Source organism: Ascaphus truei, chromosome 3, assembly GCF_040206685.1.
Source record: "Ascaphus truei isolate aAscTru1 chromosome 3, aAscTru1.hap1, whole genome shotgun sequence".
Taxonomy (NCBI): Eukaryota; Metazoa; Chordata; class Amphibia; order Anura; family Ascaphidae; genus Ascaphus; species Ascaphus truei.
In genome coordinates, this window is record NC_134485.1 from 334,024,219 (window position 1) to 334,096,307 (window position 72,089).

Here is a 72,089-nt window from a genome sequence, read left to right on the forward strand (position 1 = left end):
TAACCCTCATTATACACTAGCCCTCACCCTGTGACAAGACTAATTTGGAGCCAAAAAAATCTAGGTGTACCCACGGTGATGTCACTGGAGTGAGGTGGAGTAATAGCGGGGCCTATGGGGTCACAGTGCAAAAAGGGGGTGGAACAATTACCTCAGATCAGGTGAAACACGGAAAGATGTTCTAACAGGCACATATGTATCAATAATAAAGGAGCACAGCATATATATATATATATATATATATATATATATATATATATATATATATATATATATATATATATATATATATATATATGCAAATACAACTGTATGCTCATCTGCATGTCTTAGGCAGGTCTGCAACCCCGCCATTCCCCATTATCACCCAGCATACAGCACTTCCACTGCAGCAAGGGATTCTGGGAAATGACATGCAAATGAGCACACAGTGTCACTTTTTGCCTCAAAAACCATTTTTAACATGGTTCCCTATAGGCTATATATATATATATGTAACAGCAAGAGAAAGAACCCAAGGAGAGCACTCGTCCACTCAAGATCACAGAAACACTGGTGGATTATCATAAATGTGTGAGGAATGAATTAATTAAAACACTTTATTGGGAGTAAATAACTCAAATAAAATAAATTGGAATGCTGGAGAATCAGGATATTATGATTCTAATGAGGCCAATTTGACAGCGAATTTAAAATATCGGTCGGATGCAGCATTGATGGTTGCCAATAGGCTACCCTCGCAGGAAGGAGGGTAGTATTAGTACAATGACTATGGCAATGTTTAGCTCTGTATATGTCCTATTTCCTACCTGAGTTAAATATAGGGTAACCACTCGGTATGGTATAGTATTGACACTGATAGTTTGGATGGTTATCTATCACCATAGAGTGGTTTAGCCTCCAGTGTATAGGCACTGAGTGAAATCTATACAGTGTCTTTAGATAGTACTCACTTTGGTCTGGATAGAGGATTAGTCTATATAGGGCTAATCCATAGTCCCAGTGTGACTAGTATTCAAATAGCTGTGTAGGTATAGTTAGCACAGATCTGTGTATGTGCTAGACCTGGCGAATCCTAAATGGTAGGTAAAGACTGTAAGTCTGCCTGCCAGTAAGTTATACACAGTTAGAATAGAGTGCTTAACCTACACAGAATTACACACAGGTGGGTAGGGACAGGAGCTAATATAACAGTGCACAAGTAGTGCCTGTTAAAACATGGTGTCCGCTACTGCAGACAGTAAACTGCATCCAATCGTGTACAGCAGCCCTGGTAGTGAGGCTTAATAGCATTACACCTTCTGGCAATTGCAGGGTGTTTGTATAGTCACGCTTATAAACCAGTAGATACTGCTGACTTAGGGTTAAAAATGCATCTTACTGCATACACATAGCTGCTAACGAAGAGCTACGAGGCGCGGGCGCACTCCGATCACGAGCTCTAGTCCCGCCCCTTTGACGTAATGATGTCACATGCCGACGTACGTTTCGCTGGGCGTGCTTTGTCAAGGCTGGAAGGGAGCATGTGTGCTGCCCCCAGTATTTATCGGATGAGCTCCAATGTGATTGGTTGAATCGCGTCCTATGCAGACAGCGCTGATGAGTGAGTTTGACAGCTAAGTCAGAGAGCACAGCGCTTAGTAATGTGTACTAGGTGAGCGGCTACCAATTAAATAACTGGTTAGGTAGGTGTGCAGGAACGCTAAGGTAAGTGGAGGGACTCTATAGCCGGAACCCTATTGTTAATGAAGGGTAATGGATACAGGGTAGGGGGACGGTAAGGGTGAGTTAGATGAACGGGCTGAACACAAACCCTTCATTCAGTCCCCTCGGGGACAGGGTTTGGAGAGTATAAATCCAGCATGACTCAGCTTTAAGTAATTCCTGATCCCAATTACCCTTCCTGATGCCTAGTGAGAGCTGATCTATCCCTTTAAAAGTAAGTACAGTGTGGTCACCTTGGTGATGTTCATTCACATGTCTGGATACCGGTGTATCTAGGCCATTCCTAATGCTACCGAGATGCTCCAGGACACGGATTCTGAATGGGCGTCTGGTCTTCCCAATGTATTTTTTGGTACATATACATTCTGCCATGTATATGACGCCTGATGTCTTACAGTTAATAAACTTTCTTATTTCAAATGTCCGTGTGTCGTCCCAGTTTTTGAAAGTTTTGGCATTCTTAATGACCTTACAGGCTTTGCAGCTCTGGCAGCTGAAACAGCCTGGTGGTTTCTGAGGGAGCCACGTTGGGTTCACATTAGCCTCAAAGTGGCTCTTTACCAGACAGTCATGTAGGTTCCTTGACCTACGGGCTGGTCATCTCTGGGTAAGATTTTAACACTTCATTTAGGTCTTCATCAGCTCTGAGAATGTGCCAATGTTTTTGGAAAACATTCTTGGCATGATACCAATGTTGGTTAAATGTTCCAATAAACCGTATAAATATATATAGCAAATGGAAATATTACTGTATGCTCATTTGCATGTCTTAGCAGGTCTGCAACCCCGCCTTTCACCATTATCACACAGCACTTCCACTTGTGTGCTGGGTGATAATGGTGAAAGGTTGGGTTGCAGACCTGCTAAGACATGCAAATGAGCATACAGTAATATTTCTATTTGCTTTGCTGTGGAGGGTTTTGGTCACTTTTGTTACCCACCATAACTTAACTAAGTGTGTGTGTGTGTGTGTGTGTGTGTATATATATATATATATATATATATATATATATATATATATATATATATATCTATCAATAATGTAGTGGTATTTGAATACATGACCACTATAGTGTGTATCTGCATTAAATTCCTGAACATTAGGAACATATGGGCAAGCTCAGTAACATCTGTAGAGAGCGGGCAGGGGAATGAGCCCTAACCGCGAGCGATTAAAATTAACTTTTTTGAGATTGGAATCTTTATTTTCTTTAAAAGGCTCAACACTTCTGTTTCTGGCGACTGCTTCACTTTATTGAGGCTGTTAAAGGGTTAATCATGTTTTTTTTTAGGGTTTTTGATAAACTCACCCTTCCCCAGACAAGCCCCTGTTTGGCAGATGCATTGTATATATTTGTTTGCTAGGAATGACTACTTCAACACCCCTGCCACCCATACCCTCTCTGGTCCAGAGACAGGGAGAAATGTAGCAGGATGCCTCTTTCACTCTAATCATTTGGTAGCTAATTCCCATGCACCCTACTGAGTGCACCTATTGGTTAGGATCCCTGTTGTAGGGCAGGGGGAGGAGGGGATGTCAAGTTCACCAGCCACCTCCTAATCACCAGCACTAGTTCAGGGCAGGATCCCTCCCTCCCCAGCTCCTTTCCCTGTTGCTATGGCTATGACCATCATTCCAGCAACGAAACACCCATGTGACCTGCTCTGTTATGGCTGCTCTGGTGGGAGGTATGTAATCTTACAGCATTTTCACCAGATCCCTGGACACTGTCCTTGTAATTTCAGGATCGCATCCCGATATGTGATGTGCAGTGTTCCTGGATCTGTTTAGGCTCCTGGCGCCGGGGCCCCTGGGGTGCAGGGGAGGGGGCCATGTTACACTGCGATATGGCAGGATCTGGGTTTCCGGGCCGGATCCTATCCTGTAGATTATCTTTTGCATCCAGAAAATTGTCATCGCGCCTGGCCTGGGGACAAGTGTCACGTTGATGCCGGGATCGGGGTGCGTTACCCTCTTTTTTTTTTTTTTTTTTTTAAATCGTTATGATGTATGGCTAAAAAACAATAACCCGCATTATAGCAAAGCGGGGTATTCGCTGCAAGGGTGGGGGAGGAAGGGAGGATTGCGATCACTTTCACATATAAGGGGATCCAACAGCAACCAACTGTTCGATGTATACACTATAATTCATATATACTATATTCATATATTTACACACCCACACACACACACACACACACACACACCACACATACCATATGTACAGTATATGTTTTCTTGCAAGAGAAGTGAGCAGGGGGGGGGGGGGGGTCGCTGGCTGGGAGCTGGCTGCTGAAGGACAGTTTATGGATCATTGCATTACAACATTATCCATTCCCAGGCGCCTATGGGAAGACTCGGACATATTCAGCAAACTGTGCTCTGCTCTTTGTTTCCTCCTCTCTCTCCCTCGATGTGGGCTGGTTGTAGCAGGAATTGTCTGTATGTGTTTCATACTTATTGTAATTATGTACTGTATATTTCCCTGCCCATGTCCGCAATACTGCTATTTACATTACCGTTAAGAATTTACAATCTCATTTTACATAGAGCAGCACAATTTAATATTTTGCGTCTACTAACATGTTATAGGTGTGTGTGTGTATATATAAATATGAAATAATTAATATTTCATATATATAGTATATATGCCTATGATTACATTATCTACAGTATATGTCCTAATGGACATAGTTATTTACTGAAATCTCTTCTTATACCTGATGATTGCATGCTTAGCTTTATTTGTATGTATGTAATTATCATGGCATTAACCCCTAACCTTCTGCACAGTTTTGCACAACACTGTAATAACTCCTCTCCACCTCCAGTGGGGATTATTTTAACCCTGCTACTGCCAGGGGACCCGGCATTGTGTTGCTGGCCTCTCAGTCAGGGAAGGGGTTAAGTCTCTTGCTTTTACAGGTCATTTACATGAATAACTTGTGAATGTATTGCAGTTAATGTGTTAATGCTATTACATGAACAGCTTTCTCTCGGACCCAGAGGCATAGTCAGAATAAAGAAAGGTCGGAACGGGGTCGTCTATGATCCAACTGCCCTTGTAAAGTTTCCTCCAGGAGAGCAATGTCTGATGATATTCTACTTTAATTAAAAAAATTGTGGTTAATGTAACATTATGAGTGAAAATCTATACATTGATTTTCTGGGTTACACAAAGAGGTGTTTGTGCCATTAATCCTTCCAATATGTCAATACTTTTGTGAACCCCTTATATGCACACAAAGAGTTAAACATCCCCAGTGTTGTATGTGGCGTGTTTGAGTTAGCATTGCCTATGAACACCCCAGCAGCAGCTGTGTCATTGAGGGTACAGCTCATCAGAATGTGATGCAGAGCCTTGCTGCTCTCCTCCTGGGGGGGTGCACATAGTACCTGCAGTGCTTCTACAAGCAACGGCTACCTGCTTTCCCCGGTGTCCTCCTTCCATAGCCCCTCCTCAGCTATTGTTCTCAAATGCAACTACAACACACATCACTGCGAAATGCTCAAAGAACTAGATTGGTCATCACTCGAGTCTAGGCGCAAAGTTCACCTTTCCTGACTTGCCTTTACATTCTTTATGGGCAAGCTACCCAGCTATCTGAACAAGCTCCTCACCCCTACCACATGCAGCACCTATCACCTGAGATCAGACTCCAAAAGACTGTTCATGGTCCCAAGGTTCAGCAAAGTATCCGCCCGCTCCTCCTTCTCTTACCGTGCACCCCAAAACTGGAACAACCTACCAGAGACTCTCACATCCACCACCAGTTTAAGTTCTTTCAAATCTAAGGCTGTCTCACATTTTAATCTGATCTGTAACTGTTTCATACGCCCATAATATATATTTTCTTTAACTGTGCATGCAATGTCTTGTATATAATGTATACCCTGTTCATTTATGTAACTATTTGTAACCATGTATTATTTGTCTTAACTCTGTGCCCAGGACATACTTGAAAACGAGCAGTAACTCAATGTATTTCTTCCTGGTAAAACATTTTATAAATAAATAAATGGGAGAGGGGAGGAACAAAGCAGGGGCACTGGGCTGAGTCATGCGAGCACATGACAGGAAAAGCAAATCAGTACAGTTAATGCTGGGCTCAGGTAACTGAAGCTGGAAAACAAATGGCTTCTCTGTTTGCTGCAAGGATGTCAGGTAAGGAACTGGATGGTCGGAGAATGAAGCATCTAGGGGGTCTTTAATATGCATGGATGTCTCTCATGATCAGATCCTGCCAGTCTCAGAGCAGGATGTCTCTGTTTACATGATCGTGGTTTGACTACTTCCTGAGATCACTTTCGCTTGAGCAAATTGCAGAAATGCTACAACAAACCGTCATCTTTATATGCAAAACAGTGACCCATCCCTGTCTGGAGGGTTTAGAGCAAAATCCCCACATTGCAGTGTGTAAGTGCACAGAGGGAAGCAGCGAGCTGAGTGTCTGCAATATACAGTGGATGTTGTTTTCAGCAGGTCAGAGCACTGATTTTCTTTGTGTATCTGTTTTTTTTCCCCAGCAGCTCAGTTGAATTAGGACAGTTGGGAATTTCTTGCTGCAGAAACAGCCCATGGGGTCTCCAGGTAAGGAACCCATTGGATTCAATTATACTATTTATTAGAAGGGCGTCCACATAAAGTCACTTATGGGGCAAGTGAGAGCTGAAATGTTCTTGAGCAAACTCAGTCACTTAAAGGTGAAATTTAGAAAAATTACAAAAAGGACTATTTTCACTTTGTTTTAACTTCTCCTTAGAACAACTATAGCATGTATTTATAGGAGCAAGCTATGCCCAAAGCCAATTTTTGGAAAACACAGGAAATAAAATATAAAGATAGTAATTTTTTTAATCCATTTAAAGAATGAATTATTGTTGTGTTTTGTTTTTAAGAAGTAGAAATATTATTACTTGCTACAAGGAGAAATGTCCAGTATTTGTCCCTCCTGGAAAAGGGTATACGGTACAAACAGATATTTAGACAAACTGTTTTAAACATTATTCAGAGTGATTTTTTTTGGAAGGGGGGGAAGGGAAAGCACCAGACCATATTTTACTAGGAGTAACATGGGTGAGTGCTTTTACTTTACTGCAACTCCATTCTATGTGCGGCCTGGGATTCAAGTGAGTTTGAGTCTGAGAGGACATGTTTCCCTGGGAACCAAGGAAATGTATAAAAATATTGAGACTATAGGAAGCAGTGATGTACAGTATGTAAGGGGCTTTATACATGTATGTAAAGAGCATCATTATTTACCATCGGGATCTGACAGCATTTTACAGCCTTTATGTGCTTTCATCTAGTATGTCTTGTTAAAAAAGAATTGGGGGGGGGGGGGGGTGCGCTACTTGCCTTCTTTTCTAACTTCTGAGCAACAAAATTCTATTAGGGGCCATAATGGATCATATAAGGGGAGCTTGGTGAACCAAATCCGTAATTGTTAGACTATGAAGAAAAGACTGTAATTTCCTACCTTGCTCCTTATATTGTAGTAGAAGGTTAAGACTTTGTTCTCAATTTACAGACAGTGGTCTTCATTTTGGTCTCCTGAGCCTGATTTATTCAGAGAGTTGTCCCTGAGTTCTCTGTGGGAGGGGGTCAGAGGTATGTGCTCCTGATATCATTGTGGGAGGAGGAGGGAAGTATGTGTGCCCCATGTCTTTATGGGAGGAAGAGATACGATATGTGCCCTGATGTATGACTGATGCATGGAGGGTAGCTGGGGTTCTTATTTGAGAAGTATGTATTATTGTGTGATTATTTGCTGATGTCTTCCTGGGAGGGATGGAGAACTATGTACCTCTGTCTTACTAGAAGCTACTTAGAGCCCTGATGTCTTATTGTGAGGGAACAAAATATATATGGGTCACTGATATATTACTGGGAGACAATAGGAAGTCCCCTGGTATTTTACTGGAAGGGAGTATGAAGTACAAGTCCCTGATTTTTGTTTTTGTTTCTATGGATATGAGTATTATTCCCACCTAATCTCTGAAGAAGATGGGAAGAGAAGGTATGCCTGAAAAGCTTACATTGATGGAACAGTTAGTGGTGTCTTCCTGACGTTGTTTGAGGTGTGTTCAAGGAAGGAGAAGGTCGGCTACAAGATATGTGTCTGTGAGTGGAGGAGGGGAAAGGTATGTTTCTAACAATGACAAAAAGAAGAGCATACGACCACTCGTAATGCAGTATTCTTATTTTGCACGCTCCATGGGATGGCACTCTTTTCAAAGTTCTCCGTTTCAGCGTCTTGTTTGAGCGGTCTCCGGAAGATGCACTAACTGGGAACTTTGAAACGGACTTACCCTCTCGAGGACCTGTTAAGATCAGACACCGGGTTGAAGCGAGTTCCTGCAGCCGTGTGCCCTACAATTGGACTTGCATTAAGCTGGGGGTTTTCGCTATTCTGTACGTGCAATACTAACCTCTTCTTCTTTAAATAATATTTGCAAGATACTACACTGAGTGGTCGCACGCTCTTCTGTTTTGTCTTTGTTTGCATAACGGTTCAGAGATGAGAAGCGATCTATTTTGAATATGCTGCCGCTGCCACTCCTCTACCACTTCAAAAAGACTTTGTTTGAGATTGTATTTAGATTTGTATAATTGTCACTTTTGTATGATACTCACTTTTGAGTATAATTATTTTATATTTTTGAGGATGATTTTTTTTTTCATATTCACTTTCACTATTATCACCTTTTGTGAGCAGTGCTATATTTTGCATTTTAGTTTTCTCACATGGTGTACAGCTTATTCTTCTGGTTTACGTGTGGCTAACCAGTTCTCCCAGAGAAGCATTGCAAATATGGGGCTCCGATGTGTCTGTAGTGTGATCGGTGTTTTAGGCCCCGCTCACTGTGCTTGCTACGCGACGTGCGCGCGCCTACATGCATGCGCACATTCGTCACTCTTTGATGTTGGTGTATGATAGTTTTCGGTCTACAAACGACTCGTGGCGGCACAGTACAGTGTTGACACTACTACACTTGGGGGGGACAACTCAAGTTGTGATTTCGTGCGGCAGCCATGTCACGTGTATTTCGCCAGCCAATGAGTGAAATGTAACAAAAGAAACACCCTACCCATGCCTGGATCCCGCCTACAAGTAGCGTCATTCAGTGTGCTGGGGATGAGCACACATCGCCCAGCAGACAGAGGCACGCAAACGCAGATGCCCGGTCGTGAAGTAGGCAGAGTGAGCTCGGCCTTAGGTATCTGTGCTGTGAAAGTATAAACGTATTTGTTACACTGGATATCTCTGTGGGAGGTGGCAAGCATGCTGTAAAGCACATCATGAGATGGTGAACTAAGAAGGCTTTGTTCAGCTATGCGAGACCTTGAATAAGACCTCTTATTTTCATCACCAACTAACTTAAATTGTGAGTTCTTTGCGACAGTGCTGTTTGTACCTCTATATGTTGCAGAGCTTTGCATTTTCGTGTGAACCTGACATCTAATAACTATAACTGCGTACAGGGAAGTTGTTTTGCTCACTCTAACGTCCCGGATCCCGTGCAGGCCAGAAACAAGTCTTTCGTAAAAATATAACCACATGATCATGTGGGTTCACGGCGCACTGTCGTAAGAGCTTCTGGAAATTCCAGTGCTTGCTTTAAGTTTCAAATGTGCAAATTAACCTCCTACACTGGCACTGTTGGACACAAGTGAGTTGAATCTGAAAAAACTGTCTCTTGCTGCAGGCACAGGAGAAGCATCATCTGACTTTCCCTGTGGTCAGAAAAAGCAAGTTCTCAACCCAGCTCTGCTACTAAAGACATGTGTGACTTAGACTTGGAGTGTCCTTACCCTTTCAAGCCAAGCCTGTAGCTCTAAACATCATTTCGAGCTATATACATGGGATCCCATTGATATTTCTATCATTTGTAGCCAATGCAATTTAAAGGAGCAGTCTATTTACTGCAAGAAGAAAGTACAACTATCGGTGTAACCTCTGCAGTGCTTGAATGTCATGCAAAGCTAACGGTTAGGCTAAGTCCCCGCTAGCGCTGATCGGGTTGAGCAGGCGGCGCTTGCGGCAGGGACTTGCATATATAGATATATGTAAGTGTGCGCGGCACTCGTGCTCACCCATGATCGGCGCTTAGGTAAACAAAAAACCTATACTTACTTGTGTGCTTAACTACCCCCAATGCCCCCACCCCCACGCGCGCGTACAAGCAGGACACCCGGCGCTCAGCGCCAGCGGGGACTTAGCCTTGTAGGTGCATTACCAACTACTTTGGAAGTGGGGGTGAGGCGTGGAGGGGGAATATATATTTATAAATAAAGAACCTTTTAGTTTCTGTTTCTCTATTGTCACATAGTCTTTTATGATATCGTTTGCCAGCATTTTGTTTGATTTTAAATCAGATTACTGTACTAGTGCTGTGAAACTCCCACAGTATGTTTTGTAAAAACCATTGTTGAGCCCTCTTAAAAATGACAATTGGGTTTAAAGCCCCCCAAACACAACCACATTATAGCTCCGCTGTACGTGCTGACACTTGTGAACTGCTGCGGCATTTTTCCTCAGTGAGTTACAAATGCTCAATTAGGTAAACAACTGCTGTTACGAGCCTGACTGCTAAACATATCTGTTAATATCTAGGGGGGGGAAACATGACATTTTAATAGAGAGGATGAAGAGAGAGAAAATAGCAGAGCACTACTCGTGCAAAAAACAAGAGCATAGCGTGTCCCAATGTGGTTAAAAATGAAACAGATTTATTGGATCAGAGCATGACACGGGCTGGAGGCAGACACCGACATGTTTCGCGCCCTGATAAAGCGCCCTGTTGGCGCGAAACATGTCGGTGTGGCCCTCCAGCCCGTGTCATGCTCTGATCCAATAAATCTTTTTCATTTTTAACCACATTGGGACACGCTATGCTCTTGTTTTTTGCATGAGTAGTGCTCTGCTATTTTCTCTCTTCATCCAATTTACCTTGACAGGGGACTTGCACACAGTTCTTGAACATCTGGAAACCGATTTGGACTTCATCTCATTTATGTGAGTACTTTTGATTTTCTTCAAGTTTATATAAGTTTTTTTTTTGACCATTTTATTTACACCATTCATTTTCTGGACACAGGATTGTGTTTAAGTCTCCACTCTTGCAGGTGGGAGTTATTCCAGTTAGGTGTGTTGTTATGGGACATTCACCAGCTTTATTGCATATACCTGTTACTTAAAAAGTACCATGCTCTTAAATCATTAAGTGATATTTCGTCTGTTTAGGGTTCTTTTGGGCATCCCACAGTCTATATCAAACATTTTAATAGAGAGGGTTACATGGGTGAGGACTTTTATTTCACTGCAACTCCAATACATGTAACTGTGGGGACTGCAGCTTTAAAAGCTTTAAAAGAAGTGACCGGGACAGACGGTTCTATGAGAGTTGCTGGCATGGTGTCTAGGTGTGATCGCAAGGTTAGTACCTGAATTAAAGGCTGTTGAATAGAAATCCCCTGTGTTATCCCATTCTCGGCTCATGTGCTACTCGACATATCATTCTCCAAGGAGGTGGCAAATATGCTGGTTATAAATAAAGCAGATTCACACTTATGTTTGTCAACCCACTACATTGTGCAAAACAATATTCTGGAAATGTGATGTCGTGTACCTTTTTTCAGTATACAGTACACATTAAAAAAATACAATAATCTACAGAATTTTACATATAAATAGTTTTACCAAAAATGCATAAAATCAAAATACCAAAAGAAATACTACAGTATGCAAGTCCCCCGACTACTATAACACAATCACTGACCTGTTGTAATGTTCCAAGCTGTGCACTTTTGGATTTCGGTTGGAGTGAGTGTGCAGCAATTTTGAGATATTTGCTATAATTATGTCTCTGAGTCTTTTTGGCCCCCTTGCACTTGAGGAGAGTTATACAGCCATGTGATTTTAATGTATTAACATTCGAATATATTTGCAGATCACGACGATTTAAAATAGCTGCTCTATCACAAAGAGTTGTTTTTTTTTGTCATCGGTAAGCGAGCGTGCAGTGTTTACTGTAACTAGCTATGAGCAAACCACCCCCGCCCCCCCAAAAATACAAACCAGTCAAACATGAAGTGAATTGAACTTGGGGCTCCTAATTAAAGCTAGAGTACAGTATGTAAACAGGCTCAGAATGGGCCACTGGGTACTCAGGGAAAACCTGGTGGGTCCCTAAGGTCCAGACCGGCCTCGTCTCCCAAAATAAACATGATACATCTGATACAGTATTTAAATTGGACTAAGCAAAACAGGCTGAATCTTCCTTGGCAGTGTTGCCTATGGGTCCAGCTGCTTGCTTTGTGTACATCAGTTAGTATGTGCGTGTATGGATGTATCTACTGTACGTGTAGCACCCTGCAAACATTTCCCCTTGCCCTGCATGTCTGCCCTGGTAGCGGCAGGCAGTGCCAGGGTTAGTTGCTCTCACAAAGGTAGACCTGCGAGGTTGTAGTAGTTGCTACTATAATGTGTCTTGTTTCCCTTTCTGGCACATGTCCAGCCCTGTGACCTCTGGAAGTTGCTAGAGGGTCACATTCTCAGTGGTGTGACCAAGGGCAACAGAGAAATCTGCCCAGATACTGGGGGCAGACTGTTGGCCACACCTTTAGGTATAAAAGGTGGGGACCCACCCTTTAATCTCCACACCGCATGGTAACATCAGGACGATCCTATAAGATCTAGGAGGATTCCAGGGAGGTCTCCAGGCTAAGATGGCCTGTGAAGCAGCAGGCAACACCTTTTTATTGTTTTCCAGTTTAGGGCAAGTTCCCAGTGTTGGGGTGGCCCGCAAGAATCAGGACATTGGCAAGTCTATGCTGTTAGAAGCGGTGGTTCCTTATCTTGTTTACTAGAGGGGTCTATGCCAGGAGCTGTCAGGGTTAAATCCCCTGATCAGTCCTGGGTACGCAAGAGCTCTAAGGAGAGTGAGCATCACCTGCCGGTCGCTATAGAGGAAGCCGATTGCCAGATTCTCAAGTCTGAGAGAGAACCTGTCCTGTTATGGACGCTGCTGCTATGTTCAATACAATTAATGTTATAAAGTTCCTGGCGCCCCCCTCTATTGATTTATTAACTCCTTATTACAAGCCAGCATGGATTCACTATGACAACCCTAAGATGCACAGGTAATTGCTGAGCTAAAACCCTGTAAATGCACAAACCAATATGTATATCTACCTCATAAATTTTTCTGTACACCCTATCCCTGCTGTCGGAGGAAGGGGGGGGGGGGGGATAGGGGTGTTGCATGCGTATACATGCGTATACATGAGTATAAGCCTTATTACATGTATTACCATTCTGGCCCAACACTGGTCCCTTGTTATCCTCGCCTGACACTGTTGGTAACTTTTTTGCTGGCCCTCCAGTCGGGGAATGAGGTGACAGTTCAATGTGTTTGTATTCTCTGATGTGTAAGTTACTGAATGGGTAACAGGTAAAAGAAAGTGTCCTGCACTCATTCTCCATTCTTATGGACTACTGCAGGGATGCGCAAAGTGGGGGGTGCGGCGGTTGCAGAAGCCCCGTGCTCTTCCCCAAGGCATTTTAAATGAAATGCCGGGGGGGATCGCGTGAGGCCCCTGCAACTTCACTTACCAGGATTCAGAAGCTCGGAGTGACGCCGGTTGCCGTGGCGATGTGTTGTCACAAGACCCCAGCAAAAGAGGTAAGGGTTGCGCAGATCAAATAGTTTGCTCACCCCTGGACTACTGCATAAGGAAATATTAAAACATTTGCATATTTACAAGTGAAGGGTTCCTGGACTTTTGATCAGGAAAGTATTCTGATTCCAGCTGATAACAAAAAAAGAAAAATGGGTATTGTTGCTTTAAAATAATGATTACTGTGCTGCTGTGTTGTATATAATTGTTGGGTGAAATCCCAGCAATGACAGATGAGGGTCTTAGGCCGCATCCATAGTAGAACGCGCTAGCTTCCACGTGACCCGGTGTCGCGCTTGAAATACAAACTTGTTTCTATTGCGAAGCACCGCGCTCTCTGTAGTGCATGTGCACGTGCCCTATGCGCATATGCATTGGCGTCCTAGTGTTTGTGTCGGCGCAAGCTACGTAGCTCGCGCCGTATCCTGCACTATGGACGCGGCCTTAGCGTTTCTTATATCTTATTTTCCTTACAAGTGTACACCATGTACCCAGCGTTTGCACAGACCTCAACTCAAGCCGATTTGCAAAACATACTTCCTCTAAAGATTCTACTTCTGCATTAAGTGCATTCAATTAATTATAAACTGGGCCTATGACATTAACTAGTAAGAATGCTCCATTATGAAAAGCTCAGAGACCTTGTTATTGCACTTCAGCTGGCGCCTCCATTATAGACTCTTCATACATAGAACATTCTGCTTGACTGAAACTGTTGTCAAGGATACCTGAACCTGCTGACCCCTCAACTGTCAAAAAACCTTCCGGATGTTCCCCACATCTACATTTGTTAGGGTGAGATCAACTTACTTTTTTATTTGTGTTGCCCTTTTTCCCTCTAATGTCTACTTGTGCTGGCGGTACCTGTCGGCTTACAGGGATCGGAGCCTCCGCTACTGGGAGCCTGGGGTAACGAATATACTGAGGTGGCAGCGCTTCCACCTGCACGGGATCCCAATTGGATGGGATAATCCCGAGCAGAAACTATTAATAACAGTCCACAGATTATAAGAATAACATTTACTGTGAGCAATAACCATAAACCACATACAGACAATAGCAATACTAATGGTTACAGCTATACCTAGCAGCGCAGGGCGTTGTCCCACCACCGTGTATCCTCACACCGTATCCACAGTACCAGAGGTGTCCTATGGTCACTTCACCCAATAAGTGTCCCCAAAAGATGCCCACCCCTCTAGGCGTGATCAGCGCCTTATTATACCGGTGTTGGTGCACGTTTGGTGAACGGTACCTGCCGGGTGTGTCCAACAACGAGAAGCAGGGGATCCGCCGATCCAACGATATCCTCCGCTGGATGGGATGTCTCCCTCTGGAGTGACTTCCGCAATGATGGTCGCTCCCTTTCTGGCAGAATGGTCACAGACTGCAGTAGCAATAGTTCAAATGAAACCACTGTGACCCTAAGCTGGCTAATCACTAAAAGGGCAGGATTCCTAACTGAACGGGCCTTCCCTAAAGCAGTCACAATCTAGGGTGAGTTGGGGCCTAGGGGATCTCTGGTCTATTGCAGAGGGTCACAGACCCCTGCACCTGTACAACCTCCCCTAGCTGTGTCCCAGCTCCCACTGACCGCAAGCCCTCAGAGCACCAACTGTAACAACTGCCTCAGCAGGGAATCCTAACACTCCATTGGCCAGGCCTTGTCACCTGACTCCACAGCAACCTCCCTTCTCCCAAGCTGCAGTGGACGTAAAAGCCAAACCAGGGAACCCAGGCCACATTTGAAACACACATTGTGTGTTTTTTAACTGCAGTATCCTTAATGGTGCAATTCCCCTTCTAACATGATAAATATGTCTTCCAGATGTTTTTTTTTTTTTTTTTAACTGATTCTATCTACATTTCTATGAGTCCTTCCTCTAAGTGGGGAAAAAGTCTCACTAAATATCCCTATTGGTTGGAATAAAACCGCATGTCAGAATGGACCAGCTTTTTTCCATTACTGTCTAATGTTGTCACGTCCCTCCCTTAAGTGGGAGACACAAAAATTGGGAATTGAGACCAGCAGATGATTCTGGGAGTGGACAACTATATAGTCTCCATGGCAATCTTTGATTTCAATTATTTGTCTGTAGATTTTAAGATTCTTTAGCCGGAAAACAAAGTGTATTCTTGTAATCGACGGCTCTTTCATATGATGTGTTTATTTCATAGATTTGCACGCTTAATATCATTTTCATGGCTCGTGCAATCTACCTCTTACGTGATTATCGTGGAAAATAACGATCAAAACACACAACCATATTGTCCCACATTTATTTTAATAATTTATTGTGGTAAGCTTAGGATATTGTAAGCTTTCTGCACCTTATCCCCGCAAACTCGATATCTAACTTTATTCACCTTCAAAATCAACAGCCACTTTCTACAGGAAGCCTTTGTTACTATTCTCACTAGCGTTTGTCCACCTTCTCCCAAACGCTACACTTTGTCTGACAACGTTCATTGTGACTCGTGCTTTTCATATACAGCAGCACCAGACTCTTTGGTTGTTATACCAAACACACGTGCTATCCTGTTGCACCTGTCCATCTCTCACTGCACTTCATAGATTGTAAGCCCTCTGGGGCAGGGATCCCTCTCACATTTTCTACACGTCAGGTCAATCTAAAAAGAATAAAAATTAAAATAACAAATAATTAAACTTAAAGATACAATCAATTCAGGTATAGAAGAGCTAATTTTTACAGTGAAAAAGTCATTTTTAGCACCTGAAACTCTAGGGTATAAAGTGGCCACTTCCAGAGCGGGTCTCCCAACTTCATGGGGCAGTGCCTAACCAGGGGCGGAATTAATTCCCGTTGCAAGTACAAAACAAAAGGCCCCCTGCACCCCTGTGCCCTACCTGTGGAGCGGGTCCTTAGTGACGGTGGCGGCAACAGAGGGAGCCCAACCAGGCAGTCATTGCGGAAGTTGGGCCCAACTTCCAATGAGGCCTAACTTCCGTGCTAGAACCACCAGGGTGGACTTCCTCTGCGGCTCTTGGGTTAGGCCTTGCACCACAGTTAGGGCCCGGGGAGCCGGTGTTGAGAGTAAGAGAGAGGGGCCTTTAGAAATGCTGGAACTGTGTTCCAGCTGCTAAAATAAGTGTCAGAACACCGTTCCGCCGTGTGGAGGATGTGCTCCTGAAAGTGGTGCAGCCGAACGGGATGCACATATGGTAGTGCCATCACTGTGCCTAACCACATGACCAGTCAGCATTTTATTGATAAAACTATATGGACACCTGCATGTTATCTGATTTGCAGGCTATTCAGAAATCCTTCAATCGACAGCATTGTGTAGAAAAGAATATTGACAGTGAAATGGCACAGGCTTAAGATACCATGTTTTAAACTATGCTGTAATAGTTTGTTTATTTTACAGCCAGCTCTTTTCCCTATGTCCTATATCAGGGGTACGCAATGTTTTGACCCTGCGCCCCCCCTGCCTTCTCACCTCCCGGCTCGCACCCCTCCTCCCTCCCCCCCTCAAACCCCTCCTGCAAGACTCCGGCATGAAATGACATTACCAGGTAATGTCACGTGACCCTACGGTGTCATTTGATGCCGGTTACCATGGTGACACGTCGCCGAAGATCAGGTAGGAGAAGCTGCAGAGGCCTCGTGCGGTCCCCTCGGCGCTTAATTGAAGTGCCTTTGGGGAGAGCGCGGGACCTCTGTAGCCGCCGCACCCCCCTCCCCCCCTGGAAATTCTCCCGCGCCCCCCACTTTGCGCACACCTGTCCTATTCAATACAACCACTTACAGTTTATTTGAGACATGGTAACTGTCTCATGGTTCAGTCGATACCCCGAAACTCTGTAGATTCACATTACGTCAATTCCATATGTACCCGCAATGTGACTTATATTCCTCTTGTTCACATTTACATATTTATTTAATGTGTAGTGCACTGAACCCTATTTCATGTTGCATAACGTGCCTCGGTGGTCAGTTTGTCCATATGTTTCTAAAAGAGTTATCCACATTGCAGGAGATTAAAGCCAAATTAAAATGTTAATCATATGTAGAGGCCCCTTGAGGGTGCTTCACAGTAACACTTACCAATTTGTGGAGGTAAATTGACCCCCTTTTGAATTATCTAGAGCATGCTTCAGTTCCACATAATTCAAATAGTGATGAAAGGGCAAGATCCTAAACCCAATCCTATTCAATGATATTCAAGGGAGCCAGTAAAAATTGTAGTCATATTTCACATTGAGTGGATAACAATTACCCTCCAGGAACCTATAGATATTCCAGTGAAGAGCTGGGAAATGGGCCTACACGACTAACAATTATTTTTTGGCACTTGAATGTATAGGACTCAAAATATTCAGTAACAAATGCAAACGTGATGTATACGTACAGTATCTGAAAATTGCGTCATGATTTATTTCTCTGTTCTTTTGAAAATTTGCAGTGCTATCCTATTAAATGCCATCCCATGTCAAAATAATAAGCTGTAAGGGGTCTCCTGGCACCAGTAGTTGGCTTTTTGAGAAAGCCCTAAATAGTAAATTAAGTAGAAAGATACCCTACAATGTTGACGCTTAGTACATCACGGTCTAGGACATTTTAGTCACGGATGTTTCGTTGCGACCAAATGACCGCCGGCACTTGGCTGCAACTCATCTCGCCGCCGGGACCTGACGACGCTTTGCCACTATGGTACGTCCCTAACCTTAACTCTTACCCTAAAACACCCTAATGTTAACCCCTAATACTAACACTGCCCCTTACCCTAAAACCCCTTAAGTTAAGCCCCTACCCTATCCACTAAAACCCCTACATTTAACCCCCCTGCCATAACCACTAAACCCCCTAAAGTTCACCCCCTACACACTAAAAACTTACCTTGTTGTAGAAGCGGCTTTAAGGATAATTACATTTATTTAAGCAAGTTACATTCTTATGTAGTTGTTGGACTTTGGACTGTAATATCCTGTTAAGAGACCACTATAAGAGAGAAAGTAAGTAATATGATGAGACTGCAATCATAATCCAGCAAGGCATGGGTTAATGTTTTAATGCCGGGTAGGGTTAGCTTGAAGACCATGAGCAAAAGAGCTTATCAAGATAGAGGCAAATGCAGCTGCATGAAACTTGCAAGAATTGCACAAGGCCTATTTATAATTGATCGTGCCTTTTTAAATAAAGATGTTTGATACTTAACCAAAAATCTGCTAACAAAACCACCCAGCCCCCTACAGTAAGCCACAAGAAAGTGCTGACGGAAGTTGGGCGCGGGAAAAACTGAGTATGCATGAGTAACGCTGATGCGAGAATGAAGTGGGAGTACTGTTTATATTACAAGTGTGTGTGTGTGTGTGTGTGTGTGTGTGTGTGTGTGTGTGTGTATATATATACATTACTAGTGCGTTTAGAGAGGTGCATTGTCTAGACCAGGTTGCTTGTCGTTATCACACGAGGGCAGAGCTGTTCTAATAACCCTAATTACTTGCTGAGGCCTACATAAAACGAGAAACATCCAAGTGTCAGACCTCACCTTCCTTCAGTTGTATAACATCTACAGTATGCTGTAAGCAAACTGGGAATGTAAATGTGTGATACTGTAGGTACCGTGAATGTGTAGTTGCACAGCCTTTTTTTTCCCTTGGGACCAAGAAATGTGTGGGTTTTTTTTTTTAACTTTCTTGTATATTATAATACAGGAAAATGTGACCAGAGTTTTACATAAGGTTGAAGTCCTAATGCAATATTCTGTAATCTGCTTCCCTGTGCTGGAGAAGGTTTTAGTCCCATTCGACTCCTCTCCATCACTGGGAAGCGGCTTTCAGAATACTAGACGGCAGGAGTGGCCAACTCCAGTCCTCGAGGGCCACCGTCAGGTCAGGATTTAAGGATTGAGCCACCTGTGTTGAAACATGGATATCCTGAAAACTTGCCCGTGTGGACTGGAGTTGGCCACCCATGCTATATACTGTAGAATAGGGGCCTAAGTGCTTGGCTATATGGAAATGCTCAGAATAGTGTTGTGCAAGATAAAGGTAGGCAGCAGTATATTAGAAAATTAGTCACTAGACTGATATTTTGTATTTTAATTACATATCTGAAAATATCCATATGTTTCATTACATCAAAGCTTCCCTTTTCCTCTGTTGGGACCTGGTAAGGATTCTTATTTCCTAATTGCTGCTTTCATTCACCTAATAGTGTGTTTGCAATGTCATGCTCTGTCTGCTTATTCAGTTTGTTAGCTCTTGATTGCAGAAACTCTGTTTAATTGTATGTGTGCACGTTTCTCTGTACTTGAAGACAGTTTCCAGTATTTCAGTGTCTGCTCTGTAAGGTTCTGCACACATATATAAAATATGGAAACATTAATCATTAGGACTTGTTGCCATTACACAGACTGGAGTGTCATATTTGTGAGTTTATATTATCCAAGCTCTGAAGGGTGTACAATATAATATTGGTATCTGAAGTGCAGAGTGTTTAAGTAACTTGCCAAAAATCACAAAGCACACAGATGGCTGAGGCTCTATGACCCTCTGATTCCAAAAAGCTGCTTTCTTACCACTAAATTACACATTTTTCTAGGGGTTTTAAAGTAATAAGCCAAAGTCTTCATGGGTTGAAGTTAATATTCACTTACCCAAAATCGCAATAGCATACTTCTCCCTTCCCAAAAGAACAGACTGGTCCATTTGTCACTTGTGGATGTTGGTGTGCTGCCCTGTAACTCTTTTATTTACTCCACTCCTTGCTCTCTTCTTTCTAGTTTCGTTTGTCTTGTCCAGAATGGCAGCCTGCGGAGGAAACACAAAGAACAAAGTAACGGTTACCAAGCCCGTCTGGGACTTCCTCAACAAAGAGACCCCTTCAAAACTTGCACGGCTGAGGGAGGAAAACAGAGTCCGGATCTTAATAGATGGTGAAACTTCTGAGATCTATGTTCTACGACTATCCCCTGAGAGCCACATTCCGGGGAATGCCCTCCCTCTGGCCAGAAAGGCTCTCAAAACCCTGCTGAAGGAGACTGAGAAGGAGTTGAAGAAGTCCTACAAGCAACATCAGCTGTCAGGTTGTATGGCCTATGGGGATAAGAACAATGAACACACAACCGAGTTGCACATCCGAGGCACTTACACCAGGGGGCAACAGAGCAGTGGCGGCAGGGGAGTTCCTGGGAGCTCGGGAGGAGGAGCCAGCAGTAGTCATGGCAGCAGCCGTGACCATAGAAGAGAGGAAGTAGAGGATGACAGAGAGAACCAGTGCCCAATCTGTCTGGGTGAAATCCAGAACATAAAGACACTGGAGAAATGCCAGCACTCATTCTGCGAGGATTGTATCACCAGGGCTCTGCAGGTGAAGAAAGCCTGCCCAATGTGTGGCCGCTTCTATGGGCAGCTGGTGGGGAACCAGCCTGAAAATGGCAGGATGTTGGTGTCCAAGGACTCCGGTCTGCTGCTGCCCAGCTATGAGAAATATGGGACCATTATCATACAGTATGTCTTCCCACCAGGCATCCAAGGGGTAAGACATGTTGTGGTTTTAGTAGAACCAAATGCAGGGATAATATAATGAGATATACAAAAGGCACTTATGACCATAAAATAAATATATATATATATATATATATATATATATATATATATATATATATATATATATATATATACATACATACATATATATATACACACACACACACACACACCGTGTGTGTGTATATATACATACATACCATTGATATGGGGTAGGAAATTAATCCTGAAGGGGTGCTTCCAAAATCCTGTTCTGCATAGAGTATACAGTGTATAATAAAATCTGAACTGATTAGTCATAGAGCAAAAACAGACTTCTTTTTATAATCCCCAAGCTGTACAGATGACGTAGCCTGGGGTTGTATGGTATTGTATAATCTTGTACTCACACGGAGTCCATGACGTGGAGGGGGGATGCTCACTATCACTCATATAGTGTATCTCAGCATACCTTGGTTCTGTGAAGCACCTCCCTTGTCATCCTCCGATCTGTCCTCCCGCTCCGTGCAAACTGCTGTTTTAAGCGTTGCAATGTCCACACTGGCTACGAATACAAGAAAAAAGACAGCTGGTGTTCAATTCAGCAATAATACACACAAAGAGCATCTAGGTCTGTTCAGATAGCGTGCATCAATCCCAGGAGTGTAGTAATAGAGAAGAGGAGTCGGGTTGAGCACCGCACAAAATTGCCGTCAAAGTGCCGTTGAGGCTGGAAATGCGTCGGAGGGCTATCATCCGTTGTATGTCTTTAGGCATCATGCCGAATAAATAGTTTATTTTTAACCTGCCTGCAGCCCAAATTTTGTGCGGTGCTCAACCCGACTCCTCTTCTCTATTATTATATACATACCAGGCATTCCCAGATCCAAAGGTGACATTTATTTCCCGACATTTCGGCTACCAACTGAGCCTTTATCAAGAGCTCCGTTGGGAGATGAAACGTTGAGGAATACATTTCACCTTTTGGATCTTGGCGTGCCAGTCCAGTTCTCTTATATCAGATGTGCTGCCTTGCTGACACCTGGACGGTCTGAACCCTATTACTACATGTATCTACGCATTTGTGAGTGCCTGGGTTTCCGGACTGATATTATATATATATTCTTTTTTAACAACAGTAATTTTGTTTTCGTGAGTCTATCTACCAGCTTATTTGAACCCCACCCCTCCAAAAAAGAAAACAATATTGGAGGCAGTAAGTCAGACTACTGTATCTGCACAAATCATTTATAGTGTTGGATTGCTAGTCGTGTGAATCATGTCCCCCCCTTAGTGACAATATATGAGATGGCTTTGCACCTATTTTGTCTTCCTTACATCAAAATGAGATGTTGGAAGTGCTTATAAGGAGCAATCAGTAAATTCCCATGAAATCATATTCTATTTTCTTTGTGCATCATTTAAAAAAACAAACAAAAAAAACAAGCCTGAGCCAAATTCAACCTAAATTAAGACATATTTTTTTTTTTCTTGCTTGGGAAAATGTAAGCTTCAGTGAATGAGGCTTACAAGTCTCTAAGCAAGAGGAAAGATCGCTTCACAACACATTGTACAGTATAGGGACCCGAGAGATTTGTGTGAACGGTAATATATACTGCACAAACAAACGCAGAAGTACAACATTGGTTTTGACTGATTGTAATAAACAGTCAGACAGATTTGTTTTATTATACAAGAACATTGTGGAAGATGCCTTTTTTAGTCTTCAGTGTTCATATATAAGAGGACCTGTGTATTCTCATCAATTGGCCCATTAATAGCTATTATTTCAAACTGAAGGATTTCACTTGTTCTGGAATCAATATAATTAGTAGAATTCTTAATTGATTCCTTTTATAGAACTATTGTGACTGTTTTCATAGTTGTTAAATATAAGTTATGGAGGTTCTTTACGGTTTAGATAAAAAAAAGGCACCAAATCATACGCTTCTTTGTTTCTTGAACATTTTTAGAGAGGAATAGCAAATTCCACCATGTAAATATCACATCACCACCCCACACAACACATTCTGCTGGTGTCTGTGATACATGTGCAATAAATAACACTTCACATCTTCACTGTTATAAAACAAAGTTACCTAAAAGTCATTGGTAGAACACCGACTACCCCCATGGGGTGTGCCACCAATTATTATTTTTATCATGCCTAACATACTGTACTAACCCTCCCGAGGGAAATCTACTTTTTAAAAAATATATATATATATTATTATTAATCACTGATTTGATAGTGTGATCGTCCTGTATCAGAGTTCCCATTAAAACATAGCTCCCCACCTCTCCCCTGCATTATGTAATGTCCTCTACCTCAGCTTTGCCAAGTCCTCCGCTTTCTCTTATATCCAAGGGCTGCTTAAATGGGGTTTTAATCTAGGTCAGAGCTACAGTAGGAAACCTATTCTGACTTTGTCACAAAACAAAAGCAGAATCAGCTATTTATTTATTTATAACAACATTTATATAGTGCCCTTATCCAGGGCGCTGTACATTAGTTAGTAAAACAATGATGGGGTTATATATGGAACATTTCATGTGATGGGCATAGTCATTGTGAAGATGGTTTTGTGGAGGGCAGAGGTGGGAAATTATGGTTAAGGGCATTGAGAGCTTGTTTGGTTGGGATCAGGTCTCTGGATTTAGTCTTGTCAGTGGCATGGTGATGGGTCTGACAATGGAGGTGATCGGTGAGGTGAGTGACTTTGGAGGGTTTTGCAGAGAGTTTAGGAAGGGGTGAGGGTAGGTGAGAACATGGGAGTAGGGGGAGGAGTGTGAGGGACGGGATGGGATACGAAGGAGGTTAACGGCTAATAATACAAAATCTTTTTGACAATAGGCTTAATGATGAACCGTAAGAGTTACTTATGGGAGGTATACATATCAACTCTATATACAGAATGGTTGGCTCTTCTTTTTAATGCTAACTTTTGTGCCCATTTGCCCCAAAAAGCAATAACATACAATATACACTTAAATCTGAACTGCAACTGGTTAGGTGTTTTCTAATGCATGATTTTATTCTGCTCTTTTAAGATCTATTATATATACATTAAACCTTCCTTAGGAGACCGCAATACAGTTTGTGGCCTTCTGCCACCTACCTCTCTACCTCATGGGCAAAGTGACAAAAGACCTTGAAGAGTGCCAGGGAAGGATTATTGTTTTTACGATGTAAAGTAAAGATAATGTTGATGGGATAAAAGTAAGAAGTTACTCATTCATAATAAACTGCAGATGTAAAAACGATATTAATCTATACACCATCATTCTTAGGTGTAGTTAAATACATACACAGGTAGAGTTTTGAGGTTAGGGCAAAATCCACAGAGGTCCGTTAACGCTTAGTGCTAATAGCGGGCTTTTATCAAAATCATTAACGGATGTTATTTTCCTTGAGGTTAACGCATATCTACAATGCTGATGAGAGAGAGCCAAGTGAGTAATATACTTCATCAAAAACTCCACGAAAAAGCATGTGGAGAGATACCTGTGCACAAAACTATTCACACCTGAGATACCTGGGACATATGCTAATTTTTATATGTCAAGTGTTTTGAAATGATTGAAATTAGCATCTATCATCTGCAGGTTTATACTCTGCATTCTCTCCCCTTCCAGTAAGATTTTAATATGAACAGTGTGGGTGTTCTTCACTGAATGGGTTTTCTTCACTGAATGGGTGTTCTTCACTGAATGGGTGTTCTTCACTGAATGGGTGTTCTTCACTGAATGGGTGTTCTTCACTGAATGGGTGTTCTTCACTGAATGGGTGTTCTTCACTGAATGGGTGTTCTTCAATGGGGGGAACTTGACTGAATGCTTGTCGTGATACCTTTATCCACCCAACCCTAGAGGTGACATTTATTTAGCCTTCTCATGAGTCATTAGACTTTAGCCTTCACAGGAGTCAGTATTAGAGTTCACATGCTCCTTATTCTTCTGTTCAATTGTTGCGTAGTCCAGCATTATACTATACTACAGCAGTTAATAGCTTAAATATAAATTATTATTATTAATTATTTATAAACCAAATAACTCTGCATTTCTGTCGCTGACGAGCCCTAAGATCTTGTCTGCAGGCCCACTGAAAGTGAACAGGTCTGCTAATAGTTCCTAATTTCTCTACAGTCGGAGCACCCTAATCCTGGAGTGAGGTATCCAGGGACAACTCGCGTTGCTTACTTGCCTGATTGCCCCGAGGGTAACAAAGTTCTTACCCTGTTCAAGAAAGCCTTCGACCAGCGTCTGACCTTCACCATTGGGACATCGATGACCACAGGGAGGCCCAATGTCATTACGTGGAATGACATTCACCATAAAACCAACTGCACAGGAGGACCACAGCTGTAAGAGTCCTATAATTTTAACAATACCCAGTAAAAGGGATTTTTCCTAAATCACACACACTGACTGTATATTGACAAGGCTGGAATCAAACCTGCAGGTTTGTGTAATCCAGGCCAGTCCCTCAACAACTACTTTAGGAGTTCTGAATTTGTCCTGCTTTTTTTCCTTTTTACAGTATATCTGTGTGAAGAAACAATCTGTTACAAATGCTTTTTGATTAGTAAACAAAACAAGTGGCATAGTAGTTGAGGTGCTGGTGTTGATTATGCAAGCATGTGGGTCCAGTTCTTGCATTGACCACTGTGTGTGATATAAATATATATATATATATATATATATATATATATATATATATATGTGTGTATTTACACACTACACATACACGTGTGTGTGTATAATATTCTCTGTACACTGTCTTCCCATGTTATGTAAATAATCATCTACACATCTATGTAAATACATCTGTCCTGTTCGGATGGCTTTCGCTCCCTATTGCAGCAAAGTCACAATCTCAGTAGCACTCCTTTTTGACACAGATCTATATGGTGTGGTGGGTTTGGGTTCTGAGCTTAGAGGGGCTGTGTTTGTTACCTTCCTATTGCAGTTGCCCTACAGCTCTGTCTCTGCATACATTATGAATACAACCAGTGACGGATTTATCATGTTATCACCCATAGGCTAAGCTTATTGTCGCCCCTTAGTTTATTATTTAACCATTTTTGATTTAATATAAAAATCAGTGGCGTTGCGAAACTACCAAAAATGTGTTAAATTATAAACTAAGGGACGGCAATGAGCTTAGAGCCTACGGGTGATAAAATGATAAAGGGCTGTCCTTTGCGTATATACTTCAGGCATGGACTTGAGATTGTCTTGCTTTCCCTCTTTTGCTCTTAGATTTGGATACCCAGATCCCACATACCTGCTGAGAGTTCAGGAGGAGCTCCGAGCCAAAGGCATCACAGCTGATTAGGAGGGGCTGCAAGCTGCTTCCCAAGAATGGAACGAGGAGGCAGGAGAAGGTGTCTGTGCTGTCCAATGGTTCAAACTGTTCATTCCATGAGGGAAAACTTTCTCCCTCATTATAGCTCCTCTGCTGTTCCCTTTGATGATTTGATACTGCTTTGCAAACGGCAAAGGGGATAATGACTTGATGACAAGAGACAGCTGCAGAGCATCAGGGGACATTGCGCAGCAATGCTCTGCTACCCTGTATAAAATGGAGCACTGCTGTGTGGTTTGCCCTTAAAGGTGAATCAGAAGATGTTTTGAGAGATACTGTAAGTGTACTAACTGAATTCATTTTACGGTGGTAAGGACAATTACAGAGCCAGTGATGTGTCGCCTGTGGAGGTCTTGCTTTTTTGGTGGTCATCTAAGTCAGGGGCTCCCCCAGTAGGTCAGGTTTTCAGGATATCCCTGCATCAGCACAGGTGGCTCAATCAGTCCACAGGTTGACTGAGCCTCTGATTGAGCCACCTGTGCTGAATCTTTGATATACTGAAACTCTAACCTGATGGGGGGGGGGGGGGAGATGGGGCGCCCAAGCACTGGCGTTGAGCACCCCTGATCTAAGTAATCCTCTTTCTGATTCCCCCTGTAGTCTTTGGCCAGAGTGTGGAAGGAGAAAAGACAACTCTGTGTGATCTTGCACTGCATTCTGGTTCCTGCAGTTCCGATACTCCTAATCCAACATACTTGGAGTTGAAATGTATTCTGGGTCTTGTAGTTCAAAAGCCATTAGAAAGGGCCAGTGTTTTTGCAATGCATTCTGGATCTTGCAGTCCCGATAGCTTTGTGACAGTGTTGCAATACATTTTGGATCTTGTGGTTCTCAACCCTCTATAATGGCCCAGTGTACTAGATGCTGCAATGCAATAGTAAGCGTGTGGTCATGATTTCTCCATGTATTAATATATTTTCGTATTCTTTTGTTTGGTGGTGCCACAGTACACACCCTATACTCTTCCTGAGATACCATACAAACGTTGTTTTTGTGTTCAAATCCAGAATTATAGCAGAACATCTCTCTGCACGCAGGAAGAACAATGTGACCGAGTCACTTGGACATTCAGAATTATACATTTCTTTGCAGCACAAAGCACAACGTTTTTGGGGGAAACCATTCCCCTTTGTCAGCAGCTGTTCACACAAATGGGATGTCCCAGGGTTCCAGGTTTGCAATCCTTGTCTTTTACAAGAAGAAACAGGAGTATCATTGTATTTGGAGTAACTCCAAAAATAAGTGAAGAAGACCCAGAAAGCAATACACACAAAAGTAAACGATTTGTTACTTTTTGTTTTTATATATGTTTCCAGGAAAGATGTAGTTAGAGGTAAATTACGTTATCAGTGCGTTGTACACGAGACATCTTTGATGCTCTCAGAGGGGGAAAAAAACACTGATTTTCTTACGTAAAAACACATTGATAATGTTATTTCAGTTTGATGGGAGGAGTGCTGCTGTTTACTTTCCACCTTTTTGGTCATGATGTATGTACACAGGGCTCAAAAAAAAATATTTAGGCTCACCAGTCCCCCCCCCCCAAAAAAAGTCACTCGTCCACCACCAGCTGTCTGCAAAGTTGCTTTAAGGTGAAGAGTGCTGGCAATGCCTGACAAGGCGTTGCAAAGACCAGTGATGCAAAAGAATCGCGTTGCTGTCAATCACCTTTCTGCTTCTCAGAGGTTGCCCACAACAACTCTGCTTCCTGGAGTCATGCCCCACAGTGCCTTGGATATTAATATGCCAGGCATTGTGAGCTGTGACTTTGGGAAGAAGAGTGTGATTGACAGCTCTACCACCACAGCGGTCTTTCCAGCATCTTGTCAGGCAGCTCTACCCCAGCGGTACTGCTCATCGCCCGTAATTTGTTCACTCGATAAGTGGATTTTTCTAGCCCTGCATGTAAAATCATTCTTGACCTGACACAGAGGCTTGCAACAATTGCTAAGCAATGAATTGATTATTGTGTCCATAAAGGATTAAAATGGGAAAGAAACTGGGTTAAACGTTCACTGCCAGTCCAATCCTTTTTTTTTTCAAATTGCCTTTACTTTGCCTCTTTCATCTTGATCGCTATTTTTTAACATAGTAATCGATGTTGGTGGGAGGTGGTTGGAGAAACATACAGTATACCCAAGTGTGTGTGATTTATTTGTTATTTTATTTTCAAAATCTTGCACTAGTTGCAAATGAAGAAACAAAAGTCAAAATGCAACATCCACAATAACTAAATATCACAGAGAATACTATACTTGCTGCTTTTGTCTGGGGCTCATATCTATCACAGGAAAATATGTGACACCATTTCCAAAGTTTAAGTGAAGAGGACTTGAGCATCAAGTAGAAAATCGCAGTGCTTTTTCTGCCAAAAAAATTAATGTTTATTCGGTATGTCAATATTTCTCTAAAATAGCAAGAACATTTTGTATTCGACGTCCCATATTTTTGGAATGCAAAAAGCTACTGGGGAACTTCACAGAGACGTAAACGAAAGGACACGGGAAAACTAAAACAGAAAAATATGGCAGATTAAGTGGAGCTGGTGTGTTTGTCTACATGACCAAATAATAAAATACATTAACTAGCTTTTAGCCGCTGCAATAGCTACATTTCAGTTTTTTTCTCTCGTTATAGTGAGCTCTATATTTTTGAATTAAATACATTGTTTTTTCTTGTTTTTTTTTTTTTTCCAACACCTTCTGTTACTTCAATCATTGTTTTTAATACAGTATGTGGATTAGAATGCATTTTCTGTGCTTTATTCTCCCCTACAGATCTGCTATACCTAAGACCTGTAATAACGAAACAGAAAGCAATGTGATCAGGAGGATGTGCCACTGCAAATTATAATGTGATTACAATGTTGAAACTTAAAAAGTACTGAATATAAGGTCATGCGCCAAAGTTGTGTATTGGTTCTGTCATATTTCTTCCTAGTACTACTGCACTGTTTGCATATTGTTTCTTTGTCCCTTCATTGTTTTGTTCCTCTGCATATGCTGTTGCAGTATCACCTTTTACTTCATTCTTTAACTGGCGCCTGCAGCAAGAAAGGAGATTCCCATACAGGTATGTGGATGTAAAAAGGAAACGAGGAAAGCAGCACTGCTGTCACATGAACAGTGAAAGAATGTGTAACATAGCAGTACACTTGACATGTAGTTTGCTGCATCGTTTTCTTGCCTCGCATGTTATTACTTATAATTACCACAGGGGGGAAACACTTCAGACGTGCCCTAGAACTGCGCATTAAGCAGGTCATTCTTAAGGTTACGTATCCTGTGCAGTTGTACGTGGTAAGTTGGAGGAAACATGGCGTATGTTCTGGAAACACTCCCAACGCCTCTACTGAAGTGCTCCCTTTTGAGAGTAGGAGGGCATTGAGCTGGGAAGTCTAAGGGCAGCATGATTGGGAAGGAAGGATAATAAAATAATTTGAGTTTTGATATTTAAGATGTTCAGTCATTTTCTCTGGCCATACTAGTGATTTCCAATAGGTATATATGTTGCTCTTTGTAGTTAACTTCTATTTTGGTCTCTCTTGAAACGTGCAATGATGCTTTAATATGAAGTCTTAAAATGTGGAGTTCAGGGGGGGAAAGTGTCCGTGCCAGTGGAATTTCAGAAAGCAGGAGGCACAACATGGACCAGAATGCTTTGCAGTGTAGAACAATTCATATTGCAATAGATACATGGTGACTATGGTATGAACACGTTAAGTTTGGAGTTGAATTTAAAAAATTAAAGAAAAACTGGTTGTGACATCCCATCTAATATGAAAATGTTTTCAATTTAGAGTTGTCTTCATTGTTGATTCCTTTTAGGTTGTACACTAAACCTATCACCATGTTACCTTCTCCCAGAGCGTGCAATTAGCCCATTTCAGAGAGATGGGGGGGGGGGGGAGGGAGTAATTGCTGAGCCTCCTCTTCTTTAGCATATTCCTGTGGTCATCTCTCAGCTCCTCCACACTAGGAGGGAGTTCGTTTTCTGCACGTATACACCTTTATTATCCAGTTAGTTTAAGAAAAACTTATTCCACTGGAAACCTGTAAAGGAAACACTCTGCAAACAGCATGCAGATAAGCTACAGCAGGCCAGGAAACCTAATGAGGGCTCTGTAGGGTACAGTGACTTCACTCCAGATCTGCTCCTCTGTTGAGCTAGTTTAGAAGAAAGGTAGGTTCTGCAATCTCAGTATGTACAGTAAATAGCTGCCTCACTTTAAGGCTGGTTTACACAAATCAAGGGGTTAACCACTTCATATCCAGGAAGACTGGCTTTGTACTGCAGTTGACTTTAACCTCTTGTCCTACTTAATACAGTGCCAAATGTTGCCCTCATTAGAATAGGGCATGTTCTGCATTTCTTGACACCTGTTTTTTTACAATTTGGGGAACTGCTAGTGCTGTTGGGTTACTGCTATCACATAATTTAGCACCCAAGGCTTTTGTTGCCCTGAGTCCCCGCAGCACTTCACAGAGAAGTGCACTATAGGCACCTTTTGGAAGTAAATGTGATTTAATGGCTGCTTATTAGATGGTAACAATACTCCATGAAGTGTTAGTGACATTATTTAAAAGGGCAATGTTATAACCGCAGTGTTTCTGGCAGTATACCTGCTATACCAGATGGGTTCTTGTGAGTTTTTGAAAAATTAGTTTCTTTTCCTGCCCCCCCCCCCCCCTCATCCAAACCAGAAGGGCTTTTAGAACTGCATCTAGATCCTACCTGTGAGCATTATAGTGTACATAATTGCGGGGTCACTTTATGGGACGTGGGTATGGTTTTGATGTATTCACTAATGCTGTAATAAAAGAGACGTATCTCAGAAACGGAATTTTTTTTTATCTCCAAGTTGCATTTATTTTTCAAGCTTACACCTTACACTTTATCATTTCACAGGGCTGCAAATAGTGTTAGAGAACAAGGTGGAGCAGGGAGGGGGAAGACGTCCTCAAAAAAGACGTTTCTGAAATGATCTGATATTTAACGACTGAACATAGATTATAGCTATAGTCAGTGTTCGACAAACCTATACATTTGCACGCCCCGGGCGAGTGGATTTAACATTGTGGCGAGCTCCTATTGGCCTAAGCAGCACACGTGTGGTACTAGGTGGCGAGTAGATTTTTTTGTTCGGCGAGTAGATTTTTTGGTGATTTGTCGACCACTGGCTATAGTATAAACTAGCCGAGGAAGATGAAAAAAAACAAGACTTTATAAACATTTCCACTCTTAATAAATTTAGGTCTGCATCTTTTTTTTGTTTCTTGCTCTGTGGCTTTACCTTCTCCAATACAGAGGAGCATATTTAGCAACGTTTCCAGGCTGCCAAAATAGCACCCGATTTAATCAAATAAAAAAACCATTAATAGAAATCTAAAGGTGTTTTTGTTTTGTTTTTCTCCCTCACATTTGCACCCATGAGAACTGTGGGAACTGCTTTGGGAATGTGTCTCAGATGAAATTCTGAGATACAAGTATGCTTTGGATAAAATTAGGTGGTGATTACAGAAAATAATCCCTGCACAAAATTCTGTGCATTACTTGATTATTCAGTGTTGCTGGAAGATTAAACGATCTTTTTATGTGGTGCAAGCAGCAACATTTATAATACCACAACTAGGGTTAGATACACAGAGGTCGGTTAAATCTGGCTACTTATGCGACTTTGCCTAAATACATTTTCATCAGTTTAACGGGCATCCACAAAACGAAATATAATAAAAACCAATGTCCGTTAGTGATCTCATTAGCATAGGGTTAACGCCATGTGAAGTTAGCACTGCCTTGTGTTAGGCTTCACGCCAAGTGATTTGACGCCGTCTTACCGAAAGGTGGAGTTACTACCATCAAAACCCTGAATAGGTGTTTAAAGTAAAAAAGAGAAGACGAGCGGAAAAGAATCCTGTATATAACAATAGGACAGTTAAATAATACTTATGTGGTCTTTAACCAAACCCTGTAAAATACTTACTTCAGGGTCTGGATGCGAGTAACGCCACCTTCAGCTCTGACCTAACTAACGTAACATTAAATCCCTGCGGTAACTATAACGGAGCCCCGTGGATATGTATTGATGGAGAGAACACCTCTTGTGCATATCATTAGCACTAGCATGCATGAATTATAGCAGTGTTTCCCAACTCCAGTCCTCAGGGAACCCCAACAGGTCAGGTCTTAAGGATATCCCTGCTCCAGCACAGGTGGCTCAGTCAAAATGACTGACCCGCTGATTGACCCACCTGTGCTGGAGCAGGGTATCCTTAAGACCTGACCTGTTGGGATTCCCTGAGTACTGGAATTGGAAAACACTGAATTATAGGCTAAAGCGGTAAAATTCTGGGCATTATTGAAATCCCTGCTCTCTGATTGGTTAAAATTCCGGGTATTATTCATTCAGTAATGCTCGGAATTTTTGTCAACTTGTCAGTACAGCTTTCAGAGATGCAGGTAGAGCGCGCTGAGAATTTGAAATAAGAAAACTGCCAAATTTAAATCTGTTACCAGTCCGCTCCTCTCCTCACACACAGCACGGCAGCATACAGTATGCAGGCTCTCTCACAGCTGCACCTCGCTCCTCTCCTCACACAGCACAGCAGCATACAGTATGCAGGCTCTCTCACAGCTGCACCTTGCTCCTCTCCTCACACACAGCACGGCAGCATACAGTATGCAGTCTCTCTCACAGCTGCACCTCGCTCCTCTCCTCACACAGCACGGCAGCATACAGTATGCAGGCTCTCTCACAGCTGCACCTCGCTCCCCTCCTCACACACAGCACAGCAGCATACAGTATGCAGGCTCTCTCTCACAGCTGCACCTCGCTCCTCTCCTCACACACAGCACGGCAGCATACAGTATGCAGACTCTCTCTCACAGCTGCACCTCGCTCCTCTCCTCACTCACAGCACGGCAGCATACAGTATGCAGGCTCTCTCACAGCTGCACCTCGCTCCTCTCCTCACACACAGCACGGCAGCATACAGTATGCAGGCTCTCTCACAGCTGCACCTCGCTCCTCACACACAGCACGGCAGCATACAGTATGCAGGCTCTCTCACAGCTGCACCTTGCTCCTCTCCTCACTCAAAGCACGGCAGCATACAGTATGCAGGCTATCTCACAGCTGCACCTCGCTCTTCCTCACACACAGCACGGCAGCATACAGTATGCAGGCTCTCACAGCTGCACCTCGCTCCTCTCCTCACACACAGCACGGCAGCATACAGTATGCAGGCTCTCTCACAGCTGCACCTCGCTCCTCACACACAGCACGGCAGCATACAGTATGCAGGCTCTCTCACAGCTGCACCTCGCTCCTCACACACAGCACGGCAGCATACAGTATGCAGGCTCTCTCACAGCTGCACCTCGCTCCTCACACACAGCACGGCAGCATACAGTATGCAGGCTCTCTCACAGCTGGACCTCGCTCCTCTCCTCACACGCAGCATACAGTATGCAGGCTCTCTCACAGCTGCACCTCGCTCCTCTCCTCACACACAGCACGGCAGCATACAGTATGCAGGCTCTCTCTCACAGCTGCACCTCGCTCCTCTCCTCACACACAGCACGGCAGCATACAGTATGCAGGCTCTCACAGCTGCACCTCGCTCCTCTCCTCACACACAGCATGGCAGCCTACAGTATGCAGGCTCTCACAGCTGCACCTCGCTCCTCTCCTCACACACAGCACGGCAGCATACAGTATGCAGGCTCTCACAGCTGCACCTCGCTCCTCTCCTCACACACAGCATGGCAGCATACAGAATGCAGGCTCTCTCACAGCTGCACGTCGCTCCTCTCCTCACACACAGCACGGCAGCATACAGTATGCAGGCTCTCTCACAGCTGCACCTCGCTCCTCTCCTCACACACAGCACGGCAGCATACAGTATGCAGGCTCTCTCTCACAGCTGCACCTCGCTCCTCTCCTCACACACAGCACGGCAGCATACAGTATGCAGGCTCTCACAGCTGCACCTCGCTCCTCACACACAGCATGGCAGCATACAGTATGCAGGCTCTCACAGCTGAACCTCGCTCCTCTCCTCACACACAGCACGGCAGCATACAGTATGCAGGCTCTCTCACAGCTGCACCTCGCTCCTCTCCTCACACACAGCACGGCAGCATACAGTATGCAGACTCTCTCTCACAGCTGCACCTCGCTCCTCTCCTCACACACAGCACGGCAGCATACAGTATGCAGGCTCTCTCACAGCTGCACCTCGCTCCTCACACACAGCACGGCAGCATACAGTATGCAGGCTCTCTCACAGCTGCACCTCGCTCCTCTCCTCACACACAGCACGGCAGCATACAGTATGCAGGCTCTCTCACAGCTGCACCTCGCTCCTCTCCTCACACACAGCACGGCAGCATACAGTATGCAGACTCTCTCACAGCTGCACCTCACTCCTCTCCTCACACACAGCACGGCAGCATACAGTATGCAGGCTCTCTCTCACAGCTGCACCTCGCTCCTCACACACAGCACGGCAGCATACAGTATGCAGGCTCTCACAGCTGCACCTCGCTCCTCACACACAGCACGGCAGCATACAGTATGCAGGCTCTCACAGCTGCACCTCGCTCCTCTCCTCACACACAGCACGGCAGCATACAGTATGCAGGCTCTCTCACAGCTGCACCTCGCTCCTCTCCTCACACACAGCACGGCAGCATACAGTATGCAGACTCTCTCTCACAGCTGCACCTCGCTCCTCACACACAGCACAGCAGCATACAGTATGCAGGCTCTCTCACAGCTGCACCTCGCTCCTCACACACAGCACGGCAGCATACAGTATGCAGGCTCTCACAGCTGCACCTCGCTCCTCTCCTCACACACAGCACGGCAGCATACAGTATGCAGGCTCTCTCACAGCTGCACCTCGCTCCTCACACACAGCACGGCAGCATACAGTATGCAGGCTCTCTCACAGCTGCACCTCGCTCCTCTCCTCACACACAGCACGGCAGCATACAGTATGCAGACTCTCTCACAGCTGCACCTCGCTCCTCTCCTCACACACAGCACGGCAGCATACAGTATGCAGGCTCTCTCTCACAGCTGCACCTCGCTCCTCACACACAGCACGGCAGCATACAGTATGCAGGCTCTCACAGCTGCACCTCGCTCCTCTCCTCACACACAGCACGGCAGCATACAGTATGCAGGCTCTCACAGCTGCACCTCGCTCCTCTCCTCACACACAGCACGGCAGCATACAGTATGCAGGCTCTCTCTCACAGCTGCACGTCGCTCCTCTCCTCACACACAGCACGGCACCATACAGTATGCAGGCTCTCACAGCTGCACCTCGCTCCTCACACTCAGCACGGCAGCATACAGTATGCAGGCTCTCACAGCTGCACCTCGCTCCTCTCCTCACACACAGCACGGCAGCATACAGTATGCAGGCTCTCACAGCTGCACCTCGCTCCTCTCCTCACACACAGCACGGCAGCATACAGTATGCAGGCTCTCTCTCACAGCTGCACCTCGCTCTCCTCACACACAGCACGGCAGCATACAGTATGCAGGCTCTCACAGCTGCACCTCGCTCCTCACACACAGCATGGCAGCATACAGTATGCTGGCTCTCACAGCTGCACCTCGCTCCTCTCCTCACACACAGCACGGCAGCATACAGTATGCAGACTCTCTCTCACAGTGCACCTCGCTCCTCTCCTCACACACAGCACGGCAGCATACAGTATGCAGGCTCTCTCACAGCTGCACCTCGCTCCTCACACACAGCACGGCAGCATACAGTATGCAGGCTCTCACAGCTGCACCTTGCTCCTCTCCTCACACACAGCACGGCAGCATACAGTATGCAGGCTCTCTCTCACAGCTGCACTTCGCTCCTCTCCTCACACACAGCACGGCAGCATACAGTATGCAGACTCTCTCTCACAGCTGCACCTCGCTCCTCTCCTCACACACAGCACGGCAGCATACAGTATGCAGGCTCTCTCTCACAGCTGCACCTCGCTCCTCACACACAGCACAGCAGCATACAGTATGCAGGCTCTCACAGCTGTACCTCGCTCCTCTCCTCACACACAGCACGTCAGCATACAGTATGCAGGCTCTCTCACAGCTGCACCTCGCTCCTCTCCTCACACACAGCACGGCAGCATACAGTATGCAGGCTCTCTCTCACAGCTGCACCTCTCTCCTCACACACAGCACGGCAGCGTACAGTATGCAGGCTCTCACAGCTGCACCTCGCTCCTCTCCTCACACACAGCACGGCAGCATACAGTATGCAGGCTCTCACAGCTGCACCTCGCTCCTCTCCTCACACACAGCACGGCAGCATACAGTATGCAGGCTCTCACAGCTGCACCTCGCTCCTCTCCTCACACACAGCACGGCAGCATACAGTATGCAGGCTCTCTCACAGCTGCTCCTCTCCTCACACACAGCACGACAGCATACAGTATGCAGGCTCTCTCTCACAGCTGCTCCTCTCCTCACACACAGCACGGCAGCATACAGTATGCAGGCTCTCTCTCACAGCTGCTCCTCTCCTCACACACAGCACGGGTAAAAGAAAAGGGGTGAAGGCGGTCACAGCAATAGAAGTCCAGCCCAGGAACAAATAAAATTAAAATCAGCTTTAATTTACATGCTGTACATCACAGAAGGGGCACTCTCTCTCACAGCTGCACCTCGCTCCTCTCCTCACACACAGCACGGCAGCATACAGTATGCAGGCTCTCTCACAGCTGCACCTCGCTCCTACTCACACACAGCATGGCAGCATACTGTATGCTAGGGGTGGGCAAACTTTTGTGCTGCGCCCCCCTGCATAGCAGCCGCAGCATTCGTGCCCCCCCTCCAAGGACCCGGCGTCAAATGACGCCACGGGTCATGACGTCACGTGACCCTGCTGTGTCATTTGATGTGCTTTGCCACAGTGACGCGTCACGTTACATGACCCCACAGCATAATTTGATGCCACGTTGCCATGGCGACGCGTTGCTGAAGAGACGTCGGAGAGCAGGTAAGAGAGTTACAGAGGCCTCACGCATACCTCGTCATTTAATTTAAATGCCTCAGGGAAGAGCGCAGGGCCCCTGTAGCCGCCCCCCCCCCCCCCTAGAAATTCTTGCGCCCCCCAAGTTTGCGCAACCCTACTCTATGCAGTCTCACACAGCTGCTAGTGCTGTCAGAAGCTGGTGGGTCCCAATTAGTAACTTTGTTGCTTGCAACAAAGTAATATTTCTTCCACCACTTGTATACTATAGCTTGGGCTGAGGTAATTATTACTTGCTTTTTATTTAGTTTGTAGTTAAAATCACTGTCCCCCCCATCTCTCCTCCACCCAACTATCCCTCTCCTCTTCTCCTCCTCCCATCACCCCACTTTTCCCCACTCACCCCTTTCCCTCCCCCACCCCTCTCTTCCCCCCCTCACCTCTCCCCCCGCACCTCTCTCCCCCTCACCTCTCTCCCCCGCCTCACCTCTCTCCCCCGCCTCACCTCTCTCCCCCCCTCACTTCTTTCTCCCCCGCCTCACCTCTCTCCCCCCTCACTTCTTTCTCCCCCGCCTCACCTCTCTCCCCCCTCACTTCTTTCTCCCCCCTCACCTCTCTCCCCCCTCACCTCTCTCTCCCCCTAACCTCTCTCTCCCCCCCTCACCTTTCTCTCCCCCCCTCATCTCTCTATCCCCCTCACCTCTCTATCCCCTCCTCACCTCTCTTCCCCCCTCACCTCTCTTATTGCCCCCCCCTTCCCTCACCTCTCTCCCCTCACCTATCTTCCCCCTCTCCCCCTCACCCTCTTCTCCCCTCACCTCCTTCCCCCCTCACCTCCTTCCCTCCTCACCTCCTCCCCCCTCACTTCCTTCTCCCCCTCATCTCCCTCCCCCACCTCTCTCTCCCCCCTTGCCTCCCTCCCCCTTCCCTCACCTCCTTCCCCCCCCTCAACTCCCACACCCTTCCCCCTACCTCTTTCTCTCCCCCCCTCATCTCTCTATCCCCCTCACCTCTCTATCCCCTCCTCACCTCTCTTCCCCCCTCACCTCTCTTATTGCCCCCCCCCTTCCCTCACCTCTCTCCCCTCACCTATCTTCCCCCTCTCCCCCTCACCTCCCTCTCCCCCTCACCTCCCTCTCCCCCTCACCTCCCTCTCCCCCTTCTTCCCTCACCCTCTTCCCCCCCTCACCTCCTTCCCCCCTCACCTCCTCCCCCCTCACTTCCTTCTCCCCCTCACCTCCCTCCCCCAGCTCTCTGTCTCTCCCCCCTCGCCTCCCCCTTCCCTCACCTATCTTCCCCCCACTCACCTCTCTCCCCCCTCACCTCTCTTATTGCCTCCCTCCCCCTTCCCTCACCTCTCTCCCCTCACTTATCTTTCCCCTATCCCCCTCACCTCCCTCTCCCCCTTCCCCCCTCACCTCCTTCCCGCCTCACCTCCTTCCCCCCTCACCTCCTTCCCCCCTCACCTCCTTCCCCCCTCACCTCCTTCCCCCCTCACCTCCTTCTCCCCTCACCTCCTTTCCCCTCACCTCCTTCCCCCTCACCTCCTTCCCCCCTCACCTCCTTCCCCCTCACCTCCTTCCCCCCCTCACTTCTCCCCCTCACCTCCCTCCCCCACCTCTCTCTCTCTCTCCCCCTCGCCTCCCTCCCCCTTCCCTCACCTATCTTCCCCCCCTCCCTCCCCCCCTCACCTCCTTCCCCCCTCAACTCCCTCACCCCTCCCCCACCTCTCTTCCCCCCACCTCTCTCTCTTCCCCCCCTCTCACCTCTCTTCCCCACCTCTCTTCCCCCCTCTCACCTCTCTTCCCCACCTCTCTTCCCCCCTCTCACCTCTCTTCCCCCCCTCACCTCTCCCCCTCACCTCTCTCTCTCTCATCACCCCTCACCTCTCTCCCTCACCTCTCTCTCCCCCCCTTACCTCTCTCTCTTCCTCCCCACCTCTCTCCCCCCCACCTTTCTAACCCACCTCTCTCTCTTTCCCACTTACCTCTCTCTCCCCCCTCAATTCTCTCTTTCTTTCTCCCCCCCCCACCTATCTCCCACCCTCACCTCTCTCTGTTCCCCCCTCTCACCGCTCTTCCCCCCTCACCTCTCCCCCCTCACCTCTCTCTCTCTCTCTCTCTCATCCCCCCTCACCTCTCTCTCCCCCCTCACTTCTCTCTCTCTTCCTCCCCACCTCTCTCTCTCCTCCCCACCTCTCTTCCCCACCTCTCTCCCCCACCTCTCTCTCTTTTCCACTTACCTCTCTCTCTTTCCCCCTCTCTCTCTTTCCCACTTACCTCTCTCTCTTTCCCACTTACCTCCCTCTCTTTCCCCCTCACCTCTCTCTCTTCCCCCCCTCACCTCTCTCTCTTCCCCCCTCACTTCTCTCCCCCCCACTTCTCTCTTTCCCCCCCCTCTCACCTCTCTTCCCCCCCTCTGACCTCTCTTCCCCCCTCTCACCTCTCTTCCTCCCCCTCACCTCTCTCTCTTTCCCCTCACCTCTCTCTCTTCCCCCTCACCTCTCTTTCCCCCTTCACTTTCTCTCCCCCCCTCACCTCTCTCTCCGTGTGTATATATAGAGGTGTTTTGCAGAGGTGATTGTGTGTATAGAGGGGGAGGGACTGCAGAGTGTGTGTGTGTCTATAGAAGAGAACTGTGTGTATGTACAATTTCATTTTAATAAACACAGGCATAAGAATGTAGACGATCATGCTGATAAAAATCAATGACTACAAAAGTGTCTCTTTTTTAACGAAAATTTAAAAAAAACATTACTCCTACATTTAGCCTATAATAGTAATAATCCCTTCAGAACAGGGCATTACTGGCCAATAATGCACTGGCTGGGTTAAAGTCCCTCTGCTTCGCCTTGGGCCTTCTTCCCTTCGGGCACGGGCATTATTGGCCAGTAATGCCCTGTTCTTCTGGGATTATTACTTAATTATAGTAACGCAAGGGCTCGTTACTGCTGAAAACAGCACTTAACGCATCGTTACTGAGCTTTGAAGATTCCTGTTAGCATACAACGAGACTGACGTTAAAGTCTCTAAGTAATTAACGGAGCTCTGTGTATCTACCCCGTAATGTCTTTTTTTTTGTTTTGTTACCATAATTTGCTATTTAACATATTTGTATTCTATTTTTTCCTGTTACATTCTTTTTGAGAACTTGGTAGCAAAATGGAAAAGCTAGAACATTGTGGGCAGCAGTGGTTCTGTCCCAGGTACATCCTTATACATAGAAGGGAAACCCTCTATGGCCCGGATACTTCAAACTGCAGGAACCCAAAAATGTGGTGTTAGCGCCCCCAAAAAATGCATTCTTTTTATAGTGCAATACATGAATGTTGCACCACCCAAAATAATGCACTTTTTATCAGGTCCATTCTAACTATCGGATCCGATAAAAAAGGGTCCAAATACCACATTTTTTGCTTTTAACGGCTAATCATCACAGTCCAATATTTATTGGAACAGGATTAATGCCAGAAAGCAATCTCCAATTTAACCAGCCCTCCTTCTTACTCCACACAAACGAGTTATACAATTAAGGAATACGTCATTCATTTATTGATCTAAGAAGTTTCAATACAAATATATAGTGTTTTGTGCATTTTTTGGAGCCCCAGGTATCCTATTATTGGACTATTATCTATTTTAATGCCAGAAAGGAAGCAAATATTTTATCACCTACTCCAGGCTAGAGTTAGCCATGTATTTTCTATGTATATAATGGCCAATATGCTGGCCATTATATATATATATATATATATATATATATATATATATATATATATATATATATATATAGGCAAGATAAGCTAAATCAACCTGAAATAAATGATAAAATATATTACAGTACATATTAACCCGTTGTTAGCCCACGGGTCACTAGTTATGGGTTTCTATAACTAGCTGGCTACAAAGGGGTTAATATATGCATACAACTTCACTACCTACCCACCCTTGGCCACTTTAGTGGCTAGTAACACTCACCCCCTCCCCTCCCCCTCAAACAAACCTACCCCCACTCTCGATTAGTGCCCAATATCCTGATTAGTCAAATGTGGCTAAAAGTGCTTTTGGGCATTAATTCCCCCCCACCCCCCCCTAAAATACACGTATAAAAAAAGCCAGCAGAACATAAAAAAATACATTTAAAATACATTTTAACCACAAAATCACTGATCCACTATGGCTACCTAGGCCCTCTCAATGGGGGCCTAGTTGTCCACATTGGCAATCAATGTACACCCTAAATAAATGAAAATATTACCCCTGCTGGGATGAAGGCCTTCCTCCTCATCCTGCAGAGCACCTGCAGATTAATCCAATAAAGGGCTGATGCCCAATCATTAAAAATAAAACCAAGAAATTATTCCTGCCGATGGTCAATAAAAGAATAAAAACAATAAAAATACAAAATAATTCCTGCCAATGGCACAAAAAAAACAAAAAACTAATCCGGATAAACCAATCCCTGGCTGATGGCACACCAACCAATCATACCATGGGGTTCCTTCCCTTTCAGGTGACCTCACAGCACAGAAAAGGGAAGGAATCACATGGCACATCCATAGAGTTGGTGGATATATCATGTGACATCACAGGCCTGGGGAGGTGGCAGGAGTGGTTAACCCTTTCATTACCTTAGTGCAGGGGAGCGCAAACTTTTGGAGCTGCGCCCCCCCTGCCTACTCCCCGTTGCTCTCACGCCCCCCCTCACCTTGTTTGGCGGCATCAAATGACGCCGTGGAGTCACGTGACTCCGTTGCCATGGAGACGGATGGGTGATGTCACTCTGCCTGATACCGCGGCGTCATTTGACACCACTTTGCCATGGCGACGTGTCACATCAACTCTTCTGAATCCCGATAAGTGAGTTGCAGAGGCCTCACGTGATCCCCCCATTTAACTGCCCTAAAAAAAAATCCACCACCCCCCACTTTGCGCACCGCTGCCTTAGCGGTTAGTGCTTTACTAGCCACTAAGGTAATGAAGCGGGTTAAGTAATGTCTTCTAATATTGTACATTTATCATTTGTTTCTTTATAGCTTGATTGCTAATGTGACTTTCTAGGCACTCACTGAGAGGGCCGAGGTAGCCACAGTGACAATAAATGATTTTATGGTTTAAATGTATTTTTAATGTTTTACTGCTTTTTTTTATTGATGTATTTGTTGGGGTTAATGCCCAAAAGCACTATTATAGTAGCGATATTGGGCATTAGTCTAGAGCAGTTTGAGAAGAAATGCGGCGCCACTGCATGCGGCAAGGATCCAGGCAACTTCCGGTTTGTAGACAAAAAACTTTATTCACCTTCACACACACAAAGAACCAGGCTACACCTCGATCCCCCCCTCAACGCGTTTCACGCTATAGAACAGCGCTTCGTCTTGGAGTGGGGAGAAGAGGTCTGTACCTGAACATTTAAAATAAAAAAGCCTGCGAAAACGAACTAATTGAATGTTTAACCCATGCATCACAACAGCTGAGAGAATACTCTATAGGGGCGATCATACTAACCCATAGGCATATAACTGGTTGATCACACTATCTTTTGCAGCCAATATGCACTTTAACCTCTTTTCCACCATGGTAGACGTTTATAAGTTCACACGTAAATTAACCCTTAAGCGTTTTTTTTCCACAAGTGTTAAAGACAGGGGTTACTCCAAATCGGGAGATGCATTATTACCATTTTTTGATGTTTCGTCTTATGTTTCCAATTCCATAGGGTTCCAGGACCTATGTTGGCAGCAGGATCTGACAGATCTCTTCCATGAAAATAACACTATAAACGATAATCCTACTGAGTTCCTGGGCAGCATCGACTCAGGACTCAAGAGGAAATCAATATATATTTCAGTTTATAGATACCTTTCAAAAGGCGGTTGAAAGAGATTTGTCACTTCTTGCTAAAAACATAGGAGACAGTAGAACCCATTCATTTAGATCTCATCAAGACAAATCTGATCCCTGAACAGGGGGCGGCTATTAAGTCACTATCAGAAAATGATTCAATTTTAGTCAAAAAAGCCGATAAAGGGGTTGCTTCGGTTGTCCTGGATAGAGAGTATTATGTCTTGGGACCCAGAGGCCTATATCCTCCTTGGGAGAGATCCTACCCCTCAATTTTGCATTGAATTCGCAGAGCTGATGGAAGAAGGTGAGATTTTACAGGTTCTCACACCCACAGAGCGAGACTTCCTCATTACTCCAAATCCCATCATACCCATTTTTCATCACCTCCCCAAAATTCACAAGACACTCACTGCACCCCCAGGTAGACCCATCATTTCCAGCATTGATTCCCTGGGTGAACACCTCTCACAATATATTGACCACTTTCTTCAACCTTTAGTGCACAGTTTGCCTTCACATATCATTGACACCAAACACGTTTTATCACTTTTGGCACCCTTTAGTTGGCACTCTTCCTACATCTGGGTCGCCCTCGATGTATCTTCTCTATATAACATTATCAATCACGATCACGGCATCACGGCAGTTTAGTTTTTTCTCAATGCACACTCTTCTCTTTCCCCTGCACATATTTCCCCGGCCTTGTCTCTCACCAAAGCTACTGATGAGGAGTAGAGGCTGGGATGTTAGAGGAGGAGGTCTATTTTGATCTGGTTTTGATCAGCAATTCTACTTGGGAACCAAGTAGAACAAAGAAAAACCAGCCAAACAAATATAAAATTAAAACAACAACAAGTGCACTGTAAATAAAATAAAGTGCACTAAAAATGAAGGAAGAGGAGGTCTCTGACAAGGAGGACGCCAGTGGTGTTTGTATGAATGCAAATATTCTTTTTTTGTTTTTTAATAACTCAAATTTTATTAAGGTTTTTATGGGGAATAAGCACAAAATTGGGGGGCAAATACATTTGTAGTACAGTTACATTTTTATGCAGAATTACATCAGACAGTCTTGAGAAGTTTTAAGCAGTGAGTCACATGGAGCGAGAACAACCAGTAGATATCGGTGACTCGAAATTAACCCCTGGAGCATCATAACCCACAAGGTGAAACAGAGTTATTGAACATGAGGAGGGAGGAGGTGGGGGAATGACTGATCTTGGAAGCCCAAGTGGGTAGAAGCTTAAAAAAGCACTGTGATAGGGTCAAGTTCATGGATACACCCAAAGCTGAGCCAGGGCTGCCAGACCCAGTGGAATTTAGAACATGAGTCATTCAGGAGACTCGTCAACTTTCCCATCTGGCAAATAAATCATAATTTATGGCTTATGCAGGGGAGGGATGGTATTTTGCTCTGTTTCCAGCTCACATCTGTTGCCATCTCACATCTGGTTGCTATGACTATGTGGGTGAGTAGTTTTTTCTCAGCTCTGGACAGCTGGGGTCTGTTAAGGAGAAAGAGCCAGGGGTCAAGTGGGAGGTTCATGTACAGTATTCATTACACCCAGGTCCATACCTTTTCTCAGAGGCAGGATATCACAGGAGAGGTCCACCGCATGTGGATAAAGGAAGCTCCCTCCCCGCAACACGTAGGGCACAGGGGTGAGTAGCCATGGATGTACTTGGGCAGTGCCAAGAGAGTTTTGTAAAACCTCAACATGACCTTGTATGTGTTCTCATTTATGGTTGTGCCGATGGAGCTAGTCACCACCATCTCAAATATATATCCTCCCAGTACTCCCCCTCTAGTTCTTTGCCCAAGGAGGTTGGGGGGGGGGGGGGTGAAGGGGTGCTCCTGTATGTGTGGAGCTGCTGCACTGCTCAGCCATGTGGGGTGCACGGAAATGGGAAGGGGTGGGGAGGGATTGACTGAGTTGCCATACCGTCAAAAAAGAAAACCCTGCTACTCACTGTAAAGGATAATGAGTGCCCTGTGTATACATGTAAGTGGATAGATAAATAGAAGAGGACAGGAATTCCAATATCCCCTCATGGACTTCAGAGTGAGAGTCAGCTATGGACCCTCGCTTTGGCTGATCTGAGGTTGCAGTTTGGGGAACCCTATCTCGGCATAGGCCCCCCTATGTGAGTTCACAGTTGTATGGTTCCATTTCTAGGGACGCTATCTGATTAGGGCACTATCCCTAACTAATAAATAAGAAATGGGATCCTTATGCTAGACCTATTCACTGAATTTCTATACACTATACACAGTGATGTCCCACCTCTGTGTCTCCTCCAGGGATTTGACCTTCTAGAAGTTTATTGGGCTGAATAGGCATACGTCAATTAAAAAGCATACCACGTGATGGTACAGATCATATACTGGTAAGCCTATATGTGACTAGTCTATATACTATTATTCCCCATGACGAGGGATTAGCTATAGTTAGGAAAGCACTCATGGCTCATTATAAAGAAACAGTCCCTATCGAATATATAATGCTCCATCTACATTTAATTTTGTATAAGAATTATTTAAAATTTGAGAAGGAGTATTTTTTTACAGATTAAAGGGACTGCTATGGGCAGTAACATGGCTCCAGCATATGCGAACATTTACATGGCACACTATGAGGAGGAATATATTTATAAATCAGAGTATTTTAAATATATTTTGAGTTATCATCGCTACATAGTGACTTTTTTCTAGTATGGACAGGGACTGAGGTCAAACTTACATCCTTCCTTGATTATTTACATGGTCTTCCTTCACCAGTACGGCTATCCAATGTTTGGAGAAAGGGACAACTGTCGTTTCTAGATGTCATGATTACCCAAGATTGTGGTGAGTTGCATACCGACCTCTTTAGGAAACCCACGGATAAGAATGCAATCTTAAGGGCTGACAGTCATCATCCACCTTCCCTCATTAGTGCCTTGCCATACTCCAAAAGGTTAGGGTGTCAAGAATTACTAGTAGAAAGGAGAAATTAGACCGAGCCATTAGAGATCTACATTCTAGATTCTCAGCCAAGGGATACCCTGCTACTATTCTTGACAAATCCTTAAATAAGGAGCTAGAGACTAATAGGGTTGAAAAGAAGAAAGGGGATAGAATGATATTCACGCCACGTACAATCAAGCCAGTGGCTTTATTAAAGCAACAATATCGAAACACTGGCATTTATTACAAAATTACAGTATATTATCAGACATACAGTAGCGTCCGGGGAGCCTGTAAAGCTCCCGGACTAGGCCCTAACCTGCCTCTAAGTCCCAGATATATCCCCCTCATCGCATTTATGTGTGTAGGGGTGGCCTTAAGATAGGGAGCACCTGTTAGAGAGAGCTGCAGGGTCATTGGAGCAGACCGGAGTCCAGAGGGAGGCTTCCCACTGCGGCTTGCGTGACAGACATCATCCGGGACTTTAAGGGATTGTGTTGGAGACCCCACAACGTGGGACAAGGTTGCGGTGCTTGCTCCTACGTGAAGTGTGGCCTGGCTGGACCTTTAGCCAGGAAGGTAAAGTGCACCAACGCAAGGGGGAGTGTAGTGCTGCCCTCACACACATTGGGAGGGATTGCTCGCAGGACACTGGGTCACAGGTTCCCGAGCACCCCTGGTACCATTTGAGGCTAGGTACCCCTGGATTATTGTTGTTTCTATTATAGTACTGTGGATTGTGTTGTACTGTTCATGTTATGCTTTCTGTGGGACTACAGTAAAGGATATATATATTTTATTGATTGTGAGTGTGTTAATTGAGTATAACCTAGGTATGTGAGTCCTATGAGGAGTCAATCCTATTACCCTATGATCCTCATAGGTGAGGCGCTGCACCATATAGAGATATACAGAATACACAGTCACCCCAGGCTCCCTCTGAGCGGAGGCTCAGGCCTTCTGTGCATCCAACAGATAGCACTAGTACCCGTGAGAGAGAGTGAGAGACACATTCTTTATTTGATACAGTAGGTGGCACTTAGCACTACATATACTGCACTGATTAAAATGAACACAGTTGTACATAATAGGGGCACTAGCAGTGAATAGTGTATAACTGAATATTTTTTATTGACACTGATAAATGAAGTCTTCCAGTTTCACAAACATGCCCTTCAGGTCACTCTATCAGTGATGGAATAACATAGCACAAGAGACATCTCTTCCAGAACAGCGTAGTGGATGCAAACTTACTGTACCCCAAGGGCAATTACACTACATGCACACTGTCAATAGGGAAAGCAAAGAATGCATAATATGTTTGGAGACCTGCTGTTCTTGGACACAGATTACTAGACCAATTCAGCAGCAGCAGCAATTGTGCACTTTCTTCTGATTAATATTATTACTTATTTATAAAGCACCAACAAATGCAGAGAGGAGATGGGCTGATAGAGTAGGTTAGCACTGAGGCACCTTGATGATGTGAGGTGCTTGCTGCTGTTATAACAGTAGACTGTTCAACCTGCAACTGTAAACATTGAATGCTGGACGGCTACCTCTACGGGTATTAACGGCATCAGTCAGAAGAAGAGCCCCTTAAAAATATGTGAAAAATAGATACATGGAACATAAGAACAGGCCTGACAGACAATCTCATAAACATCTATGATTCCCACATGACTGCGGTAATTTATCTAGAAATGAAGAGAGAGAGATCTAGAGAAAGAGATCTCTCAACTCTCCTCTCCTGGAATGCAGCTTTTGCATATCATTAGCACTAGAAGCCGTAGAAATGTACGCTATTTAAAGGACTTACACTGGATTAATATTCGGTTATTCCCTTTAGCAGATAGTCGTTATGATTAACCTAATTAAGTTAATGTTACGTTAAATAATCCAATTGAGTTTAGTGCAACTGGGCCTACATCTTCTTTAGGTAACGGAAATCCCAGTAAGACTAAATAGAATGTAGAGCAGTTTCTCCCACCCTTTGGCTGAGTCCCCAGTCTTCACTGTGGCACGCGCGCCCGGCGGGGGGGGGGGGGGGGGGCGGCACGTGCACAGCGCTACACCGCGATCTGCGGTCTGGGGGGAGAGGGAAGATTTGTGATGGGAGGGGGCGTGGCCATGACGTCCCGCAACTGGTTCGCCCTTATTGGCTGAACCGCCGGCGGGGGCGTGACCACGCCCCCGTCGCAGATGTCGAGGTCAAATTCTCCTGCCTCCCTGAAAACCTGCCGCGCACCGCTGGTGAAAGGTGCGCGACAAGGTAGGGACTGGGACCGGCCGGACTGGGGGGGCGGGGCTTGATAGCACAGCGCACGCATAGCCGTGCGCTGTGGCGGTGACTGGTACCGCAGCCTTTGGGAGATGTGGCGGCTACCGCGTGTATGTGGTGCTTTACCTGCGGCTCACAGAAGGCCTGAACCTCTGCTGCTGGGAGCCTGGAGTGTACCTGAATCGTCTGCTGACAGTGCCTCCACCCGTGAGGGATTCTATCAGTGTGGGATAACCCAGTTACAGGACATAATGTAAGAAATCCACAAAGGTATGGTATAACAGGTGCCAACAATAACATAACACAGGCTACACAGGGCCATACACCCACACAGCACCCCACACAGCACCCCAACCACTGTGTCCACACCCTGGCAGGGTTTACCCCAAAGTACTGAGGTGCTCTGGGCACTCAACCTCCCAGTGTCCACAGAAGCCAATCCACCCACTGTATGTGTGACAGCGCTGCCCACAACCTGTGTTAAAGTTGGTGCACTTATAGGTGTCGGTGTGATATCTGCCGAGTGCTCCAGCACCCGGTAGCACCAACTGAAGACAAAGGGGGCATCCAGTCCCATGCCATCAGCGATGAGTTCGCCTCCACGTGGGTTGGTGTCCAGCTGGAGGGTCCCACCATGAAGAGAGTCTTTTATCTATGGGGTGATCTGGTCCCAGACCACCGGATTGCAAGTTCACCATCACATCCTGGCTGTGTCCCTCACACTTGGCACTGCAGGGGCAGTTTCCCTATCTAATGGGCCTGTCCCTGCAGCAACCACAAGCTTAGGCGTTTCAGGCCCTAGCTGGGGCCTAATCGGGGGTCTCTGGCCTGGTGCAGGGGCCTACGGAAACCCTGCACACACCCTTACCCTTTGATGTCCCAGCTCCGACTGGCGTGCTCCTCAGCACGGAAAATGTATCATTTTGTGAGCCGAATAATCCTTGAGCCCTATTGGCTAAGCTGCGGCACCTGACCGGCAGCCCCCTTCTGGGGCCTGTAGTCCCCGCTGAGCCCTTTTCTCCCCCCATTCTAATGGCTGCCGCGCTATGGGGGGAGACACTGCACATGCGCAACTCGCACTGCGCATGCGTGGCTTCCAACAATATGGCGGCACCCTGCTAAGGGAGCGACTGTGGACCTCCGGTGACCCACTTGCCATCCTGACCACAGGCCCACACTACCTCAGCAATCTCCCCGCACCCGCCGGTCGTCCCACTCACCTCCCCACTCTCTCCCCAGCTTCCGCTGCCAGTTGCAGCCACAGCCAGAGGTAAGGAGCAAGGGGGGACCTGACCACAAGAAAATAGGCTAGGACTTCTCATCAAAAACACCTTGAGTAAAATTGTATAAAACTCTTTAAATGGTTCAGAGAGAATACTAGCACTCTTTCTATCAACATCAGACAACATAATTACTATTGTGAGTGCATATGCTCCAACACTGTACTCAAGTTAAGGTGCTAAAGATTAATTATATGATGAAGTAAGCTATGTTATTAATAAGATACCCAGCTCAAAGAATCTATATCTCCTAGGAGATTTAACTCCAGGTTTGGTGCGGACAGAGGAGCTTTGCCAAGTTGCCTTGTTCCACTAGTATGGGAAGCATGAATGAAAATGGACAGAAGTTACTAGAATTCTGCTCATATCATGGCCAGAGGTTTATCAACTCTTTGTTTAAGACTAAAGTGTGCCACAAAGTATAATTTAGACTCCATGGATCTGGCCACTGGCATCAACATCATCAACAGATAGTCCAACATAAATAACATCCTAATGACTTGCACATTACATAGTGTAGACGGTGACACTGAACATTTATTTATCTACTATATATTTCTGAAATCACTGTATGTCTGCGTCCCTAGCGGCAATCTCATTGGTCCCTTGGCCCGCCCGCCCCCGCACACCTCTCATTGGCCTGAGGCAGAGTGACGGGCCAAAGGACACACAGACACACACAGACACACACAGACACACACAGACACACACACACACACACACACACACACACACACACACACACACACACACACACACACACACACACACACACACACCTCTCTCTCTCTCTCTGTCCTCTCCCCCCCCCATCACACTCACCTCCCTCTCCACTCACCTCCCTCCACCTCCCTCTCCACTCACCTCCCTCCCGCTCACCTCCCTCTCCACGCACCTCCCTCCCGCTCAACTCCCTCCCTCTCCACTCACCTCCCTCCCGTTCACCTCCCTCCACCTCCCGCTCCACTCACCTCCCTCCCGCTCACCTCCCTCCACCTCTCGCTCAACTCCCTCCCCGGCGCGGGGACAGGCAGTGGGCAGGGCAGCCTGCCGCTGCCTCCACTCACCTCCTGCTCACCTCCCGCTCACCTCCCGCTCACCGCTCCCTCCCTCCCGCTCACCTCCCTGGCGCGGGGACAGGCATTGGCCAGGGCAGCCTACCTCTGCCATGCGGCACCTAAGATGGCGGCGGACAGAACGACCCCTTCCTCCCTCGCGGACTAACTAACATGGCGGCGGCCAGAAGGAGAGGTGAGAGTGTGTGTGTGTGTGTGTGTTTAAAGCAAACCAACCCCCCTCCTGTCCACTGCCCCCCCCCTCCTGTCCACTGCCCCCCCTCCTGTCCACTGTCACCCCCCCTCCTGTCCACTCTCCCCCCTCCTGTCCACTGTCACCCCCCCTCCTGTCCACTCTCCCCCCCCTCCTGTCCACTCTCCCCCCTCCTGTCCACTCTCCCCCCCCTCCTGTCCACTCTCCCCCCCCTCCTGTCCACTCTCCCCCCCTCCCATCCCCTCCTGTCCACTGTCCTTTCACCTGTCCCCCCCCCCTGTCCACTCTCCCCCCCTCCTGTCCACTCTCCCCCCCCTCCTGTCCACTCTCCCCCCCCTCCCATCCCCTCCTGTCCACTGTCATTTCCACTGTCCCCCCCCCCACCCGCCCACTGTCCCCCTCCCTCCCCCCGGCCACTGTCCCCCCCTCCTGTCCACTGCCCCCCCTCCTGTCCACTGTCCCCCTCCCCTCCTTTTCCCCCGTCCCCCTCCCCTCCTTTTCCCCCCCTTTTCCCCCCCTCTCCCCCCCTTTTCCTAGCGCTAAATGTAACTCACGGCCAACGCCGGCTCTCCCCCCCCCCGCTCCCCTTTCTCCCCCCCCCCCGCTCCCCTTTCTCCACCCCCCCACTCCCCTTTCTCCCCCCCCCGCTCCCCTTTCTCCCCCCCGCTCCCCTTTCTCCCCCCCCGCTCCCCTTTCTCCCCCCCCGCTCCCCTTTCTCCCGCTCCCCTTTCTCCCGCTCCCCTTTCTCCCGCTCCTCTTTCTCCCGCTCCCCTTTCTCCCGCTCCCCTTTCTCCCCCCCCGCTCCCCTTTCTCCCCCCCGCTCCCCTTTCTCTCCCCCGCTCCCCTTTCTCTCCCCCCCCGCTCCCCTTTCTCCCCCCCCGCTCCCCTTTCTCCCCCCCCCGCTCCCCTTTCTCCCCCCCCCGCTCCCCTTTCTCCCCCCCCCGCTCCCCTTTCTCCCCCCCCGCTCCCCTTTCTCCCCCCCCGCTCCCCTTTCTCCCCCCCGCTCCCCTTTCTCCCCCCCGCTCCCCTTTCTCCCCCCCGCTCCCCTTTCTCCCCCCCCCCCCGCTCCCCTTTCTACCCCCCCGCTCCCCTTTCTCCCCCCCGCTCCCCTTTCTCCCCCCCGCTCCCCTTTCTCCCCCCCCCGCTCCCCTTTCTCCCCCCCCCGCTCCCCTTTCTCCCCCCCCCACTCCCCTTTCTCCCCCCCCCGCTCCCCTTTCTCCCCCCCCCCGCTCCCCTTTCTCCCCCCCTGCTCCCCTTTCTCCCCCCCCCTCTCCCTTTTCTCCCCCCCCCGCTCCCCTTTCTCCCCCCCGCTCCCCTTTCTCCCGCTCCCCCTTCTCCCCCCCCGCTCCCCTTTCTACCCCCCCGCTCCCCTTTCTCCCCCCCCCGCTCCCCTTTCTCCCCCCCCGCTCCCCTTTCTCCCCCCCCCCGCTCCCTTTTCCCCCCCCCCCGCTCCCCTTTCTCCCCCCCCCTCTCCCCTTTCTCCCCCCCCGCTCCCCTTTCTCCCCCCCGCTCCCCTTTCTCCCCCCCCCGCTCCCCTTTCTCCCCCCCCCGCTCCCCTTTCTCCTCCCCCCGCTCCCCTTTTGTCCCCCCCCGCTCCCCTTTCTCCCCCCCGCTCCCCTTTCTCCCCCCCCGCTCACCTTTCTCCCCCCCCGCTCCCCTTTCTCCCCCCTCGCTCCCCTTTCTCCCCCCCCCGCTCCCCTTTCTCCCCCCCGCTCCCCTTTCTCCCCCCCCGCTCCCCTTTCTCCCCCCTTGCTCCCCTTTCTCCCCCCCCGCTCCCCTTTCTCCCCCCCTCGCTCCCCTTTCTCCCCCCCCCGCTCCCCTTTCTCCCGCTCCCCTTTCTCCCCCCCCGCTCCCCTTTCTCCCTCCCCTCACACCCTAGCAGGACCCCCACTCACAGAGAGCACTCACAACCCACGCGACACCTGCCGCCTCACACCCTAGCAGGACCCCACTCACAGACAGCACTCACAACCCATGTGCCACCCGCCGCCTCACACCCTAGCAGGACACACGCCTCACATTTTTACATCTGTTATGTCACCAAAATATACATTGTACTGTGGTGTGTTTACAATAAACCATTTTTAAACAACATCGTATTACATTTTATTCCATCTTTCTTTTCAACATTATTATCCAACCTTTACAACAAATACTCACCTATTGTTCCACGATTTATAAATAATACTACCTATTACGCATTTACATCCCGGGCAACGCCGTGTCTCTTAGCTAGTAGTTACTAAAATGTGTTTACAGCTAAAGAACAGTTTCAACACCAACTACAAAAGCATCCCCCTCACTAACTCAATCTGTACATCTAATAATTTGAAAGCTCTTCTGTGAAGGTTCTAGAAGAGGTCATTGCTCAGCTATCCTTATGCAAGACTGCAGAAGAATTATTGCAGAGTCTGAAAATAATGCTCTATAGCACCACTAGCTCATGTTTTTCATGTTTGGAATGAAAACCATAAAACCTTAAGACATTCGGTTCTCTCTCTCTTACCTGCGACAGCGTGAGGGCAGTTGCAGGGGTGATCGCGTCACCGGGGGCTCCCGGCGACATCAGCTACAGGGCGCCACCATTTTGTATGCGTTTGCGCATGCGCGGAAGCTCGCGCACGTGCAGTAAGCCCCCGATGCGATAGGGCAGCCATTACAGGGAGTGAGAAGAGGTGCTCCATAGTCAGGGACATCCCCCAGTTAGCACATGCGCAGTTAGCAGTGGCGGCGGCCATTGCACAGCGCGCACACGGCCCCAATGTTAAAGAGAGCCACCAAGGACTACAATTCCCAGCAGCCTCTGGGGACTGCACTTTCATCCTGGCCACAGGCAGCCAGACAGCCAATAAGGCTGACAGATTCTCATGCTGCAAAGTTGCAACAATGTTGTGTGCAGACAGGGATTGTCAGTTAGGAGCTGGGACACAGAGAGGGGAGGGTGTGTTTGTGCAGGGAGGAAAGTAGCCTCCTGCACTAGTCCAGAAGTCTCCCCTTAGGCCCCAGCTAAGGCCCTACTCACCTCAGCTTGTGGTTACTGCAGGGACTCCCCTTAGATAGGGACTGGGTCCTGTACAACCTAGACAAGTGAGGGTCCAGCCAGGAAACGTAACTATCCTGGCAATTGCTGTAAAGGTGAATTGCGTGAAGGTATAACATCCTCTGCGTTAGCAGAGGTAAGAGACTTTCTAAAGGTGGATCACTCCATGCGGGAGCCACCCACCGCCAGGCAGTGTTACAGGATATCGCTGAGGAGATCACAGAGCGGCGGATCCTTTGTGAAGTGTCTGCAGCCCCAGGTGCCCAAGCACTGGGGCAGGTATCGTATTTTAAGTGCACCAACCTACCGGTACATCAGGCGCTGATCCCGCCTCTAGGTTTTGGGTTTCTTAGAGGACTCGTGGGACTCTGGGTACACGGGGTTGGGGAGGAGTAAGGGGCAAGGTTATAGCTGCCAGCTAGTGGCAGAGGGTGACACGGCTGTGTTGCTATTATTGCTATGGGTATTGTGTTATGTTTTATTCTGCATATATGTGGTTGTGTATGCTGATGATGTTGCACTGATATATATGATACTCTGTGATGTGATGTTATTGTGTTATTTGCTCGTTCAGTAAACCTTTTAGCCATAACCCTGGTGTATGTGGTTTCTGGGTGGGTTCCTATACTAGGGCCATTCTACATTCCTACAGAATGCTACATAGGTGGAGGCGCTGACCGACGAGAACGTTCCAGAGAAGCACCCCAGGCTCTCACTAGCGGAGGCTCAGACCTCCTGTGAACCTGCAGGTATACGCACCACACCTGGTAACACATAGGTTCCCCCTCACATTCACTCTATCTGCGATTGGGGTAGGGAGGATTGGGGGGAATACCCGTTACACTTACATGAAAAGCCGGGGACTCGTGGCCGTGCTCAGCCTCTGATCGCTCCCCTCCCCGATGGCTAAGGAGTTAAGCTTAAGCGGAAGGCTCGAGGGTAGTGAATTTTAAACTGCATATTGCGAAAAAAGAGAGGAAAACAGTGCACTGCCAGGGAGCCAGGTGGTGTAAATATAAAAGGTCTATTTATTCAGCAACACTCACAAAAACATACCCCCAAGGGGTGAGAAAATAACTCCTACGCGTTTCGGACCATGGGGGTCCTTTATCAAGGAGTAAGATTGATCCGCAGCACTGAATGAAGGAAAACGTGCGATTTTTCTTAGTGAATACCGTGTTTACACAAATTTCATAGCATTCGGTAAGAACATCACAACCCGATCAGTAATGCAATGAACTTATCGAAGTTTAGTGAATAGGCCCCTTAGACTGTAAACTTCTTGGAACAAATTTATTTAATTTAAAGCAGGGGTGCACAAACTATTTGAGCTGCGCCCCCCCCTCTGCTCCCCCCCATTCTTGTGCCCCCCTTACCTCTTTTGCTGAAGTCAGGTGGCGCCACGTCGCCATGGCAATGGGGGCCAATTGACGCCGCGGGGTCATGTGGCATCAAGTCACATGGCCCCGCGGCATAATTTGATGATGCGTACCATTGATGCGTACCATAATTTGATGATGCGTTGCTATGGCGACGCGTCACACCAAGCCTCTGAATCCCGGTAAGTGAAGTTGCAGGGACCTCACGCGATCCCCCCGGCATTTAATTTAATTTAAATGCTTTGGGAAGAGCACGGGGCCTCTGCAACCACCGGTGCCCCCACCCCCCCCAAACAAATTTAGCCCCTCCAGTTTGCTCACCCCTGATCTAAAGCATAGTGTTTCTAGAGAATGATCAAGGAGAAAATAGATGACTTCTTCACAGAGAAAAAATATTTAAAACTTGATTTTAGGGTTTCTTTGAATTGTCTTCTTTGGACGGATGAAATGTCATGACACAAAGCACCAATTTTCTGTTTCAGATAGGTAATAGGTCCTGAGCCGTGAATGCAAAGAGGTCAAAGTGTTCAGGGTGGATAGTGAAAGATGTTTTAATATAATCTGAAGTCAGAGTCTAAATGTGTGCCGGAGTTTACTCCGTTTGGTACGGTCTGTATTCTGCAATGTTCCTGGAACTCATTTCCAGAGGATACATTTATAGTACAGGAAAGCTTTTGAGACGATGAGACCACATGACGACCTTGCTGTCACATCAATCTTTTATGTGGTCTTAAACTTGAAAAGCCTTTTGCAACTTTTATGTGCAATAATATTTAAATCGTACAGATGTAAAATAAAGTGCATGTGTTCCTTTTAGGCAAGGAGTACATTTTTAAAAATACTCAGAATTTTGCTTGGCACCATACCAAATGCTATGCCTGTTTCTCATGCACATTCTTACCTGCTGTTTTTCCCAGTGAATCTGGAATAAAATAATCGGCTATAAATATAACTGCCACAATCTAATGAAAGAAAGAAATGTCGAAATGTTCTGTCCTTGTATTGCTGTACTTTACTATGATTAATTGAGAGGATCAGTAGGACAGATAACCCCTTAAAGAGTGCCAGGAACACATACCTCTCCCTTCTTCTCCAACAGAGGCAGCAGGGACACATGGCTCAAACTATTTCCTCCCATTAAAATATCATACACACATACTTTCCCCCTAAACCAACAGAGACAACCAGGATGCAAACCTCTCACCCCCTCTTCCCACAGAGACGTGTACATCTAACCCTCCTCCCACAGAGATATGCATATCTGACCCTCCTCCCACAGACACATGTATATCTGATCCTCCTCCCACAGAGACATATATATCTGACCCTCCTCCCACAGAGACATGTATATCTGACGCTCCTCCCACAGAGACATGTACATCTAACCCTCCTCCCACAGAGACATGCATATCTGACCCTCCTCCCACAGACACATGTATATCTGATCCTCCTCCCACAGAGACATGTATATCTGACCCTCCTCCCACAGAGACATGTACATCTGACCCTCCTCCCACACAGAGACATGTACATCTGACGCTCCTCCCAATGAGACATGTACACCTGACCCTCTTCCCACAGAGACATGTATATCTGACCCTCCTCCCACAGAGACATGTACATCTGACCCTCCTCCCACACAGAGACATGTACATCTGACGCTCCTCCCACAGAGACATGTACATCTGACCCTCTTCCCACAGAGACATGTACATCTGACCCTCTTCCCACAGAGACATGTATATCTTACCCTCCTCCCACAGAGACATGTACATCTGACCCTCCTCCCACACAGAGACATGTACATCTGACGCTCCTCCCACAGAGACATGTACAGTACATCTGACCCTCTTCCCACAGAGACATGTATATCTGACCCTCCTTCCACACAGAGACATGTACATCTGACGCCCCTTCCACAGAGACATGTACATCTGACCCTCTTCCCACAGAGACATGTATATCTGACCCTCCTCCCACAGAGACATGTACATCTGACCCTTCTCCACACAGAGACATGTACATCTGACCCTCCTCCCACAGAGACATGTACATCTGACCCTCCTCCCACAGAGACATGTATATCTGACCCTCCTCCCACAAAACGAAGCACTAACATCTCACCGATATACAAAAATAAAAAAGATTTATTTAACTACATGATAAAAACGAGGAACAAAAAAGGGGACAAACAGGGGGGATCTCCTCCCACGCGTTTCACCTTGAGAAAGCACTATTACAGCGTGAAACGCGTGGGAGGAGATTCCCTCTGTTTGTCCCTTTTTTGTTCCTCATTTTTATCATGTAGTTAAATCTTTATTTAAACAGAGGCAGCAGGGACACATGGCTCAAACTATTTCCTCCCATTAAAATATCATACACACATACTTTCCCCCTTCCCCACAGAGACAACCCGGATGCAAACCTCTCACCCCCTCTTCCCACAGAGACGTGTACATCTAACCCTCCTCCCACAGAGATATGCATATCTGATCCTCCTCCCACAGAGACATGTACATCTGACGCTCCTCCCACAGAGACATGTACATCTGACCCTCTTCCCACAGAGACATGTACATCTGACCCTCTTCCCACAGAGACATGTATATCTTACCCTCCTCCCACAGAGACATGTACATCTGACCCTCCTCCCACACAGAGACATGTACATCTGAAGATCCTCCCACAGAGACATGTACAGTACATCTGACCCTCTTCCCACAGAGACATGTATATCTGACCCTCCTTCCACACAGAGACATGTACATCTGACGCCCCTTCCACAGAGACATGTACATCTGACCCTCTTCCCACAGAGACATGTATATCTGACCCTCCTCCCACAGAGACATGTACATCTGACCCTCCTCCACACAGAGACATGTACAGCTGACCCTCCTCCCATAGAGACATGTACATCTGACCCTCCTCCCACAGAGACATGTATATCTGACCCTCCTCCCACAAAACGAAGCACTAACATCTCACCGATATACAAAAATAAAAAAGATTTATTTAACTACATGATAAAAACGAGGAACAAAAAAGGGGACAAACAGGGGGGATCTCCTCCCACGCGTTTCACCTTGAGAAAGCACTATTACAGCGTGAAACGCGTGGGAGGAGATTCCCTCTGTTTGTCCCTTTTTTGTTCCTCATTTTTATCATGTAGTTAAATCTTTATTTAAACAGAGGCAGCAGGGACACATGGCTCAAACTATTTCCTCCCATTAAAATATCATACACACATACTTTCCCCCTTCCCCACAGAGACAACCCAGATGCAAACCTCTCACCCCCTCTTCCCACAGAGACGTGTACATCTAACCCTCCTCCCACAGAGATATGCATATCTGATCCTCCTCCCACAGAGACATGTATATCTGACCCTCCTCCCACAGAGACATGTATATCTGACGCTCCTCCCACAGAGACGTGTACATCTAACCCTCCTCCCACAGAGACATGCATATCTGACCCTCCTCCCACAGACACATGTATATCTGATCCTCCTCCCACAGAGACATGTATATCTGACCCTCCTTCCACAGAGACATGTACATCTGACCCTCCTCCCACACAGACATGTACATCTGACGCTCCTCCCACAGAGACATGTACATCTGACCCTCTTCCCACAGAGACATGTATATCTGACCCTCCTCCCACAGAGACATGTACATCTGACCCTCCTCCCACACAGAGACATGTACATCTGACGCTCCTCCCACAGAGACATGTACATCTGACCCACTTCCCACAGAAACATGTACATCTGACCCTCTTCCCACAGAGACATGTATATCTGACCCTCCTCCCACAGAGACATGTATATGTGACCCTCCTCCCACAGAGACATGTACATCTGACCCTCCTCCACACAGAGACATGTACATCTGACCCTCTTCCCACAGAGACATGTATATCTGACCCTCCTCCCACACAGAGACATGTACATCTGACGCTCCTTCCACAGAGACATGTACATCTGACCCTCTTCCCACAGAGACATGTATATCTGACCCTCCTCCCACAGAGACATGTACATCTGACCCTCCTCCCACACAGAGACATGTACATCTGACCCTCCTCCCACAGAGACATGTACATCTGACCCTCTTCCCACAGAGACATGTATATCTGACCCTCCTCCCTACAGACACATGTATATCTGATCTTACTCCCACAGACATGTATATTTGACCCTCCTCCCAGAGACATGTACATCTGACCCTCCTCCCACAGAGACATGTATATCTGACCCTCCTCCCACAAAACGAAGCTTTACATCTCACCGATATACAAAAATAAAAAAGATTTATTTAACTACATGATAAAAACGAGGAACAAAAAAGGGGACAAACAGGGGGATCTCCTCCCACGCGTTTCACCTTGAGAAAGCACTATTACAGCGTGAAACGCGTGGGAGAAGATTCCCTCTGTTTGTCCCTTTTTTGTTCCTCATTTTTATCATGTAGTTAAATAAATCTTTTTTTAAATTTTTTATACCGGTGAGATGTTAGTGCATTTTTTCGGGTCTGCTGACCATCCAATCCCCTGCTTCGTTCTTTATACACTGTTCCTGGCTGGATGGATGCACGGCAGCTTTGCAGGATTGGACACATCAAAAGAAACCACGTACACAATGGAGGAAGACGGTGTTTGATTGTGAGCTGTGCTACGTTACACCGGGACCATGGAGGGACGAAGAGCGAACTTCAATCGAGCGGGGCAGAGGTCAATCATATTTTCCTCACAAGTGCATTTCCCCGCCAGTTGTTCCAGAAGAGCCCGTAGGCTCAATCCGTGTATATACCCCAATAAGTCCGTATTCTTCCTCCTCACTGCAAAGTGGTTTTGTTTAATCATTGATCAAACCTGCACCTACAAGCTGCTGTTATTACCCAAACGTTCTATATATACAGTATATATACACCTCTGCTAATGGATTGTTGGAGATTTATGTATATCTCCACAAGGCTGTCTTTTTGAGCTATGAATGGCTCCTCTGCAACTTCCTCCTCCCACAGAGTCTTGTATATCTGACCAACTCCTACCGCAGAAATATCAGGAACACATCATTTCCCATTTCAACTATGTAACAGCTACACCTACATATTACCTCCCAGCAGTAGAAACACATCAAAAGACACAATACCTATCACCCCTCCCATAGCACTGAAATACTTCTGTAGACATTGATGGAATTTCAAACAAAAAAGTAGTAGTGCTTTTCAGGATTTTCGTAAATCTTTTTTTGCCTCTGAAACATGAAATATAATAACATAATGTAATTATATCTCATGTTTCCGAGGCCAAAAAAATGGAATTGACATTTTTCTTTTTTTGATAATACATTTTGCAAGCAATACTTTGTGTTTAATGTCTATGGCATGTTTGAAGTTACTTCAATGTGTACTTGCCCCTAACTTCAATCCGTGTTGTTTTTGTTTGGCCTGACTTCAATAAATTGTTGAGTCAATAGGAAAATAGTATATTTAGTTCCTAGGGAACACTCCCAAAGGTAATGCGGAGTAAAATCCTGTGGCCTTAAATGGTCCTCCTGTGTAAGGTTTTTATTAAACAGCAATAACAAAGTTGTTGAATAGAGCACTGTGGTTCAAAATTCAACGGAGGAAAACACTTACATTTGGGTAAGGTTCTGCTAGCCGCATATGTGTGAAGCTTTTAATCTCACTTCTTACATTTAGTGCAGATTATTTAGGAATATAGGAACACCGCCTCAGACCTGGCAGATTTATTTGATGCAAATAAAGAGGAAAACTGCACCCGTTCTAAGTCCAACTTTTGATACATCTCATTACCCCCAGATATCCACTCCCCAAACTGTTCAGTGGAGCATCATTTTCATAAAGCACCATGATACATGACAGAGTGAAAATGACACACATTTGACCTGTTTGTGGATCAATGTTCTAGTTCAGATGTTTCAACTATTTTTTTGGTTAAAGAATTCTAGAATTAGATTCTGCATAGAACACCTGAGCCCGGGTCTTGCTGGAAATCCTGACAATACCCCCATGGAAAGGCCCAGTGTGCAGAGACCAACACCTAGTGCCGTCTTCCCAACACTCTCCACCACATGCTACAGAAGCCCAGGCAGACATGACACATCTCCACAGTTCATACAACACAGCAAAGGGTTTCCAATGACGCATATGGGTCAAGGAGATGGAACCGCCAAATGTTAACACCCTCACCCCAGCAATTCCATCAGCAGGATGCAGACGACTTGAGGGAGACTCCACCCGACGCCCTGGTATGAAGCCAGAGGTCTCTCCACTCCAGGTTGTCCCTACAGCACCACACACCTGCTGTGTGGGCGCCCGCTGTGAGTCAGAACAGAAACAGAAACAGAAACATTCCTCTCACTCCCCCATTTCTCTGGAAAATATTTGCTGTGAGGCATAGAATGCCAGCTCCCCGCCCCCAAAATTATACCTCCCTCCAGACCAACCCCCATCCCCCAGGCCACATCATGGCCCTCCATGTGCCTTAAGGAAATAAAGTAAGGCCTTGGACACAGTACAGGCGCGTCGTGACCGAGCGCGTCACGCGCACCTTTACTTGCCGAGATCTGTGTCCTGCAGTGTTGAGCGATAGAGGGGGGGGCATGGCGAGTGCGTACTCGTGACATCACGAGCGGTTCGCCCCATTGACTGAACCGCTCACGTGACCCGGCCGCCGCACGGCAAATACAAACAATTTGGTCTCCTCTATTTTCTGTAGCGCTGCTCTCACATGCACGCGCACACACTGTAGACATGTGCATTGGAGTCACTATCTTTGTGTTCAGCGCAAGCGATGTCGCTCGCGCCAACTGAGGTTCCAAGGACAAGGCCTAAGAGTAATGTACATTGCTATTTATTTATATAGCACCAATCCTGTAGACAGTGCTTTACCAAGATAACATGCAAGACATAATACAGGGAACAATAGCACAAATAAATGCATAAAACATACAAGTAAACACTGTTATTGGAGTCTCTGCCCTGAAGAGCTCGCAATGTACTTTGTATCTCACAGCATAGCCAATCTCTGTAACCATAAACATATAAGAACTTGAGCATTCAAAAATTGTGAAATACCTCAGGCACAAAAGTTAACTCGCTACAGTATTCATAAAAACAATAAACTCATGTTCACAGCCCTTGGAAACAATAAGGAGACAATTTGAGAAACGAAATCATCATACTTCCAAATCAATTAATTTAGAGAAAAAGTCACAAACTACATAATTGTTACATTCCACCAAGGAAAATAGACCTCGTGCAACATTGTCCTAAATGTGTACAAAAAACTCAATGTATATGTAACATATGGCAGAAAGGGGGGGCGATAGACAGCACTCTGACTAAGAAAATAAGAAAGGTTGCAGGGTGCTCGGAACAGGAGGGGACCCTTATTCCCCTCACAAGTACTAACAAACTTAAGGCAGTACCAGCACTCTCTGTCTCACAGCTAAAGATACTGAAGAATACCAGTGTAGTGAAAATGAACAATTTTAATGACACTAGCAATAAACTGAAATTATAGCAACAATAGCCACTGTGCCAATGAGAAAATTATTGTCACCATGGGAAAGGTCAAAGCATAGGGGGTGGAGGGGAAAGAAGGAGAAGGGGACAAAAACACACATGAAACAAAAGGAAAAAAATCACAATATGGAAAAAGGACATATTTTTCCATATTGTGGTTTTTTCGTTTTGTTCCAACTGCCATTCACCCACCCACCGCCATTCCACCCACCGCCATTCCACCCACCGCGAGAGAGAGAGAGAGAGAGAGAGAGAGAGAGAGAGAGAGAGAGAGAGAGAGAGAGAGAGAGAGAGAGAGAGAGAGAGAGAGAGAGAGAGGAGAGAGAGAGAGAGGAGAGAGAGAGAGAGAGAGAGAGAGAGAGAGAGAGAGGAGAGAGAGAGAGAGAGAGAGAGTTCCCCCATCTAATTCCTATGCCACCCTGTGTGCAGGCTCCACAAGGTCTGGCAGTCACAAAGGGGCCCCAGTGGGGTACCCCTTTTCTCTGGACCATCTTCCTCTTTGAACTTCAATATCTATGCAGACATCATGGCAACTATGAAAATGCCCAGGCTGACTGCATAGACATTTATTAGATACAGTATAAAACATTATAAAACATACTTTAATAAAGTATAAACCTTGGGGAACCTTATACCAGTGAGGGAAATGGGTCTGGGATAACTAGGCTCGAAAACAAGGATTCTGGGGGACACTAGAGAGGCCCAGTGTACTGTAATTCTCCTCGCATACCCACAAATCATGCCTGCATGTCGGGGAGAATTACTGGACCTCCGGTAACTTCGTCCCCCAAACTCCAGCAAACAAATGGAATACATTTCGACACAAATATCCCACCAAAACTTAGACTCCCAAAATCCCACGTCTCTAGGACACTGGGAACCCCAAAGCCCATCAACAGGTCAGGTTTTCCCTATACTTAATATTGGGCTTCCATAACCCATCCTTCCTTCATCTACAGACGGGTACCCGCAAATCATACACTATTTGCGGGTAACATAATAGTACTACGGCTACTCAGATCATCAATACTTTATACAGTTTTGAACCTTAGTTGCTCCCAATGTCTACCGTTAAACTCCTCCCAAAGTCCCTGTCCTGCAGCTATTTCCTAACAGGGATCCTAACTATACCTGGCATCCCAAGCTTACATTCCTGCAGGGGACCGTAAAATGGAACAGAAATTTAGGGAAATACATCATGGCGCACAACTAGATCCAAGAGCTGACACTTCAGCCCTTGACATACGGATTTCAGGGGTAACCAGATGGGCTTAACCTTTATTGTATAGCCTGGCTACCCCCTACCGTCACACTCTCAATTTACCTGCAAAGTGCGTCTCTGCAGTGCTTTGAAAAAGAGCAGACCCACAGACCAAAAAGTGTTTTATTTCATGTCCTACGTGTCTTTCTGTAGCAGGTACTATTGCACCCACTGGCTGATTCAAACACAGAGGTGTCTGCTCCTGCTGGTGGAATGGGACATTTGGTCACGGCCGTCCCACCACGACCAACTCTCCACCGGCGTTTAGCCACAGGGGGACCCTGTACCGCCTGCTCTGCCGCTGGAACCTCCGCCTCCTACCGCTTCTCCAAGAAGGTACGTTTTAGGGTAAGTGGTTCACTTTAGGGTTTTAACAGTTAGGGTAAGGGGTTAAGGTTTTTAGGGTAGGCGGTAGTGTTAGTTTAGCCAGGTCACCTGATGGCTACTATTCTGCCCTTGTGCTGGCAGTAAACCTGGTACAATCAGGTTGCCAGTAGTTTCCCCTCCTTGGTGCTGCACTTGAGTGACAGCGGGAGGCGGTGACATCAGGCTTGGGCATGACCAATCATGAGTCAGAAATGATGCCCTCCTCTTGGCTGTACTTAAGCACAGGGCCGCCCTAAATTCAGGAGTGCCTTTCCCCACTTGAGGAAGGCAGGTCACACATTGGAGAGGCTGAGTATTGGGCCTTCTCCAGTCCTCTTCCCTCCAGGGAGAGTGAGTGTGGACGGCTGCTGGTGCCCCTTGGCCTGCAGTGACGGTCCAGGGACCATCCTTCAGTGGTAGCTGAGAGTTGCTGCATCGGGCAGAATCCTGCCTTGTTACTGTGCTGTACAGAAGAGATAATAAACCGCTCCTGTTTGCAATATACCTCCTGCCCTGGTGCGTGGACATTACTGGAGGGAGAGGTAATAGTTCTACCGTGGGAACTCAACCTTCAGTCCCTGAAGCCTACGGCAGATGGAGGGCGCTGCACTGCTAAGGAGATATGTGGGGTATGAAACCCCAGAAGCCTGTTTCTGTGTCCCCCACTACCATCGGCGGACAACTCAGCCCTCCTGTTACCGCAGGTATCATACACCACACGATCCATAATGGCCAAATCTCCCACCAGGTGGGGGAAACACCGTTAGATTAGTATTAGGGGTTAAGATTAGGGGGTTTAGGGTAAGGGCATGGTAAGGGTTTAGGTAACGTTAGTCACTTACCTTAGCGGTGCAGCAGCCTGCGTCAGAATGTCCTTGACCACCTGCTGGCACATTGTGTCCTACTGCAAGGCACCAGCAGCAGGAGCATTAATGTCTACAACACCTCTAGATATATGCAGTATAGGAGATATATATATAGCAAATGGAAATTTTACTGTATGCTCATTTGCATACAGTAACATTTCCATTTTCTATATGCTTTGCTGTGGAGGGTTTTTGTCACTTTTTTTACCCACCATAACTTAACTAAGTATATATATTATATATATATATATATATATATATATATATATATATATATATATATATATATACTGTACTATACTATACAGTACTGATACCTCTATATGTGTATATATATGTGTATATATATATATATATAATATATATATATATATATATATTATATTTATTTATTTTCTCCTTTTTCATCCCAACTACAGATTTCATTGAAATAATGCCAAGCAGCTTTCTGTTCTGGAAACAATTTTAATGTTAGGTAATTTTCACCAAAGCCTCTTAATTCTTTCTAAGAACTGTTATGTAATACGGACCTGATCTTTACAACCTTGTAATCAGTTTAGCCTTCTTTTACCATATTGGTACTTTGTGAAATCCTCGTTATCCCCTAATATAAACAGCATGCAAACGAGCTCACATGGCGTTCTTTGTTGTGCTCTTCGGGGTTATTCTTTCATATTTCAATTGGAATAGCTTTTAAACCTGGCGAACTACAATATGAAAGAAACATTAAAAATAGCAGAACTGCTGCATGGTCGAGTGCTTTCAACTTATTGCAACTTATATGTACAATAACTTGAAATGTTGTTATGTGGGTCTATGAAATGTGATACATGCAGTAAACTGGAGCAAGGGGGTTGGTTTGCTGTTGCATGTACAGTAAGTCTGGATTTTTTTTAACCCTCTCTGCTCTAGGGGAGAATGAACTTGTTGTTTTGATGCTGTAGCTCAACCCATTCTTCTAGTGTAACGGTGTTTCCTCCACCCAATCGCAGATAGGGGCCATTACGGATCGTGTGGTGCATGATATCTGCTGGTAACAGGAGTGCTGAGTCGTCCGCCGGTGGTAGTGGGGACACAGGACTAGGCTTCTGGGGTTCATACCCCACATATCTCTTTAGCAGTGCAGCGCCTCCATCTGCCGTAGGCTCCAGGAACTGAAACGTGATCTCCCATGGTAGAACTATTACCTCTCCCCCCAGTAATGCCACACAACCAGGCAGGAGGTCTATGCAAAAAGGAACAGTTTATTATCTTCTGTACAACACAGTCACAAGGCAGCGTGAAAAAGGAGATAAGTGATTACAGCGCTAATGCTCAAAAATAAAAATAGTAATATTAATAATATTACAGTGACTACTACAAACTTGAACTTTAAAGTGAAGCTACATAGGCAAAAAATGACCAAACACGGATCAAACAAACATAACAGTAAAAAACAAACAGCCGGCGCCTAAGGGAAAATGTCCCAGTGAGTAAATTCTGACCAGGTGAAGAATCCAATCGCTGATGTCTGACAGTTTTGTGAAAATACTTGACTGAAGTCTCACAGCATGGACAAACAAACATAAAAAACAAAAGAGACAAAAAAGACAAAGAGAAAGAACATAGTGTAACCCTAATAAATGAACCATAAAAACTCAAACACATACAAAGAACAACCAATAGCTATCACAATTGAATAAAACAATGTAAATAAATGTATAAAAAGACAAACAATTGCCTATTGAGGCTTGGGACATACGCTGAGCAAGTCCATCCAGTAGGAGTAAAATCGGAATCCTACTTACAGCAAAGCTGAATTTACAGGCCCATAGAATGGATCTCCTTCCTCCCCAGGTGTAGGGACCTCTGCAGGGGACGCCACACGGATCTTCCGGAGCTCTGCGATGCTCCGACAACCACCGCCCGCCGTGTTCGCAGACCTACTGGTCGCGCGGTATGTGGATGATGTCACAAGACAGCGCAACAGCGCCAAAAGGTCCTGAAAGCCAATATAGCTCTTGGCTATCAGAATGGGGAAACTGAAGGCTGATCGCAACTCTATGGGGGAATGGGCTAGCAAGAACCAAGTCCACAAGCACAAAGGTGGTCACTTTTGTGCTTGTGAACTTGGATCTTGCTAGCTCACACGCTCTTTTTACCAACACGTGGGGAGATACAGATGTAGCAGGACTTAATGTCTCCGGCACCGGGGAAAGATGCATGACCGCCATAGCGGCTGCCCCGGCTCTGGAGGATAATCGCCGTGGGGTGTCCGATCTAGAAGCATGGCAGCTGTTAGCTTTTTCAGCTGTAGCTCCGGAGACATTAAGTCCTGCTACATCTGTACCTGTGCACATAAATGAACACACCTAAGATACCTGCAATACAGTATATTCTAATTTCCATATGTAAAATATATTCAAATAATTAAAATGAGAATAGATCTATCTATCGATAGATGGATCTATTCTCATTTTAATTATTTTAATTATCGATAGATATCTTAGGTGTGTTCTTTTTTGTGCAATTATATCTCCCCACGTGTTGTTTAAAGGAGTATTTGGGGAGGTATATAAGTCACTAAAGACTAATAAAATAGTCCATAGCTGGAAGACATGGAAGGGATAGAACTTTTGCTTCTGTTTTGGTTTACAAAGCAGAACATTCGTGTGTATTAGTTTCAGGGAAATGTGAGAGTTTGAATATTAATAGATAAGGGCTCCAGGCACACATGAAACAGAGGAGACCAGAGCAGGAGATGAGGACAATAGTGCAGAGCTCTGGAGCAGAGGAGAATTTTGTATATAATACAGAATTTTGGGTTAAGCCAGCCAACTGAATAAAGAAAAGTGAAGTACAGTATAATCTAATCTAGGTTATATTGTGATTTTAAAAGACAACAGGATGGTTTGTATAATGGAAAAATTGTACTGGGATCACATTGTGCAAACCATAAGTTTTACAAAACTGAGCCTCACTAAATAATTTTGCCATACCATTTTCTGTCTCCTATCTAATGAAAGAAGAGCTCAAGCATAGCACTATGTGGCTGTATCTGTGTCTGAGGGGAGCGGTTTACAAGAACCACAGGGCTTCAGGCATCATCCATTATTTCATTTAAAATGACAAAGAACATCTTTCACTTGTTGTAACCAACACCAGACTTGCTCTGCCATGAAACCAATACATGAACCTTATGTAACTTTGTACAAATGTAACCCTCCATGCTCAGCTCTTAATGAGATTACATCAGTTGACTATATACATGGCTTTGCTCAGTCTCTCATACCTTGTCAGGGTGCTGGATCCGCGCAGACTGGGCGTAGATATGCTGATGGAATAATGAAGGGCGCCAGGAACTTTTATAGTACATACAGGAGCTTTATTAACAGCCATTGATAATGATAATGAGATATATACAGTATGTGGCCTGGGTTCCCTGGTTTTGCTTTTACCTCCGCTGCAGCTTGGGAGAAGGGAGGTTGCGTGCAGAGTCAGGTGACTAGGGCCTGGCCAATGGGGTGTTAGGATTCACTGCTGAGGCAGTTGTTACAGTTGGTGCTTTGATGGCTTGCTGTCAGTTGGAGCTGGGACACAGCTAGGGGAAGTTGAATAGGTGCAGGGGTCTGTGACCCTCTGCACTAGGCCAGATATCCTCTAGGCCCCAGTTAGGCCCCAACTCACCTTAGATTGTGGCTGCTTTAGGGAAGGCCCCTCCAGTTAGGAATTCTGCCCTTTTAGTGATTAGCCAGCTTAGGACCACAGTGGTTTCATTCAAACTATTGCTGCTGCAGTCTGTGACCATTCTGCCAGAGAGGGAGACACCATCATTGCAGAAGTCACTCCAGAGGGAGACATCCCATCCAGCGGAGGATATCGTTGGATCAGCGGATTCCCTGCTTCTCGTTGTTAGCACGCCCGGGTGTGGACACACCCGGCAGGGTACCGTTCACCAAACATGCACCAACACCAGTATAAGGCGCTGATCACGCCTAGAGGGGTGGGCATCTTTTGGTGACACTTATTCGGTGAAGTGACCAAAGGACACCTCTGGTACTGTGGACACGGTGTGGGGGTACACGTGGTGGGACAACGCCCATGCGCGGTGAGATATAGCTGTAACATTAGTATTTATATTGCCTGTATGTGGTTTATGGTTATTGCTCACAGTAAATGTTATTATTGTTATTCTTATAATCTGTGGACTGTTATTAATAGTTCCTGCTCAGGGTTATCCCATCCAATTGGGATCCCGTGCAGGTGGAGGCGCTGCCACTCCGTATATTCGTTACCCCAGGCTCCCAGTAGTGGAGGCGCCGATCCCTGTTAGCCAACAGGTACCGCCAGCACAAGTAGACCCTTCACATTAGAGGGGAAACAGGGCTACATGTTTATCCAACACTTTTTCCCATCATTTTATTATTGCGTCCAAATGAACGGCTGTAAAACAAATATATAACCTGAATGACAAGAGTATTCCTGTGGTGGTGTTTAGTTACCGAACATCCAGTAAAGTGATGAGTCCAACTGATGTGGAAGTTCTGGGACAAAAATGTCAGTTCTGATATGAATAGCGCTGCTGCCCTTATCTTTTTTTCCTTTACAGAGACGAGTGGGGTTATATTTTATATGTATTGTGGAAGTGGGGGTATATTTTATATGTATTGGGGGTTGGGAGTATATTTTATATGTATTGGGGGAGATGGGGATATTTTTTATATGTATTGGGGGAGGTGGGGTATATTTTATATGTATTGGGGGAGATGGGGATATTTTTTATATGTATTGGGGAGGTGGGGTATATTTTATATGTATTGGGGAGGTGGGGGTATATTTTATATGTATTGTGGAGGTGGGTGTATATTTTATATGCATTGGGGAGAGGGGGTATATTTGATATGTATTGGAGAGGTGGGGGTATAGCTCATATGTATTGTGGAGGTGGGGGTATATTTTATATGTATTGTGGTGGTGGGGGTATATTTTATTTGTATTGGAGTGGTGGGGCATTTTTTATATGTATTGGGGTGGTGGGGGCATTTTTTATATGAATTCGGGCGGCGTGGGGGCATTTTTTTATATGAATTTGTAGGGATCTACACGCATTACCAGGTGTGTTGTGTTATACCTGTAGGCTGCAGGAGTACTGAGTCGTCTGCTTTGGTGGTAATGAGACAAGACAGGACAGACTTAGGTGGATCTCTGTGTTCTTCTTTTCTTGGTGTTTCAGCGCCTCCACTTGTGATGGAACCCAGGGTGTATGGGTGTCAGCCCCCATCACTGCATTCCTTACCCCTCTTGCCAAGGAACTGACACCAGGCAGAGGTATAGTTGAACAGGATTTATTGTAGTGTATACTTGCAGCAGTTCTTCATAGCAGCATGGTCTCTCTGAAGTCCCAGGACTTCTAGATGGTGCTGCCCCGGTAATATGGGGCCTTGAGTCTTGGTGTTCTCTAGGCCTCTTGGACCTTGAGTGGGCCAACTCATCCTCGCGATGGGAGCGGCTGACAGCCCTTCCTCTCACCTTGGGGAGCAGAGGCAGACTCCTCTAACTTTGATGCTCCTCCTTGGAAAACTCTGGAAGGGGCGGGCTCATGGACTGTACGCACCTCTAATGGGCTGTACACAGGCCATGAGTCACCACCTCTCTTCCTTCACTTTCAAAGGGAAGCAGAAGGGGGGTCACTGGCCCATAGATGAACCTACTACTGCCTAGAACTTAACAGGATTTGCATAGCAGATATACTATGTGGGGAAAGAAAGGTATGATGGGACATACCCTGTTATATATGTATTCGGGGGGCGTGCGGGTATTTTTTATATGTATTGGGGGGGGGGGGGGATTGCATCTTTTACCATTGTATCCAGTATTTTTGGACAAGCCACCTGGCAACCCTATCAGTATATCACATATAGCAAATGCTGACACAGAATAATCTCCCTCCCTATTGCATAATAGCAGAGATAGGATTGTGGAAAGAACTCACTTTTGTGGAGATCTGGATCATTCTTGGGAAGTCCTCTGATGTGCAAGCTGTTTGTAAGAGCAGCAAAGGGGAAGAAGAAAAACGGAGCACCATCCACAGCAAAAAAAGGATCCAGAGGGGGCTCACTTATAAAAAATAGATGACTTTAATGGATCATACAAGGGACCACTAAAGAGGCAACAGCAACACACAACACGTTTGTCGCGTATATCGCTTCATCATGGTGTAAAGAATGCAGTAAAATCGGCATTTTAATGTGTTGTGGCGTGTGTATGACCTCAGATGCTATAACAAGCCCCCATCGTGTTTCTCTGCAAGCTACCAAGAGCGCGGGTTCCCATTGGTTAAGTAGGTATTCAAGGTAAAAAAAAACTTTAATGTTCCTCATTACATTAACATTGAGGCTGGGTAGATGAAAACTCCGGACGTCATGCGCACCCACGTATGGGTAAGCGCGCCTCCCTCTCACGGGCGCACAACCGTGGCAAGTTAATTCACAAACAAAACTTTATTAGACACAAAAGACAAATTAACCCCCAAACGCCCAGAACTGCCAAAATAAAAGAAGGATTAAAACAATCACATATTAATAAAAGCAAGACAAATGATTATGTACCAGATAATGATGCAGATGACATGTCAAGATGGACAAACTAAAAGGAAAAATAAAAAAAAGAGGGAAAACAGAAAGAGATGAGGAAGAAGGAAGGGGAAAGGAAACAGTAGGGGAAGGGGGAGAATGGAGAGGG

General features: G+C 46.0%; 1 protein-coding gene across 10 annotated transcripts; it reads left to right on the forward strand.

Moving 5' to 3' along the window:
* Window positions 1-3,265: 3,265 nt before the first annotated feature.
* DTX3 (deltex E3 ubiquitin ligase 3) lies at window positions 3,266-31,110 on the forward strand. Of its 10 annotated transcripts, none has more exons than XM_075591559.1 (6): window positions 3,350-3,414; window positions 6,254-6,317; window positions 7,258-7,337; window positions 20,160-20,914; window positions 25,051-25,268; window positions 26,167-31,110. In XM_075591559.1, exons 4-6 carry the CDS (start codon window positions 20,180-20,182, stop codon window positions 26,240-26,242), a joined length of 1,029 nt encoding a protein of 342 aa, XP_075447674.1. In that variant the 5' UTR covers window positions 3,350-3,414; window positions 6,254-6,317; window positions 7,258-7,337; window positions 20,160-20,179; the 3' UTR covers window positions 26,243-31,110. The 10 variants fall into 10 exon arrangements, with proteins under 10 accessions (XP_075447668.1, XP_075447674.1, XP_075447673.1 ...); XM_075591560.1 differs by lacking the exon at window positions 3,350-3,414 and adding an exon at window positions 5,838-5,891; XM_075591553.1 differs by lacking the exon at window positions 7,258-7,337 and having other exon boundaries at window positions 3,266-3,414.
* The last annotated feature ends 40,979 nt before the right edge of the window (window positions 31,111-72,089 follow it).

Excerpts from the sequence above, each read along its gene's own strand:
- DTX3 (XM_075591551.1), top strand. Across the intron at positions 20,915-25,050 it reads TCCCACCAGGCATCCAAGGG|TCGGAGCACCCTAATCCTGG; the intron begins GTAAGACATGTT and ends ATTTCTCTACAG. Across the intron at positions 25,269-26,166 it reads TGCACAGGAGGACCACAGCT|ATTTGGATACCCAGATCCCA; the intron begins GTAAGAGTCCTA and ends TTTTGCTCTTAG.